Source organism: Capricornis sumatraensis, chromosome 12, assembly GCF_032405125.1.
Source record: "Capricornis sumatraensis isolate serow.1 chromosome 12, serow.2, whole genome shotgun sequence".
Lineage (NCBI taxonomy): Eukaryota > Metazoa > Chordata > Mammalia > Artiodactyla > Bovidae > Capricornis > Capricornis sumatraensis.
Genome location: NC_091080.1, coordinates 14518957 through 14591045, shown reverse-complemented (window position 1 = coordinate 14591045; position 72089 = coordinate 14518957).

Here is a 72089-nt window from a genome sequence, read left to right as displayed (position 1 = left end):
ACCACACAGCCTTATTTACCCACACAGCCTCTCCCTGAAGTGTGGAGAACATACAACAGTAAGAAGACTAAGAAAGTAAACATACCCTACATTCATCACCCAGATAGTTCGCTTTTTCCACATGGATGAGTGAGTAAGGAATGGGAAGAGATGACTTGCTACCCCAGATTAAATCTATCCACAAAGAAGCATGATGTCAGGGGAGAGGACATGCTTATTCATGGACCCATTGGTATTATCATTCCCATTTCAGCAATATTAAGAAAAATGAAGTTCAGAAATATTGACTCATTTGCCAAAGACACAATTTTATACAATAAGAAGTAAAGTTTGGACAAGGATATTCAGCCAAATTTCTTCTAAGTATTTGAATGCTTTCTATGCAAGGAATACAGTAGTGGGCAAAGTGAGTCAGAAATTTTGCCCTTAAGTATTTCAGTCAAATTGGGGAGGCAGCAGTTTTGGATGATCTGAAGATAGCATTATATTTATGATGTTTGATTGAGGGTAGCATGAGGGTATTGAGACTAGCACCCTTGTCAACAATAGGTTCAGTGGCTTCCCAAAGAAAGTGATAACTGAGCTGATCCCAAATGGTAGTAAGAACCAGCCAGATGAGTGGGGCAAGAGATGAAAGATGGAAAGAAATTCTGGGCAAAAAGACCTGAGACCCAGAAATAAGAAAGAGCACAGGTCATTGACAAGAGGTTCCAAATGTCTAGAGAGTGTAGCACAAAGGAGGGAGTGATCAAATGTGGACTATAGCAGCATCGAGGATGAGATGATTAGATAGCATCACTGACTCAATGGACATGAATTTGAGTGAACTCCAGGTGACGATGAAAGACAGGGAAGCCTGGAGTGCTATAGTCCATGAAGTTGGCAAGAGTCAGACACTACTTAGTGACTGAACAACAACAAGACTCATATGGTGGCACTTAGTCAATCAAGAACCAGCCTCATGCCAGGCACAGTGCTGTGTGCGGAGAATATGACAACAATGGATAAGATCAATGGTGTCTGGGTCCCCAAATGACACCATACAAAAGTGTTCAGGTAGGAAAAGGGGTACAGGAGTTGGCACCTTCCTTACCCTTAGGTGGGTCTGTCAGTTGTTTTCTAGCTACAGGTTTGTCTAAACTGAAAAATGAACACTATTTTGCCAGAGTAAATGTTCTTTAAGCTGCTAAGTCATGTCCAACTCTTTTGTGACCCCATGAATGATAGCCCACCAACCTCCTCTGTCCATGAGACTTACCAGACAAGAATACTGGAGTGGGTTGCACCTCCTTCTCTAGGGGATCTTCCCATCCTAGGGATTAAACCCATGTCTCCTGCATTGGCGGGAAGATTCTTTACCACTGAGTTACCATGGAAACTTCAAAAAACAAAAGGGGGAAAAGACAGGGCATAACTTATGGACTGGGGAACAGTGGAGAACAGAAGGTGAAGCAAAGGCATATATTCAGTTAAAAATAATAATATTCTAAGAAAAAACGTGTAGTCTATCATCATTTCAGTGTCAGTTCTATATCCATCACTTCTAAAATTTGTGTTTATTTGAGAATTTTTCTTTGTATCTTATATTTTTCTCTCTTCATTGGCCTAAATGACACAAGGGCCAATCATATGACTATACAGATAGTTGTTGGGAAGCTCCTAAATCACCCCAGTCTTAACAACAATCATATAAACTCAGATTTCACAACTGTACTTTCATGCTGCTTACTACAGGCTTTTTTTTTAATTGTCAAACTGCAAATTCCTCCAGGATTCTAACATTTTACTTTGCTGATATTTATAGCATAGTAGGAATAAAGTATCCATATTTAATGGAGTTAGAGTAGAATACATAAAACTTGACTTGGAGCACTTGTTCCAATTTGTCAGAAGTGATAAAGTTTAATATTTCTCCAGAAAATAGGACCAGTAATAGGGCTATGGAGTTGGGATACTGCAAAGCACATTATAAGCAAGACAACCTCAAAATTAAACTGTGAGAGACAGGCTTTTTCAGGTATCTCCAATATGCTTTTTAACAGATCTATTTAGAACACTTGTTTCAACATTTAAACTAAATCTTACATGATTTTCTTGATATTTCAAAATCCAATTAGGAGTTTTGTGCAAACAATTTTATGTATCTAAGTATTTTTAATATATAACTTCCAACAGATACTAATACTTTGCAACGAAATACTGTTAGTTTTTATAAGAGATATTATGCTGTTATGCTTTAATGTGATATGTTTAAAGAAATCTCATGTCTGTAGATAAAATGGTCTGTGAAGTGAAACAAAACTATACCCATAGGACAAAGGGAATAAACTACAGTTTATCAAAAGAAAAACATGACTGCTTGAGGAATATTTTGAAAACAACTCTCTGTGTTAGAGGGAAATCATTGCAAAGGATGGAATTGTCACATTAAATATTTGATCTAAATCAGCCATTATTAATTTTTAATAATGCTAACAATAGAAGCAATACAGCTTCTTGTTTTGTTTACGTGATATTGTTATTTTGCCATTACTTTGACAAGTGGAGTTCAAAAGGAGTTCACTCAGAGACACTATGTTTTGAAGATGCAAGGCTGGCACCAGTAGCCACTGGGGACTCTGTTTTAGCATCTAGATTATGAACACACTTAGAACAATTTGGAATCTTCTATTTCATGTCCTGCCCCTAGCTATCCTATTTGTTTCAACCTGTGATCAGATTACAGAAAGATTATACTTTAACCTACATTTAATCTAAACAAAATAGATATCAGAAGCCATGTTAAGAAATTCAATTTTGTTGCTTTTAAGAGGCAGGTAAAAGGTGGGGTTTTATTTTGGTGTATTAAATGCTGATGGGGGCTTCCCTGGTGGCTCAGAGGTTAAACGTCTGCCTCCAATGCGGGAGACCTGGGTTCGATCCCTGGGGATGAGCAACATAAAATTGTTTTCAATATAGTTTATATCCGTGAAGGGCAAAAGTAAGTTGTTCCTTCCTTTCAGGGGGATACTTTCCATGAAATTTCCTCTGCAGATACCAGCAGCTCAATGGGCAAGAGGTCAGGAAGAATTATAACAAAATATATGTTGGAGAAAATCTTAGGGGCCAAGACATTATTCCTAAAAGGCATTTCCGAGTCTTAGACATTGCAACCCTGTCCTTTTTGATACAGTGGTTCCTTTTTTTTTTTTTTGTAATAATAAAATGCAGCTTTTCATTATATCTTTTTCAATTATTGTTCTTTTTATTGCTATTTGAGCCCAGTAAATTTACAATCCATTTTAAGCTCATCTTTGATACGCATCTGTGGTTGAACAGACCTGGTTTGTACTGTTTATTATTTCCAGGTTCCATTAGGGTCTAGGCAGCTTTCTCTGACTTCTCTTATGTACCATAAAGATGAAGTAATACATGAGACTTTAAGATCTTCATGATGAATTTTTAAAAAAATTATGTGCATGAGTCATTTTGTTGTATAGATGACAATGTCACCTTTAATTTGGTTAATATACCATTTAGGAATTACTTAGAGCAATATAACTTTTATTAAAAATGTAGAATGTTTTAAGGAATCCTAGAGATTCAACTTTTACACTTACTGTGAGATGTTTCAGGTCTGTGAGAAAAAAGTTGAGGTTGTAGGGCTTGGTTTCATTTTGTTTTTTAAACATTGCTTTAGAGAAAATTGAATAACCCATGTTGCAAATAAAGCAAAGCTAGAAAAGTTAGAGGAAAAAAAAGACACATCATTGCACAAAGACTGTTACAATTCTAAAATGAAATATTTTCCATTTTATTTTTTTTTATTTTTTTTTCCTTTTTTTTTTTTAATTAAATTTTAAAATCTTTAATTCTTACATGTGTTCCCAAACATGAAACCCCCTCCCACCTCCCTCCCCATAACATCTCTGTGGGTGATCCCCATGCACCAGCCCCGAGCATGCTGTATCGTGCGTCAGACATAGATTGGTGAATGCTGGCAATAATTGTTTTCCCCCTTTAAGCAATGGAAGTAAAATGTTAATAAAATTTGATTAACTACACCTGAACTATTTTTACCACCCACTCTTAAATAATTTATTTTATTTCCTTTTTTTTTTTCCTTATTTCAAACTAGAGAAAACAATCTTTCCTTACTAAACAAGTGTACAGAATTTTGAAGTATTGAATCGTATAGGGTTGGAGTGAACTCTGGCTTTTATTTTTATTTTTTCCAGGTTAGGGGAACAACGCGTTTCTAAACTGACGCTTGCCAGTTGCTTCTGTTCTGGCTATTGGAAGCCAATTAATGGCTGCATTCCTGGAGAGCATATAAAACTCACATTGTTATGTAGTTTGCCTGACAGAGGCGCCTTCATGCAAAGCAAGATGGATGCGCTGTCAGCTTTCTGTATCAGGGGATCTCCATTTAGTGACCCAGATGAGGACTGCGAAAACTTGTCACACAAGCATGACAGGGCCAGATACAGCTTTAAACGGAGCTCCAAATCTCACACAGATCTGAAGTTGCTGAGAGCACAAAATTTGTCATAAAAGACTTGTCAGTACAGAGTTCATTAAGGTAAAGGATGATAGTACTGTATCTGGACACAACTGAGCTTTCCCCTGGCGGCCTGAGTCTCAGTTATAGGAGAGTTGTGTTTTGTTTGGTTTCTTTCCTTAATGACCTCCTAAAAGGATTTCATTAAGATTTTCCTCATTCTTCTACCTGAATTCAAAAGTTGCTTTTGGCATTTCCCACCCCCCTCCCCATGTTCCTCCTTATTTTCTCCCTTGTTAAATATGGAGATGTGTTTGTGATGTCAATTCACAGGCACTTGGGACTTAACTGAGTCTGAAGGTGAGGTGTTAAACCTCACAGGGCAGAAGTGTAAGGCTCAAGGTGAAAGACAAGGCTCCTAATCACTTGCACTGCAACTGCCACATTAGACGTTTCCTGGCTGCCACTGCATTTTCTTTCACTCCGCGTCCAGAGATCAGTAAGTGTATTCAAAAACACAGGACTGTCCCCAATTTAGTTAGAATCCTGAAATTAGACTCACAAAGGAGTTAATTTCCAGTTGAAAATTGGTTTCTGAGAAGTCTGCCATTTTAAAATATGTCCTTTTAATACCAATGTATGATTGTTAACTTCAGCATAATTCAGATTTATTGTCTTCTTCAGAGACCATTAAAAGAGGTTTCTTTGTTTGTTTGTTTGGTTTTTGGTTTGCTGGCATTTTGCTTTCTTTGTTTTTTTAAATCCAAAGGACATGCCCATGAAGTCAATCAGGGGCATATCTCCTATTACTCTCATTTTATCGATGGGAAAAACAAGGGAAAAGAAGAAAAATAGCTGTTTTGTCCTTATTTAGAAAACAGAATGACACTTATTTACTTTCTACTCACCATTCCCAGCTTAATTAAAAGGATGATCAAATATTAAATGATATGAATGTGATTATGCTCCTTCCAACCCTTTAGGAAGGAAGAAACTACTCTTTCAGCTAAAACAAGATGCCAGCTCTCAGCTAACTGTCTTCCCTGCATAGCTAGCATCCGATTAATGATCTCTCTAGGGGACACAGGGCTCAAATCCTTGGTCTCAGATGAGGACATCTGTAAAGTATCACCTCAGCTTTAGAGCTTACCATGGGAGCAATTGAGGTTTCTGTTGACATTACATGGCAACCCTCTTCCACTCCATCCATCCTGATTCCTCTCTTTCTCCAAAAGTGTTTTATCCCAAGAGCACTCTACAGGAATCTTCCTGCATCCATATTTTGTCTCATGCATCTGCTTCCCAGGAAATCTGATCAGTGATATGACTTTTAGAACTATGGGGGAGGGCTGGTGATGGTGGTAGAGACATAATAATATGCAATCCTTCAACTTTTTCAACTTTTCTTCTCACAATTTCTGATGTGCATTAAAATAATTTTATTTTATTACATTGTATCAACATATACACCCGACATAAACAGCATAGAGAGGTGCTTATTGAAGATAACAATGCAAATGAAATAAAGTTGCATGTAAGCAAAGGATAACACCTGCCTTTTGTCATTTTGAGTATTAATATGGACCTATAGTCGTACTAATACTGATATGTAAAATGATCTTACAAACTGCACATTTGAAACAGTCAAGTAGCTTCACCAGGTGGACAGAAGAATTATCCAGGTTTTACTCTGAAATCATGGACTTGGGTGTCCTTTCATGTGTGTGATCCTCTAATGGAATGAATGGTTTCTTTAATCAGCTGTCCACTGTGTGCTATACTTTTGTGCTAAGTCGCTTCAGTCATGTCTGACTCTTTACCACCCCATGGACTATAGCTCACTGGTCTCCACTGCCCATGGGATTCTCCAGGCAAGAATACTGGAGTGAGTTGCCATGCCCTCCTCCAAGGGGTCTTCCCGACCCAGGGATCGAACCGGCATCTCTTACGTCTCCTGTATTGTCAGGCAGGCAGGCTCTTTGCTAAGAGCACCAACTGGGAAACCATTACTAAATATTTATTGACTTGTGATATTGTCCATGTTGTTTTATTTTCATGCAATATAAATACCATTCTATTGCTATTCGAGAAACTATCACAAACTCAGGAGCTTAAAACAGCACACAGTTTTTACTCAGTTTCCATGAGAGTCCTGTGCTCAGGCTCTCAGCAGGTCTGCACATAAGATGTCAGGCAAGCTGTGTTCTCATTTGAAGGCACATCTAGGGAAGGATATCACTACTAGGCCCCTCAGGTTGTTGGCAGAATTTATTAGATCTCATGGTATGTTACTTTTTAAAAGCTAGTAGGGAAATACAGACAGAGACACATAAACACACAACACACGAACACAGATAGACAGAAAGAGATTGGAGGGGGAGAAAGGGTCTCCCCCTGGTGCTTTGCTTTCAGACTCTGACTTTTAGACTCTCTATTAAAAGCTCATTAAGAGAGGCTCACCTAAGATAATCTCCCATTTGATTCACTAAAAGTAAACCAATTAGAGTCTTTGATTACATTATCAAAATCCCTTCACCTTTGTCATGTTTAGATGTCTAGAAGCAAGTTATAGATTCCACCACACACAAGAGGAGATTAGAAATCTGTGTTTATCATCTCAGAATTTTGCCTATCACATGAAATACAATTGTATTATTACAAAACAGACAGCAGTGCAGTTTGGTATTACAAATTATGTTCAAATAGGTCAGTTAGTCAGTCAGTTCAGTTGTTCGGGCAAATCCCACTCTTTGCTACCCCATGGACTGCAGCACGCCAGGCCTCCCTGTCCATCACCAACTCCTGGATTCCACCCAAACTCATGTCCATTGAGTTGGTGATGCCATTCAACTACCTTATCCTCTCTTTTTCCCCTTTTCCTCCTGCCCTCAATCTTTCCCAGCATCAGGGTCTTTTCAAATGAGTCAGCTCTTTGCATCAGGTATTGGAGTTTCAGCTTCAACATCAGTCCTTCCAATGAACATTCAGGACTGATTTCCTTTAGGATGGACTAGTTGGATCACCTTGCAGTCCAAGGGACTCTCAAGAGTCTTTGCCAACACCACAGTTCCAAAGCATCAATTATTCAGTACTCAGCTTTCTTTATAGTTCAACTCTCACATTCATATATGACTACTGGAAAAACCATAGCCTTGACTAGACAGACCTTTGTTGGCAAAGTAATGTCTCTGCCTTTTAACACGCTGTCTAGCTTGGTCATAAGAGGTAAGAGTGATTTAACAGGAGGGTGCACATTTTAGTTTAAGAAGAATCTCAAATTCTGGATTTTGTCACCTTGATATTGGAGCCCAGCTAATCATTAGTCCAGGCTTTCTTTGCCTTACTTGGACCTCGTGTTACAATTCTTACAGGTTTCTACTTCCAGAGTGGGCAGTGTCTCAAATGTGCTTTCTAGAGAAATACATTTGGTTTAATTCTGGGAGTCAAATTTCTCCAAACTTTCTATTTTATTTTTCTTACTCAATTGACTCAGTGTTTTGATTATTGCTGACTCAGAGTCAACCATTCTTTCCTAAGGAAGAACTGACAAGTCTATCTCTTTTTTATTCTTCAAAATGACAGTATAGGTACACTTATGGCTATTGGATTAAAGATTGTGCTTCTTCTGGTGCACTGAAGAGAGAGAGTGGGGACATTTCAAAGCATCATTGTACTTGAATTTGACCACATGATTGACTTGTCGTTGCCGCCAGTAAGTCATATTTGACTCTTTTGTGACCTACGGACTATAGCCTGCCAGGCTTTGCTGTTGATAAGATTTGCCAGGCATGAATATTGGAATGGGTAGCCATTTCCTTTTTCATGGTATCTTCCTGACCCAGGGATTGAAACTGCATGTCCTGCAATGGCAGCTGGATTCTTTACCACTGGGCCACCTGACTGACTGAATTTGGCCAAAAGCAAATTATTTACTCTAATAGAAACAGTCTTTGGATTAACCTCTTGACTTCCTGACATTTGCCATGAAAAGCATTTCTTTGATTGACACTGTGCTAAGAGGGATGAAAGGAAATCAGAACAACTTTAAATTTAACATGGACTTTGGAGCCAAACCTGTTTGACTCACATCTTGAAGGTAGAATCATGAATAGAATGCAGCATTGATGGGCTTCACCACGACTGGCCTCAAGTCAGAGGAGCAAGAGAGCAAAGGTGTGTTGTTTAAGCCAATGATTTTTTTTTTTTTTTAATTTGAAAGTCTAATTGGCTTTATTCAATCATTCATGAATCAGGAAATATCTAGCAAATGGAAGAGCATTCTAAACTGCTAAATTTTGCAGTGGTCTGTTAGGCAGGGCAGCATTATTACTTCAATAGATAAGTAAGTGTTAGTTGCTCAGTCATGTACAACTCTTTGTGACCCCATGTACTGTAACCCTCCAGGCTCTTCTGTCCAGGGAATTCTCTAGGCAAGAATACTAGAATAAGTTGCCAGTCCCTTCTCCAGGGATCTTCCCAACCCAGGAATCGAACCCAGGTCTCCTGCACTGCAGGCAGATTCTTTACCATCTGAGCCACCAGGGAAGCCCTAACTGCAGCAGTGGTTGAGTAAAATTTTGTATAAATTTATACTTATCTGCATTGAGTTTATGTAATATGTTGAATAGATCATAATATTAAAAAATGGATATTTAATTATTACTTAGCATACTAATTCTAGCACTAGATGGTAATGCTTTTACTTATGATGCACATGGCTTAATGAATAGGGCATCTTGCCCTTAATACATTCTATTAATCTATCAGATTTAAAGTAAATCTTACCTTCTCTGTGACTCTTCCACCATTTTCTCCCTAGGAACTTTTTTGGATCTCTGCAAGATGAATGAATTTACTAAGTGCTTTAGATTTAACGATATCAAATGTGTTCAGTGGGGTTGAACTTCCTCCTGTGCTTGCGGTTAACCAAGGTATTAGGGCTGGCACTGTCATTTCCTACATTTGTTCTCTGCTAGAGTACTGTTGCAGTGAGTGCTATTTACTTATCAATTCATCAAATATTTATCAAGAGCCTACTATGGACCAGGCACCATGCCAAATATAGTGTTATCACTTATTCTTCTCTCATGATAGAACTTCTCTACTCAAAATCATAGTGTTAATGATCTTTCAGTTCAGTTCAGTTCAGTTCAGTTGCTCAGTCGTGTCTGACTCTTTGTGACCCCATGAACTGCAGCACTCCAGTCCTCCCTGTCCATCACCAACTCCTGGAGTTCACCCAAACTCATGTGCATCGAGTCGGTGATGCCATCCAGCCATCTCATCCTTAGTCCCATCTATATTAGAAACTGTTAATGGCTATAAGACATTATAAAATATTGTGCACAAATATATACATATTTTGATATATATAAGGATACAAAAATTTGAAGGTTGCTATTGGTATAGTTGGTAATAAAAGTGTATTACAATAATGACAAAATGATTGAGTAATAATGAAACTATAACAAGCATAGCATGTACTATGTCCTTTCTCTATCTCAAGTACTTTTCAAAGTCTTTTACATATATTTGGTCATTAATCCTTACAATACCCTGTTATGTTGTTAATATCATTGTCCCTATGGAAGCCAATAAAATTGCTTAAGGACACAAAATTAATAAGCTGTAGAATAAGGTTAAAATCTTATAGAACAGGAAACAACAAAAATGCATATATAGGATGAAAATATTACAAAGGTGTCAACGTAATAGAATGGTAAAAAATTCAGACTCTAGAATTAGGCTGTAGGTTCAAGTTTAAGTTTTTGCTTATTTGTTGTGTAACCATGAGTAAGTTTAATCAGCTATCCTCACTTATACTTCTGTGAAATGAAAAGAATAGGCACACCTATCTAATTTTTATGTAAAAATTAAGATGTAAAGCTCTTAGAACTGTGTGGCGAACAAAAAAAGTGCTGAGTAAATTCCAATAGTTACTATTACATCATGGTCTTCCCAAAATTAATTGAGTGACTTCATAGACCTTATAGACACTGCATGAACAAAACAGACACATCCATGTGGGAAATTAACCAGTTATAGCACAAGGCTTACCAATGACTGCTCTTTCTAGTTTCACTGTGGAGATTTCTAAAACCAAGATTGTGCATCTGGCCTTAGAAATGTCATATCTGTGACATGTTTCTCCTCACAGTCATACCACCCTCTTCTACTTCGCTGTTAGAGTCTCTCATGGAAGCTGATTGTACAAAAAAACCATAAACCCATCACTTATTACCAACACTTTTCTGGTTTTAATTATTAAAGACATTACTTGGTAGATACTATTATTACTCCAATTTGCAGGTGGAAAACTGAGGAGAAAATTGATGAAATGACTTAACCAAGAGGAGGAAAAATGAATTTAGATTGTAGAATCTGTTGTTCTTATCTCCCTAAGAGTTTCATCTGGCATTCAAAATCTTCAAAGTGAATTTTTAAAATTGCATGACTCTATTTTTTAGAATAGTTTTAGGTTTATAGAAAAATTGGGGAAAATTTAGAGAGTTCCCAGATACCCCTCTGCTCTTTAACTATCCCACATTCCCTTACAGTTCCTCCTATTATTGACAACCTGCATTACCGTGGTACATTTATCACAACTGATGAATCAATATGTTTTATTAACTGAAGTCCAAGCTTAGTTATAGGGTACAACTTTTGTATGGTACATTTTATGGATTTTGATGACAGTATAAAGGTACATATGCAAATATTAGCAGTATCATAAATAATAGTTTCACCATCATAAAAAAACTTCTGTGCTTATTCATTTCTCTTTCACTCTTCTCAGACCCCTGGCAAGCACTGGTCTTTTTACTGTCTCCGAAGCTTTTCCTTTTCTGACAGTCATATAATATGAATCATATAGCATGCAGCCTTTTTTGATTAACTTCTTTCACAGTGATATATTGATACATCTAAGGTTCCACTGTGTCTTTCTATGGCTTTCTTGGGTCTTTCTGTGTCTTTTTATTCCACATTTTATTTATTCATTCACCTATTGGAGGACATCTTGGTTGCTTCTGAATGTGACCAATTATGAATAAAGTTACTATAATTATTTGTGTGCATGATTCCGAGTAGACATATTTTCAGCTCACTTGAGCAAATACTTAGGAATGTGATTGTTGAATCATATGTCAATAGTATGTTCAGCTCTGTAAATAGCAAACTATGTTCTAAAGTGTCTGTACCATTTTGCATTTCTGGAACAATTGATGAGACTTCTTGCTGTTCTACAACCTTGCCAGCATTTGGTGTGTTCAGCGTTTTGGATTTAAACCTTCCTAATAAGTGTGTAGTGCAGTGGTATCTCATTGCTTTAATTTAAAACTCCTAATAACAGCTGATGTTAAGTATCTTATTTGATTATTTGCCATTTGTGTATTTTCTTTGGGTTTGCAATTGAGAGTTTGGAGTGTGAGGGTGGGGTTTATTTGAGCAAGCTGAAAATAGAAAAGTCTCCATATTTCCTTTAGAGAGGTACTGAAGGATGTAGCTACTTTTAGATAAAATATGTCTTTTGGCCTCCTTGTCTTCTCATAAATATTTATTCTATTGTTATGAATAATCAGTGCTGGATTTCAACTCTCAGAAGTTGACAAATATGTTTCTGTAATGTTCTCTGGAGTAAGGCTAATACACATCTCTTTTAAAGCACAATATTGAGTATTGAAATTACTGAAGATCTCTGAAAGTGTTATTCAAAGGCATCAGTTTATGAGGTTACTGGTTTTATACCCTGTAATCCAGAAAAAGCAACATCTGAGCATCATTCAATAATATTGTTCTACACCAGTGGCATACAGTTGGGAAAAAAAAAAAAAATTGTCCCACAGTGTGACACAAGCAACTCAGAAACACTGGAGGGCATTACGTAGCTGGTAATAAAAGTCATTTCTTTGACTACTACTGCATAATAGTAATACAGATTTATCAGTGATAGTTTGTGCTTTTACTAAGACTAGCAAAATAATTTGGCATTGAGAACATATATTTCCCTAAGAATATACTAACTATACTGTCTTTCAGTATAACACCTTACTGTTTTATAAGCATTCTACTGAACAGTTTTTAGAAAATATATTCTTTGCTATGCTCTGTTAGCAATCATGACCAGCAAGAGTTAAGAGTAATCCAGAAAATATAAAGTAATATTGGAAGAAGAGATTTGTGTACTGGAAGACTGTAACTTTAAGTACAAATATAAGTAATCCTTTGTAACTCTTAATTACCTTAATTTGAATTTAACACTTTCCTTGGTGTCCTCATTCCTGCTTAAGTCTCTCAGAAGCTGAAATATATCATAATTAACGGTCTCATTCATGCATTTCATGTGTTTTTATTGTGTGAATAAAGCCCTAAAGTTTCTAATTAGACGAAATACAGTCTTTCCAAGTGGTGGATTTGGAATGACTCTTCTATTTGAGATGGCATTATAATTCCTAATAATAATATTAACCATAATCACCATATTACTCAATACCAGCATGTGACTCTTTTTAGTAACATCAAATTGTCTAACTTTCCCAATTTTCTTTCTACATAAAAACATTTATATTTTTACTGCCAGCCGTATTAGACCATGCATTTGAAACACTGCATTTCTAGGACTGATGCCTGCATGTCATTATCATCTTCTGTCCTTGTCTCTAATAAATGTTTCCCTGTGGGAGCCACATGGCACTCAAAGCTGCCTGCAGTCTTTCCAGGAGGGAAATAATAAACCACAAAAAGAATTCATTTCCAAAGGGAATTCAAATTAGCTACATTTCTCATGCATGTCTTTATGAGAATGAATTTCATGTAAGTTAAGTCAAACTGCTTCAGTTTGGACTTAATTCTGAGCTTTCTTTGACTGGTGGATAGGAGAGATTTAGGCATGAAGATAATCTTACCTTAGGATCAGATTTTTTTTTTTTTATAAAAGCTATGTTAAAGTAAGTTACTAACTTTGGACTTTTAAAGAAAAGGAACTCACTAGATTAATTTATGGACTTATGTATAAAATCATACTGAGTAGTCAAATTAAATATATAAATACAAATTATAGGTCTAAGTAAGCTTTCCAGTGGTCACGTATGAATGTGAGATTTGGAATGTAGAGAAAGCTGAATGCTGAAGAATTGATGTTTTGAACTGTGGTGTTGGCAAAGACTCTTGAGAGTCCCTTGGACTGCAAGGATATCCAACAAGTCCATCCTAAAGGAGACCAGTCCTGGGTGTTCATTGGAAGGACAGATGCTGAAGCTGAAACTCCAATACCTGATGCAAAGAGCTGACTCATTTGAAAAGACCCTGATGCTGGGAAAGATTGAGGTCAGGAGGAAAGGGGGACAACAGTGGATAAGATGGTTGGATGGCATCACCAACTCATTGGACATGAGTTTGAGTAAACTCCAGGAGTTGGTGATGGACCCAGAGGCCTGGTGTACTGCAGTCCATGGGTTGCAAAGAGTTGGACACGACTGAGTGACTGAACTGAACTGAAGTAAGCTCTAAAGATATTTATCTTTGGGACAAATCTGTTTCTTTTGCCCACTTCATGAGGTCCTACTGTTTTGTTATCGAGTCTGCTGACTAAATTGATTGCATCTTTTGTAGAGCTATTGCCTTTGGTAGGATGTGTTGTAGCCTTCTTATACACTCCCTTTGAAGGTGGTTGAGTACATATTTATTACTACTATTTCTAGATTTGCAGTGTTTACTCAAATAATCACGAAGAAATTGATCTGTCTTTTTTTTTTTCATTTAAAAAAATGTATTTATTTTTGATTGGAAGATACTTGTTTAATAACATTGTATTGGTTTCTGCTGTATATCAACATGAATAAGCCATAGGAATACACATGTCCTGTCCATTCTTCACCCCCATCTCACCCTCACAGAGTGCCAGGTTTGAACTCTCTGCGTCATGCAGCAAGTTCCCACCAGCTATCTATTTTACCTAGGGTAATGTGTGTGTTTCAGTGCTACTCTATTCCTCCTACTCTGTCCTTCCCACCCTGTGACCACAAGTCTGTTCTCTAAGGTTGTGTCTCCATTGCTGCCCTGAAAATAGGTTCACCAACATTATCTTTCTAGATTCCATATATATGTATTAATATATGACATTTGTTTTTCTCTTTCTCACTTGCTTCATTTTATATAATAGGCTGTATAATAGGCTTCATTCTATGTAATAGGTTCATCCACCTCATTAGAACTTACTCAAATGCATTCCTTTCTAATGGCTGACAAATATACTAAACTGTGCTTTTTCTTCTTATTCACAGACCTAACTGTTCTATCCTTTGATATCTGTGCATCAAACACTTTCTACCTCATAGAATTCTTATGTTGCCATTGAAGTTCTTTTATTCACCTTGTCTACACTGGCTTCCATATAATGAAGATGGGCACCTTTTTCCTTCAATCACTAGCTTCTCTATTGGGGAAATACTCTCTCTCTGATGCATCCAGATGCCTTGTGTCTTTCTAAAGTTTAGTCTCTCTCCTTCCATGTTGAAGGAGACGTTATTTATCTAGCCCATAAGAAAAAAATATTGTTTAATAGGAAACTACTAACTTCTCTGTAGTTCTATGGGGATGACAGTTCTCATCAAGAAGTTAAGAGAAATCTTTATTTGTATGCTCTCTGTTTCTTTAAATCAAAGCCATCATATATCAAAGGCCTTTGGCTGACAAGAACAAGAGCAATACTCAGCATTTTTATCCTTACTCTTTACTGTCAATTAAATATATTATATAATCATAATGCAAACCAAAGCAAAATGGAAAACTGCAACTATATAAGCAATAATGATTAAGTTGAACTTTATAAAAATAAGGTCGTGGAACTCAAATTTAATGTTTTTTGTTATAGTTTCACAAACTTTCTCTTGATTTGATTTCAATGAGTTTTCTCTCTCTCTCTCTTAGATGAAACTGCAAGCAAGGTAGTGTTGGGTGTCTCAAAAGCCATGACAAGAAATTTAACCAGTTAAAAGGCAAGTTTCAGGGAGAGAACTGTAATTATCACACAAGGAATGATTTTCTATCAGTAGAAAACAGACAAAAAAAAAGTTTCTGTAATCAAAATATCTCATTGCCTGCCTTCCTCTGTCTCTGTTGTTTACCTTATCAGTATGGGAGTCCTTAATGCTGTTTGCAATAGCTCCAGTGTTCATTCTTACAGGCAAATGCAGGGTACAAAGGATGATCTCCATGTCCTTCGAAGTTAGCAGTGGCTCTGAGACCTGCCTTGGCCATGTCTAACTCTGGGTATACCTTGAAGAGCCAGTGTGATGATGTGTCATATAATCTTTTTCTCTGTTAATGCAACAGGGAATAGAAACAATGAAAATGGTAGCGTTTTCATGAATTTAAGCTATGGAGTAATTAAGATGACTTGGAGCAATGGCTTTAATTAAACTGCAATTCTTAAAAATCAAGATAAACACTAAAAAAACAAAAAGAAAATTGAAATAACTCATAATGCAAACACCAGAGATAATCATTATCAATAATAGATCATACACCCTTCATATATATACAATTTCTTTGTGTGCATATATATATATATGTATCTATATTCACACACACATGTCCCATACAAAGAATAATAGCATAATAATTTGCTCTTTGATTTAATAGGAACATCTTTCCAAGGAAGAAAATATTTTTAAAAATGCAACATTAATAAAGTAAGGAATTATATGAATATATTCTCTTAGATTGTAATGATTATTTATTCATGGTTTTTGTTTGACTATTTTGCTTTTTTAAAACATTTCTGATAATAAGCAACTTAGTTAAGCATCCTAGCTTCAGAATATTTCTACAATACTTAATTATTTCCTCTGAGAATAAATTCTTCTATGTAGAATTTCTGAGTCAATACTTGCGTGAAATGATGTTTCTTATATGCAAACACAACATTTTTGAATAGTTAAAATGCTGCCCTTGTACTACCTGCCTGAGATTTTTTCTACATTCTTACTAAAAACAGGGATCATTTTTTCTTTTACTATTCACAGTTTTTCTAATGAAATAGTTTAAACTGTTTAAACTATTTTCATTTGTTTAAATATTGATCTTGTTGGTGTTCAGTTGATAAGTCATGTCTGACACTTTGTGAATATCATGTTGATGTTCAGTTGCTAAGTCATGTCTGACACATTTACACCAGTGTGCATATACTGGCTTAGTATATGCATTTTTACATTTTTGTTTCTCATTTGTTTTGTATTTTGTTTACTAGGTGTGATAAAACTCTAGACATGTGTGTTATGTTTCAGCAAGTATAATAGTGTTTATCATCATCTTCCTAGGGTGAGGCAGTAAGAAGAACGCTTTCTTCCTTTGAGAAAGAAAATATTGAGCAACTCTGGAAGTGAAGATAGTTAATCATATAATCTGTATGTTGATAGTCAACTTCTCCCTTTAGACTATAAAATTAAGATACAATATAAATTGTGTTTTCACTAAGATATTTGTCAACTATCTCCAAGAGATTTTCTGAAGACAAAATTCATTTACATTTTTGTGATCGCTGGTAAAGTAGTGTCACATTTTTATTTGATCGAAAGTAAGATCAAATTTATCAAAGCAAAATGAATTTGTTTGAACTCTGTACAACAAGTTTGATTTGTTTTAGTTTCTTATAATTGAATTTTAGTAATGTCAAACTATTTTCTCTGTAAAAAAAAAAAAAAAACAGAACTGCAAATATAAAACTTCAACAGTGGCATTTAATAAACTGAAAAGCAGCTTATTTTCGCTATACCAGTAAGCATAAGATCAAATCAATTATCAGACCATCTGATTTCTAGCAATGAATTCTAGAATTCCAGGTGATAATTATCTGATTCTTTTTCTATCTATGGATATAATTTGAAATTTAAAAAAATGTGAGTTTGAGAAAAGAAAAAGAAAATTAATGTCAATTTGGGAAACTGTAAATGTATTTGAAAAACTATTTTGAGCAAGACAAATGAAACAAAGGCATATGTAATCAAAAGTTGGTCTGATTCATGTCAATGTATGGCAAAACCAATACAGTATTGTAAAGAAAAAAAAAAAGTTGGTCTGAATCATTAATACAGGAAAAAGAGTAGGAGACTCATATTATATGTAATGTAGCCAGTTTTCAGGCCTCTGTCTTGATCAAAAGATCTAATCAAAAACTCAATATTACTCAGCCATTAAAAAGAATACATTTGAATCAGTGCTAATGAGATGGATGAAACTGGAGACGATTATACAGAGTGAAGTAAGCCAGAAAGAAAAACACCAATACAGTATACTAACACATATATACGGAATTTAGAAAGATGATAATGATGACCCTATATGCGAAACAGCAAAAGAGACACAGATGTATAGAAACGACTTTTGGACTCTGAGGGAGAAGGAGAGGATGGGATGATTTGGGAGAATGGCATTGAAACATGTATACTATCATGTAAGAAACAAAGTGCCAGTCTATGTTCGATACAGGATACAGGATGCTTGGGGCTGGTGCATGGGGATGATCCAGAGAGATGATATGGGGTGGGAGGTGGGAGGGGGATTCAGGAATGGGAGCTTGTATACACCCGTGGTGGATTCATGTCAATGTATGGCAAAATCAATACAGTATTGTAAAGTAAAATAAAGTAAAAAAAAAAAGAGCCCCAAACAAGCTTAGGCTGCTAAGTTTCATCATTTGGTTTTATTACTTTATTAACTTAGATTTTAAAGTATCTATGAGAGAATGATATATGAAAATTAATTAAAAAAAGATAATTATTTAAAAAATAACTGAAAATTGGGAAAAATCTCATCATGGGTTTATTAATCAGAAAGGAATAAACTATACTGAAATAAACTATCTGCAATTCTTAATAAAATAATTTTATTTCTCATTCACTGGACCCTACAGCATTCTGGGCAACTCCTGGGTTTCTGGTCTCTATATGCTGACTCAGAGATCAGGCTGCTTCTTCTGTGGCTGCATTGACTCCATAAAGCCCAAAGCAGGGAATCTGAATGGTGTTTTCCTTCTTCATCATGGACATGGAGTTCATTTTTTCTGCTCACATTCCATTGGCCAGATATAATCACGTGGCCTAATCTATACTAAGTTCAGTTCAGTTGTTCAGTCGTGTTCGACTCTTTGTGACCCCATGAATCACAGCACGCCAGGCCTCCCTGTCCATCACCAACTTCTGGAGTTCACTCAGACTCATGTCCATCGAGTCAGTGATGCCATCCAGCCATCTCATCCTCAGTCGTCCCCTTCTCCTCCTGCCCCCAATCCCTCCCAGCATCAAAAGTTTCAGCTTTAGCATCATTCCTTCTAAAGAAATCCCAGGGCTGATCTCCTTCAGAATGGACTGGTTGGATCTCCTTACAGTCCAATGGACTCTCAAGATCCTTCTCCAACAACACAGTTCAAAGGAATCAATTCTTTGGCGCTCAGCCTTCTTCACAGTCCAACTCTCACATCCATACATGACCACAGGAAAAACCATAGCCTTGACTAGACAGACCTTAGTCAGCAAAGTAATGTCTTTGTTTTTGAATATACTATCTAGGGTGCTCATAACTTTTCTTCCAAGGAGTAAGCATCTTTTAATTTCATGGCTGGAATCACCATCTCCAGTGATTTTGGAGCCCCAAAAATAAAGTCTGACACTGTTTCCACTGTTTCCCCATCTATTTCCCATGAAGTGATGGGACCAGATGCCATGATCTTCATTTTCTGAATGTTGAGCTTTAAGCCAACTTTTTCACTCTCCACTTTCACTTTCATCAAGAGGCTTTTTAGTTCCTCTTCACTTTCTGCCATAAGGGTGGTGTCATCTGCATATCTGAGGTTATTGATATTTCTCCTGGCAATCTTGATTCCAGCTCCAGTCCAGCGTTTCTCATGATGTACTCTGCATATAAGTTAAATAAGCAGGATGACAATATACAGCCTTGACGTATTCCTTTTCTTATTTGGAATCAGTCTGTTGTTCCATGTCCAGTTTTAACTGCTACTTCCTGACCTGCATACAGATTTCTCAAGAGGCAGGTCAGGTGGTTTGGTATTCCCATCTCTTTCAGAATTTTCCACAGTTTATTATGATCCACACAGTCAAAGGCTTTGGCATACTCAATAAAGCAGAAGTAGATGTCTTTCTGGAACTCTCTTGCTTTTTTGATGATCCAGCAGATGTTGGCAATTTAATCTCTGGTTCCTCTGCCTTTTCTAAAACCAGCTTGAACATCAGGGAGTTCACGGTTCATGTATTGCTGAAGTCTGGCTTGGAGAATAGATACCAATGGAACATTTCATGCAAACATGGGCTCGATAAAGGACAGAAATTGTATGGACCTAACAAAAGCAGAAGATATTAAGAAGAGGTGGCAAGAATACATGAAAAACTGTACAAAAAAGATCTTCATGACCCAGAGAATCATGATGGTGTGATCACTAATCTAGAGCCAGACATCCTGGATTGTGAAGTCAAGTGGGCCTTAGAAAGCATCACTATGAACAAAGCTAGTAGAGGTGATGGCATTCCAGTTGAGCTATTTCAAATCCTGAAAGATGATGCTGTCAAAGTGCTGCACTCAATATGCCAGCAAATTTGGAAAACTCAGCAGTGGCCACAGGATGGGAAAAGGTCAGTTTTCATTCCAATCCCAAAGAAAGGCAATGCCAAAGAATGCTCAAACTACCGCACAATTGCACTCATCTCACATGCTAGTAAAAAATGCTCAAAATTCTCCAAGCCAGGCTTCAGCAATACATGAACTGTGAACTTCCTGATGTTCAAGCTGGTTTTAGAAAAAGCAGAGGAACCAGAGATCAATCTATACTAAAGAAGGTGATAAAGTACAGTTTTTTGTGTGTAAAAAATGGATAAATAAACAATTTTTGGCAAGTATCCAGCATAATGTCTGTCAAAATGATATATCTAATTATACTGAGAATTTATATATTTATAAATGTTTCAAATTTCCCATATATGTGTGTGTTGGGGGGAGGGGTATGTATGTGTGTTAGTCACTCAGTCATTGCCCGACTCTTTGTGATCCCTTGGACTGAAGCCCAAAAGGCTCTTTTGTCCATGGCATTCTCCAGGCAAGAATCCTGGAGTGTGTTGCCATTCCCTTCTCCAGAGGATCTTTCCAACCCAGGGATTGTACCTGGATCTCCCACATTGCAGGTAGATTCTTTACTGACTAAGCCAACATAGAAGCCCCTATAAATGTGCTAAAACATAAACAATGATACAGTGATTTCTGTATGGAGGGATTTTTTTGACATATTTTTGAACTATTTTGATATACTATTTTTTATTTTTTCTATCATAAATATATGTAAGTTGACACACATAGTTAGAATATGTATATAATCATATGATATATAGTATATATAGAGAATGAAAGAACCCTTTTATTTTCTTCTATTTGATTAATTTATTAAATGTGACTACAAATTCATTAAAAATGAATTCAATTTATTAAATGTTGAGTTAGAAATAAAATATTAAACATATGTTATTAATTTATTAAATTTGAAAAATCTCTGCATACCTTTATTTGTTCCTTTTGCCTTTCATATACATAAAGGTCTACAAAAATTATGATTTTTTGCAATCAATGGTCTACTTGATTGATTTTTTCAGTTAATATTTATAAATGTCTTTATGCTAGGCACAGTTCTGATACTGAGAATTTAAACTTGGGGGGAAAATTAGGAGTCTCCATGGAATTTACATTCTAGTCAGAGAAGACTTAAAATAAATGAGAAAAATCAGTAAAATATATAAGATGTTAAAAGTGCAAATGAAAGACATAAAACAAGTAACAGAGATAGAAGTCCAGAGGTGGTAGAGAGAGGAAACTCAATGTTAAGTAGTACAATGAAGGAAGTCCTCTTCATTAAACCGATTTCTGAGTAAGGAAATTTAAGATGATGAGAAACTCAGACCACGTGCATGTCTATGGAAGGAGCTTGCCAGTGAGACTAACAGGAAAAAAAATACCCCGAGACAGAATGCCTGCAGGGTGGAGGAGGGAAATCATAGAGTCAGGAGTGAGATGAGTCAGGCAAGTGATAACATAGTCTCTGCAATCTTGTGAGCCAAGACAATGAAATTGACTTTTTGATTTGGAAACTCATTTTAAGCATTTTAAGCAAAGGAAGAAGTGATCATATATATTCTAGACTGCTGGGTGGAAATATATCTTAAAGCGGATCAAGGGCAATGGCACCCTACTCCAGTACTCTTGCTTGGGAAATCCCATGGACGGAGGAGCCTGGTAGGCTTCAGTCCATGGGGTCGCTAAGAGTCAGGCACGACTGAGCGACTTCACTTTCACTTTTCACTTTCATGCATTGGAGAAGGAAATGGCAACCCACTCCAGTATTCTTGCCTGGAGAATCCCAGGGACAGATGAGCCTAGTGGGCTGCCATCTCTGGGGGTCACATAGAGTCAGACACGACTGAAGTGACTTAGCAGTAACAGTAGCAATAGGGATAAGAGGTGAGCTCTCTCCAGCTAGAGCACTAACAATGAAGATGGTAAGAAAAGGTAAGATTGTCAATTCACTTTCAAGGCAAATTCAGAAAGGATTTGCTGACTTACCAGATTTGGAATGTGAGAGAAAGACTTGTTCACCTGAAAGAATCAGTTCAGTTCCGTCACTCAGTCATGTCCGACTCTTTGTGACCCCATGAATTGCAGCATGTCAGGCCTCCCTGTCCATCACCAACTCCCGGAGTTCACTCAAACTCACGTCCATTGAGTCAGTGATGCCATCCAGCCATCTCATCCTCTGTCTTCCCCTTCTCCTCCTGCCTCCAATCCCTCCCAGCATCAGAGTCTTTTCCAATGAGTCAGCACTTCTCATGAGGTGGCCAAAGTACTGGAGTTTCAACTTTAGCATCATTCCTTTCAAAGAACACCCAGGACTGATCTTTAGGATGGACTGGTTGGATCTGCTTGCAGTCCAAGGGACTCTCAAGAGTCTTCTCCAACACCACAATTCAAAAGCATCAATTCTTCGGCGCTCAGCCTTCTTCACAGTCTAACTCTCACATCCATATATGACCACTGGAAAAAACATAGCCTTGACTAGACGGAACTTTTTTGGCAAAGTAATGTGTCTGCTTTTGAATATGCTATCTAGTTGGTCATAACTTTTCTTCCAAGGAGTAAGCATCTTTTAATTTCATGGCTGCAATCACCATCTCCAGTGATTTTGGAGCCCCCCAAAATAAAGTCTGACGGTTTCCACTGTTTCCCCATCTGTCTGCCATGAAGTGATGCGGCTGGATGCCGTGATCTTCATTTTCTGAATGTTGAGTTTTAAGTCAACTTTTTGACTCTCCTCTTTCACTTTCATCAAGAGGCTTTTGAGTTCCTCTTCACTTTCTACCATAAGGGTGGTGTCATCTGAATATCTGAGGTTACTGAGATTTCTCCTGGCAATCTTGATTCCAGCTTGTGCCTCTTCCAGCCCAGCTTTTCTCATGATGTACTCTGTATAGAATTTAAGTAAGCAGGGGGACAATATACAGCCTTGACATATTCCTTTTCCTATTTGGAACCAGTCTGTTGTTCCATGTCCAGTTCTAACTGTTGCTTTCTGACCTGCATATAGATTTCTCAAGAGACAAGTCAAGTGGTCTGGTGTTCCCATCTCTTTCAGAATTTTCCACAGTTTATTGTGATCCACACAGTCAAAGGCTTTGACAGAGTCAATAAAGCAGAAGTAGATGTCTTTCTGGAACTCTCTTGCTTTTTCAATGATCCAGCAGATGTTGGCAATTTGATCTCTGGTTCCTCTGCCTTTTCTAAAAGCAGCTAGAATTCCCTTTTAGGGAATTCTGTGAAGAAGGGGCATGACTGCTAGGACAAGTATGAGGAATAAATCAAGAGCACTCTCTATATATTAATTTTTGCATCTTTAATAAATTAATCATGTGTAGGTGTTCAATGAGCAGCTAAATGCACTAGTCTGCCATATTGGAGGAGAGAATCACCCTGAAACTATAGTACTTGCATGAATTGATGTTTATTTTGTACAGATTATGTGCCAGGAACTATTTTTTCTATATATGAGTTATTTATCCTATACAAGATTTCCATGAAAAAAGATACTATAATTATCAACATTTTACAGTGAAGAAGCTGAAAAATAATGTATTTGTTTCAAGGACAAAAGGCTAGTAATGGATAGTGAGTCTGTGGATCTATTAGCCATGCTTATTGCTTCTCTTGGTAACTAATCATCACATAGCTAGTCTTGGAAGCCATAAAACTGAATGAGATCTTCAAAAGCCAGGAGAAAATGGAAGATTTTCTCAGACTGAGCCTTAGAAAACCCCAGAATTAAGGGAATTGATTTAAAAATATATCAAAACAGGGAGTGGAAAAATAGCATCCTATAAAAGAAAATGAGTAAATTGTGCTGTCTTGGAAGCAGAGACAGTGAACAAGGAGAAGGGTGTGATCAATTATGTCAAAAATTGCTGATAGATCAAACAAGAATGACTCCAGATTGATTTTGGGATTTAGCAACATGGAGGACAGTGAGAACACTGACAATACAAGGTCCAAAGACCAGACAAGAGGGAGAGTATGTGAAGGCAGAGAATGAGGACAATTTTTGAGAATTAGTTTGTAAAGAAGAAAAGCAGGGATATATGTAGAAGAGATAGTAAGGCCAAGAAGGGGATTTTGTTTGTTTGTTTGTTTGTTTGCTTGCTTGCTTTTGAGATTAGAATAAGCCATTGTCTGGATTATCTGAAGGTTGAGTGTGTAAGTATAGTATATAAACACAGATATAAGGAGACATTAGAAGTAGGAGAAAGATCATTCTCTTTTGTCTGTTATCTCAGTGAATGAGAAGCATTCTTCATCTAAGAATTAATATGAAAGCTGAGCAGCATTTGGAGTCAATCTCACTCACAATAGGAGCAGTGCAAATAACACTTTTCAGAGATGACAACTCAGCATTTAACAGATGGGCCCAAATGCAAATGTTTGACAGTATACTATGTTGGTGGAGGCCATGAGGGAGACAAGCTCTCCAATACATTGCCAGTCAGAGGGAAACATAGTACAATCCTGATGGAGAGGAACTTAGAAGATTCTAGAAAAATCATATATGAATTCAGCTGTTGACCCAGCAAGTCTATTTCTAGGAAACTTTGCCAAAATTATGAAAAAGCTCATGAATTTGATTTTTTATTGTGGCATAATTTGTAATTATACCAAAATAATTATAAATTATTGGAGATAATCCAAATGTATCTGCATGCTGGAATAGCTGAAAAATTCATGGTTCAGCATATATAAACACTCCATACCCTTAAAAGGCTCTACAGTGACTTGGAATGATCTCCAGGTAAGATTGCAAAGTGAAAAGTGCAGAGAAAGAAATAATTTTGCTACTTTTTATGCAAAAAAGAGGGAGGAAAATGCATATATATGTATAGACATTTGTATCTATACATAAATATACACACATATTTGCTAAAAGAAAAGTTAGAAGGATGTATAAAATTTAATACAAATGATTACAATAGAAGCAAGAAGAGAGAAGGGTAAGGAGGACAGAGACAGAATTGAGAACCCTCATAATAATCTTTTCACACAGTCTTTATTTTAATAATTTATGCTTGTTTTACATACTCAAAAAAATGTATCAAAGGAAATATAGACAAACACACAGAGAAAGACAATAGAGTGCTACCAAATTCGGACACTTAAAAAATTAATAGGTTTATAAAAGTATCTTACTGGAATTTTATTTTGCATTTCTGCTCTTAAGGAAAAGTCAATCATTTTCTCATATATATATATATATATATATATATATATATATATATATATATATATATAAGTATTTTAAAGTTTTTCTAATGTGATGGATTGTTTGTTCCTTTTGCCAATTCTTCTGCCATGTAGAGGTCTTTTTGATTTTTAGGTGTTCTTTTTACATTAGGGATATTTTCCTTCTCTATGATATGGAGTGCAGTTTTTCACCAGTTTATTTGATCTGTATCTTTGCTTACATTTGCTTTTTTGTTTGTTTGTTTATTGAGATAGAAAATAATCCTATGTGTTGAGGTATATCAATTTTTTGCTTTTTTGCGTCAGAACTTTAAGTCACAGTTAGGAAGATTTGTTCTCATGATTATAAAATATGTATTTTTCTTTCTCTCTGTCTCTTCCTTACTATTTGCTTCTAAATGACAAAGCAAAAACTGTACCTGCCTGTGTTAAAAAACAAGGCAGGCTTTATTCAAGGCTATTGTAATAAGGAAAAAGGATTATCTCCCCTGAAACAAAAAGCTGGAGAGTTTAAAAACAGCAATGGGAAGGTCTTAGACTTCTGCATTTGGTAATCAGCCTTATCCAAAAGGAAGGTAAATTTGCCTTACTTTCATGACGAGACTTACTTTTACAAATAGGATCAAGAACCCAAGGAGGTTAAGCTCCTACCTTCCCACAAAATCTGGGGGATATAGTCATGATCCTTCTTGATGATACCATGGTAAAGAGATGGTCCCCAGGTCCTTAGAAAGTCCTGAACAGAAAAGCTGGCAAGAGGCGTTCTAAAACATTTAAGCCTCAAAGGAGCAGAGGGAGGGTTTAAAGTTATTATTATTATTTTTTTTTTTCTAAAGAAAATACTCTAAGAGGGATGTCAATGGCCTAGGGTAAGGAAGGAGGTTCTCTGAAGTTTAGGTAAGCTGAGGGGAATAGTAGGTTCCTCTTGGTTCCTCTTCCTTTCCTCTTTCTTTCTTCCTTCTATTCTTGACCATTAAATATACAGTCTTTTTAAAATTAATCTTGATGCACACTTAGATGACTTTTTTTTAAATAAATTTATTTATTTTAATTGGAGTTTAATTACTTTACAATATTGTACTGGTTTTCCCATACATCACCATGTATCTGCCACAGGTATACACGTGTTCCCCATCCTGAACCCCCTTCTCTCCTCCCTCCCCATACCATCCCTCTGGGTAGTCCCAGTGCTCCAGCCCTAAGCATCCAAGTATCATGCATTGAACCTGGGCTGGCAATTCATTTCATATATGATATTATACATGTTTCAATGCCATTCTCCCAAATCATCCCACCCTCTCCCTCTCCCACAGAGTCCAAAAGACTGTTCTATACATCTGTGTCTCTTTTGCTGTCTCAAATACAGGGTTATCGTTATCATCTTTCTAAATTCCATATATATGCTGTAGTATACTGAATTGGTGTTTTTCTTTCTGGCTTACTTCACTCTGTATAGTCGGCTCCAGTTTCATCCACCTCATTAGAACTGATTCAAATGTATTCTTTTTAATGGCTGAGTAATACTCCATTGTGTATATGTACCACAGCTTTCTTATCCATTCATCTGCTGATGGACATCTAGGTTGCTTGTCCTGGCTATTATAAACAGTGCTGCAGTGAACATTGGGGTACACGTGTCTCTTTCAATTCTAGATTCCTTGGTGTGTATGCCCAGCAGTGGGATTGCTGGGTCATAAGGCAGTTCTATTTGCAGTTTTTTAAGGAATCTCCACACTCTTCTCCATAGTGGCTGTACTAGTTTGAATAGATCAATGGAACAAAATAGAAAGCCCAGAGATAAATCCGCATACCTACAGACATGAAAAGATGCTCAACTTCACACATTATCAGAGAAATGCAAAGCAAAGCCACAATGAGGTACCATTTCATGCCAGTCAGAATGGCTGCAATCCAAAAGTCTACAAGCAATAAATGCTGGAGAGGATGTGGAGAAAAGGGAACCCTCTTACACTGTTGGTTAGAAGACTAATTTCTATGCCTGGTACTTACCTGCAATCTAAAAGTGGGTGCTAGAGGGACTACATCAATGAAAGCTTTACAACATCCTCCATCAAATGAGTAGTGCTCATTTGGAAAGAAAAAAAAAAAAAGTTTTTCATAAAATCAACAGGAAAAAAGGAGCTAAATTACTTCTACTTTCCTTTAAATCTTCATTTCTGTGGAAAGACATTTTTATTATGTTTGCTAAGTTGCTTCACTTGTGTCCGACTCTGTGTGACCCCACAGACGGCATCCCACCAGGCTCCCCCATCTCTGGGATTCTGCAGGCAAGAACACTGGACTGGGTTGCCATTTCCTTCTCCAATACATGAAAGTGAAAAGGGAATGTGAAGCCACTCAGTCGTGTCCAGCTCTTAGTGACCCCATGGACTGCAGCCTACCAAGCTCCTCCCATGGGATTTTCCAGGCAAGAGTACTGGAGTTGGTTGCCATTATTATGTTTAGATAACTGTATAATTTTGATATACATTTGGAAGATTAAGATGCACTTTAATACTTCATTCTTTATAGGTATACAAACAAAAGAGGTGGATGGTTGAGTTTGTGAGTTTTTCCATATTTATTATTAAATAATAATTTTTACTGTTAAATGTTACTATTTTTAATATTTATTGAAAAATGTTCCAATATACCAGCAGTAATTGATCAGTGTTACCTTCTAGTTCTTGTTAGGCTAAATGATCAAAATTAATTGTGGCTTTAGTAGAGCAAAATCTTCCGTGTAACACACAGAAGCAAGATATGCACTGTATAAGGCTATCTCAAACATACAAATAATTTAAATACATAATTAATTTCTAAGTTTCTGAGAAATAAAATTGATAATAAATCATAACATTGCACTTTTCATTTGTCTAACTATAAATACAATAAAATTAATATGTAGTCAAAAAAGTAATAGCATTAAGAGAATACTATATCCATACATATAAAAACTTTGGCATTGCCTTTGTCTACAAATAAAAATGAGCTAATATTCACATAATGTGAAAAACTGATCTACATGTGTTAAACGCTTTAAAAAAAACAGTTAAAAAACAATGCAGGGCATGTGCAGAACATCTTTTTTTTAGTGTATGTATATTTATGTATTTAATGATCATAGAAGTCAACATATATGCAATGGACATAGAATTCAAAGGAAAACCTATTGGCCAATTGTGAGATCATTTGAGTATCAGAAAGAGTAATGAATACAACTGATTGAAATACATTGACTGAAAATGAAAAAAAAAAAAAAAAAAAAAGATTGCTGTTCTAGATTAAAGTTAGATAAACCAAAGCTGCAACTTAATGAAATGACTGATCCTTTTCCTTGATGTAATAGAATTTAAATAGCCACAAATTCTTCACCTCTTCTTGCATCATGAAGTAAAGTCAATTCCCTTTCCCTGAAAATCAGCTGGCCTTATGAATTGCTCTGAACAATAGACTGCAGCAAAAACAAAGCAATATCTATTTCTAGGTAAGGCTTTTGGCTTGACTTTCAGTTTCTTCAGCCAAGAACCTTCAGCCTTTGTTCTTGGATCCCAGCTTCTATACTATGAGAAAGTTCAGGCTTCACTCCTAAGTGATTGATGACCACATGGAGAAAAGTCCTATGAGGTGAGAGTCCATTTTGGATAACTCAGTCTCAGCTAACTCTTAGCTGAAGGCAGTCACGAGTGAACTCAGCCAGTACCATGTACAGCAAATGCGAAAACCAGTTGAATCTGCCCAGGTCTCAGACCAACAGAATCAGGTGAAATAATGAATAATTATTGTTTTAGGTGACTAAAACACTTCAATAGAACAAGAGATAATGAAATGTTTTGTGATATCCTGTATCAACAAACAAAGCAAAAACAATGATACAAGAAAGCAAATGTGGCAAAAGTTTAAAAATTGAGGATTCTAGGTAAGACTGTAAGGTTATGCATTTTGTTACTCTTTCAACTAACCTATTCTTAAGTTTTTTTTTTTTTTTTTTTGTGGGGGGTGGGGTGGGGTTTGTGTGTGTGTGTGTGTTTAGTACATGAATATATTGTAATGTTAGGTAGGGAACGTCTTTCTCAGTGTGTCCTCATAACTCTCTTAAATTTGTATACGATTCTGACCAAGCATTACCTTAGTGGTTAGATGGCAAAGTAGAAGGACACGTACTCATCTTCTCCTGAAATAACTCCAAAATTGCAACTCATTGCTGAATAACCATTGAGAGGAGAATGTTGGATCCCACAAAAAAAAGATACCTCATGTCCAAAGACAAATGAGAAGCCCCAACAAGATGGCAGGAAAGGTAAAATCAAGTGTAGAATCAAACCCATACCCGTCAAAGACACTGGGAAGACTCAAACAAAACCTTGTGTGCCCAGGGCCCAGAGACCCCCTATAGACATAGCAAGACCTGCCTTTGAGTGTTTCCTGCAGAGGCATGGGTCAGCAGTGGCCTGCCCCAGGAACAGGGGCTCTGGCTGCAGCGGACCTGGGAGGCATGGCAGTGTGTGGCAGAAGTGTTCTTGGAAGAGGTTGCCATTACCCCACCATAGAGCCACCAAGCAGACAACCCACAAACTGGAGAACAATCATATCAAAGAAGTTCTCACACTCTTATGAAAGTTCAAGGGCCCGCAACAGATTTACCAACCTGGGCATCTTGCGAAAGGGACTGAGAACTCCCAGATAATTTGATTTTTGAGGCCAGGGGGATTTAATCACAGAATTTCCACAGGACTTGGGAAACAGACTCTTGGAGGGCACAAACAAAACCTTGTGCACACCAGGACCCAGGAGAAAGGAGCAGTGAACCTGCAAGAGACTGAGCCAGATTTGCCTTAGAGTGTCCAGGAGTCTTGGGCTGAGGCGTGGGTTGACACTGGCCTGTTGCAGTGCCAGAGGCACTGAATACAACAGTGCTGGCATAAGTCCTTTTGAAGGAGGTCACCATTACTTCCATTACACTCACCATAGTTTGCCCTTGGGAAAAACAACAGCCAGGGAACACAGTCCCAGCCATAAACAGAAAATGAGATTAAAGATTTACTGAGCATGGCCCCACCCATCAGAGCAAGACCCAGATTCCCCCACAGCCAGTCTGTCCCATCAGGAAACTTCCACAAGCCTCTTTTCCCTATCCATCAGAGGGTAGATAGAATGAAAGCAACAATCACAGAAAACTATCCCAGCTGGTCACATGGATCACAGTCTTGTCTAACTCAATGAAGCTATGAACCATGCTGTGTAGGGTCACTCTACATATGGACATTGCTAGATGGCCAATACTGAAATCAGATTGATTATATTCATTGCAGCAAAAGATGGAGAATCTCTACAATCACCAAAAATGAGACTGGGAGCTGACTGTGACTAAGATCATGAATTTCTTATAGAAAAATTCAGACTCAAATTGAAGAAAGTAGGGAAAGCCACCACACCATTCAGGGATGACCTAAATCAAATCTCTTACACATACAGTGGAAGTCACAATAGATTCAAAGGGTTAGATCTGATAGACAGAGTATATGAAGAACTATGGAGGAAGGTTTAAGACATTGTACAGCAGGCAGTGATCAAAACCATCCCTAAGAAAAAGAAATGCAAAAAGACAAAACTGTTGCATGAGGAGGCCTTACAAATAGCTGCGAAAAAAAGAGAAGTGAACGGCAGAGGAGAAAAGGAAAGATATACCCACTTGAATGCAGAATTCCAAACAATAGCAAGGAGAGATAAGAAAGCCTTCCTCAGTGATCAGTGCAATGAAATAGAGGAAAACAATGGAATAAGAAAGACTAGAGATCTTTTCAAGAAAATTAGAGATAACAAGGAAACATTTCATGCAAAGATGGGCACAATAAACGATAGAAATAGTATGGATCTAAGAGAAGAATAGGACATTAAGAAGAGGTGGCAAAAAATCAAAAGAACTATATAAAAAATACCTTCATGACACAGATAACCATGATCATGTGATCACTCACCTAGAGCCAGACATTCTGGAATGCGAAGTCAAGTGGGCCTTAGGAAGTACTACTATGAACAAAGTTAGTGGAGGTGATGCAGTTCCAGATGAGCTATTTCAAATCCTAAAAGATAATGCTGTGAAAGTGCTGCACTCAATATGCCAGCAAATTTGGAAAACTCAGCAGAGACCACAGGATTGGAAAAATTCATTTTTCATTTCAATCCCAAAGAAAGACAAAGCCAAAGAATTTTCAAGCTACTGCACAATTGCACTTATCTCACACGCTAGCAAAGTAATGCTCAAAATTCTCCAAGCCAGGCTTCAATAGTACATGAACCAAGAAATCCCAGATATTCAAGTTGGATTTAGAAAAGGCAGAGGAAACCGAGATCAAATTGTCAACATCCATTGGATCATAGGAAAAATCAAGCAAATTCCAGAAATAATCTACTTCTCCATTATTTTCTATGCAAAAGTATTTGTGTGGATCACAAAAATTGGAGAAAATTCTGAAACAGACGGGAATACCAGACCACCTGACCTGCCTCCTGAGAAATTTGTTTACAGGTTAAGAAGCAACAGCTAGAATTGGACATGGAACAGCAGACTAATTCCAAATTGGGAAAGGGGTACGCCAAGGCTGTATATTGTCACTGTGCTTTTCTAACTTATATGCAGAGTACATCATGTAAAATGCTGGGTTGGATGAAGCACAAGCTGGAATCAAGAGCACTGGGTGAAATATCAGTAACCTCAGTTAGGCAGATGACACCACCCTTATGGCAGAAACGGAAGAGGAACTAAAAAACCCTTCAATAAAAGCGAAGCAGAGGAGTGAAACAACTGACTTAAAACTCAACATTCAAAAAACGAAGATCATGGCATCCGGTCCCATCACTTCATAGCAAATAGATGGGGAAACAATGGAAACAGAGACTTTATTTGCTTGGGCTCCAAAACCACTGCAGATGGTGACTGCAGCCATGAAATTAAAAGACGCTTGCTCCTTGGAAGAAAAGCTATGACAAACATAGACAGTATATTAAAAATGGAAGAGACACATGTACCCCAATGTTCATCGCAGCACTGTTTATAATAGCCAGGCCATGGAAACAACCTAGATGTCCATCAGCAGATGAATGGATAAGAAAGCTGTGGTACATGTACACAATGGAGTATTACTCAGCCGTTAAAAAGAAGTCATTTGAATCAGTTCTGATGAGATGGATGAAACTGGAGCCAATTATACAGAGTGAAGTAAGCCAGAAAGAAAAACACCAATACAGTATACTAACACATATATATGGAATTTAGAAAGATGGCAATGACACCCTGTATGCAAGACAGGAAAAAAGACACAGCTGTGTATAACGGACTTTTGGACTCAGAGGGAGAGGGAGAGGGTGGGATGATTTTGGAGAATGGCATTCTATCATGTATACTATCATGTAAGAATTGAATCTCCAGTCTATGTCTGACGCAGGATACAGCATGCTTGGGGCTGGTGCATGGGGATGACCCAGAGAGATGTTATGGGGAGGAAAGTGGGAGGGGGGTTCATGTTTGGGAACACATGTAAGAATTAAAGATTTTAAAATTTAAAAATAAATAAATAAATAAAATATTTGTTGTTAAAGTATTGAGGATGACTAGATGGTGAACTATATTGTATTTTAAGAAGTGTATAGCAAAATAAAATTCTGAAAAAAAAAAATGGAGGTTATTTTGCCAACAAACATCCATCTATTCAAAGCTATAGTTTCTCCAGCTATAGTTTTCATATATGGATGTGAGAGTTTGACTGTATAGAAAGCTGAGCACCGACGAATTGATGCTTTTGAACTGTGGTGTTGAAGAAGACTCTTGAAAGTCCCTTGGACTGTAAGGAGATTCAACCAGTCCATTCTAAAGGAAATCAGTCCTGAATATCCATTGGAAAGACTGCTGCTGAAGCTAAAGCTCCAATACTTTGGTCACCTGATGCGAAGAACTGACTCAATAGAAAAGACCCTGATGCTGGGAAAGATTGAAGGTAGGAGGAGAAGGAAACAACAGAAGATGAGATGGTTGGATGGTATTACTGGCTTGATGGACATGAGTTTGACTAAGCTCTGAGAGTTGGTGATGGACAGGGAAGCCAGGCATGCTGCAGTCTATGTAGTCACAAAGAGTTGGACACAACTAAGTGACTTAACTGAAGTGAAGCATTTCCTATTCTTTTTCCCTAGTTGATTCTTTTTTTCATATAAAATTGTTATATATATATATATATATATATATGACAACTTACATTTAAAAAATTAATTGGAGGATAATTGCCTTACAATATTGTGTTGGTTTTTGCCTTCAACAACATGATTTAGCTGTCGGTATACATATGTGTCCCCTTCCTGAACCTCTCTTCCACCCCCACCCCCATCTCTCTAGGTTGTTATGCAGCACTGGGTTGAGCTCCCTGTCTCATACAGCAACTTTTCACTGGGTATTTCTTTTACACATGGTACTGTATGCATTTCAATTCTACTCTCTCAATTAGTTCCACCTCCTTCTTCCTGCACTGGATCTACAAGCCTGTTCTCTGTGTCATAGTCGCTAGGTTCATCCATACTATTTTTCTACATTTCATATTTATGCATTACAATATTTACTTTTCTCTTTCTGACTTATTTCACTCTGCATAACAGGCTCTACATTCATCCACCTCACTAGAACTGACTCAAATTCGTTCATTTTTATGGCTGAGTAATATTCCATAGCATATATGTACCACAACTTCTTTATTGATTCATTTGTTGATGGACATCTACATTGCTTCCATCTCCTAGCTATTGTAAATATTGCTGCAATGAACACTGGGGTGCATGTGTCTTTTTCAATTACAGTTTTCTCGAGTATATGCCCAGTAGTGAGATTGCTGGGTCATTTCTTGTTTTATTCCTAGTTGCTATTTTTTTTTTTTAAAGAAATCTCTATTCTGTTCTCCATAGTGGTTATAAAAATTTATATCTCCATTAATTGTTCAAAAGTGTTCCCTTTTCTTCATATCCTCTCCAGCATTTAGTATTTGTGGATTTTTTTGATGATGGGCCATTCTGACCAGTGTGAGGTGACACTCATTGTAGTTTTGAGTTTCATTTCATTAATAATTGGTGATGTTGAACATTTTTCATGTGATTGTTGGCCATCTCTATGCCCTGTTTGGTGACTGTCTGTTTAGGTCTTTGGAGAACATCTGTCCATTTTTTGATTGAGTTTGCTTTTCTGATACTGAGCTATATGAACTGCTTATATATTTTGCGGCTTAATCCTTTGTCAGTTGCTTCATTTGCAATTGTTTTCTCCTACTCTGAGAGTTGTCTTTTCATTTTGTTTATGGTTTCCTTTGCTGTGCAAAAGGTTTTAAGTTTAATTAGGTCACATTTAAAAAAAAATTGTTTTTATTTTCATTACTCTAGGAGGTGAGTAAAGAGGATAGTACTACAATTTATGTCATAGAGTATTCTGCCTATGTTTTCCTCTAAGAATTTTGTAGTTTCTGGTCTTACATTTAGGTCTTTAATCCATTTTGAGTTTATCTTTGTGTACGGTGTTATGAAGTGCTCTAATTTCATTCTTTTACATGTAGCTCTCCAGTTTTCCCAGCACCATTTATTGAAGAGATTATCTTTTCTCCATTGTATATTCTATCTCCTTTGTCAATAATGCTATTATGGTGGTATCTATTTACCTCCCACTGATATACTGATATAACCCAGTCCTCCCTCACTTTCCATTGCTCACTCTGATCTTGCTCTTGCTGGGTCACAAATGCATAAAAAGAGAGATTTTTGGGTTTTGTTATATGATAAATTCCTAGAACTTCAGTTCAGTTCAGTCGGTCAGTTGTGTCCAACTCTTTACAACTCCATGAACCAAGCACACCAGGCCTCCTTGTCCATCACAAACTCCTGGAGTCCACCCAAACCCATGTCCATCGAGTCAGTGATACCACCCAACAATCTCATCCTCTGTTGTCCCTTTCTCCTCCTGCCCTCAATCTTTCCCAGCGTCAGGGTCTTTTCAAACGAGTCAGCTCTTTGCATCAGGTGGCCAAAGTATTGGAGTTTCAGCTTTAGCATCAGTCCTTCCAATGAATACCCAGGACTGATATCGTTTAGAATGGACTGGTTGGATGTCCTTGCAGTCCAAGGGACTCTCAAGAGTCTTCTTCAACACTACAGTTCAAAAACATCAATTCTTCAGTGCTCAGCTTTCTTCACAATCCAACTCTCGCATCCATACATGACCACTGGAAAAACCATAGTCTTGACTAGACGGACCTTTGTTGACAAAGTAATGTCTCTGCTTCTTAACAGCACCTGGTATTTAGAAGGTGCCTAGTAAATATTCACTGAAATAATGCATGCTGATATTAAAGTCTATTTCTCAGTCATGTACAACTCTTCGTGACCCTATGAACTACATAGTCCATGGAATTCTGCAGGCCAGAATACTGGGTCCCTTCCCCAGGGGATCTTCCCAACCCAGGAATTGAACCCAGGTTTTCCACATTGCAGGTGGATTCTTTACCAGATGTGCCACCAGGGAAGCCCCAAATAGTAACGGCACCATAGTATTATTATAATGTTTATTTTTATATATTATAAAATAATATAATAACAGTTATTTTAAAATCTCTATCACATATCAAGGACTAATGTACTTCACAAACATTACATAATTTCTAATTATTAATACCTTCAAAGATATATATCAAGTCCACTTTACACATGAAGGAACAGAGATTTTAACTGGCCCTAAGTCAATAAAGAGGAGAAAGCCATACATCAGTCTTCACTCTTCAAAGCAAGTTTCCTCACTTCTTGTTCAAAGCTTGCTTTATCTGAATGGGAACTCTCATCTTCTCTGAACTACTGAACATTTGGTGAGATTCTTTAAGATAGGTGATGGAAGGAATCAGGCTGATTATAAAGAATCAATCCAATTTACAAAATTACAATGGCATGTGAGGATTAGAAGTACTTGTTAGCCATTATATATTTGTGATCTTCACTTCAATTTTATTAAAATATGCTGAATGTTTAATAAAGAAATCAGAGTTTTAAAGGAAAAGGATATGACTTTTGTTTCGCAACATCATTTACTGGCAATCTGATGTCCACTGAAGTTGGACATGACATACAATATTACATATTCTTTAGTCACTAGGATTCCTATGAACAATTACAAAGAAAGTATCCAAGATGACAAGAAACAAACAAAATCATTCATTGAATGTGGGGTATCTTGAATTTTTTCAGCAAGAGAGATTAACCCTTGAAAAAAATAAAATGCTATATTTAAATGAGTCTTAATTATTGGAAGCAAGACAATCACCAGGACCAATAACCTGAAAAAAGTGATCAAAACAGCCTAGCTAATAGAAAGTTTCATCCTTTCCATCAACAAATATTATTTTTCAAAATGTTCTCCTCTCATAAATTATATGTTGAATTCTAAAACAATCTACCAGTTTACACATATAATAATATAATTTCATTTTACTTCATGCCAACACCTAAGACACATTTGTTCATATATGTCATGTTTTACATTCTAGTAAAGCTAATGCAAGTGTGTTAAGACTATGCTAGACATTATTCACTTACAGCAACAAGTGATAATGTAAACAGAGCTCTGCTGAAATACATAACTATCAGAATAACTTAGGGGATCACCTTGCTAGATGTGAAGCTATTGTTTTGGCAAATAAAATAAGTGCTAGGATATACATCTGCATCTAGCGGTTCTATGTTTGGGTGTGAAAATAAATTTAGTGTTAGTTTGCTAAGGGAGAATCAAAATTATCAAAGTAGTAGACATAAGGATTCAAAATAATATGGTGTCTTCAAGAATACCATAACAGAAAAAGGATATTTAGTGAAAACTGACAATTTGAATAAACTGTGCATTTTATCTAATAACTGGAGAAGGGAATGGCTACCCACTCCATTATTCTTGCCTGGAAAATTCCATGGACAGAGGATCCTGGCAGGCTACAGTCCATGGGTCAAAAAGAGTTGGACACGACTGAGTACCTAAGCGTTTCAGTTTCAACTTTTATTTAATAATAACTTAATAATATAAGTCTATGAGATACGACAAAGGTAACACTCTGGTGTAAGATATTCATAGTAGGGAAACCAGGTATGGGGTCTATATAAATTTTCTTGACAACACTGGAAATCTAATATATTCTTTTTATAGATTGGAGTATAATTGCTTTAAAATACAGTTTTATGTTGTACAATGTAGTGAATTAGCTATATGTAACAAATATATTATTTAAAATATGGCCTATTGAAAACAAAACAGAAACAAAAATTTTGCAATTCTTTTATAGCCAACTTGGGTGTGTCTGTTTATTAATAGTAGTTTCTATATTTGATATAATTTTATGTAACAAAAATTACAAAGGTATCTTATGGGAAAATATAATGCAAATTTTAAAAAATAATGGCTTAATTTTTTTTTATTTTTCTTTAATTAGAGAAAATACAGTTACTCTCTTGCCACATAAAAAAGAAAACAGTGCTTTGTCCAGACGTGGTTATACAATTGATAGAGTATTAACCATTGAAAAGAAATGAAAGAAGCAAATTTTAACACAGCCTTTAACGTAGAGTCATTCCTTGTCAGCTCACAAATTTTTAACTCCCAGATCTGTTAAGGAGAAAATGCAATGTAATTATAATCACTGATTTAGCTTTTATAAGGAATTATGGAATATTACTATTGAAATGTAATTGTATCTATCCTGTGTGGTCTTATTTTAATATTTTTCTATTAAAAAGTTGAGGCATATAATATAAAAATACTTTAGTAAAAGAAAAAGTAATCATTAGCATGTTTTGTAACTACTTGAGAAAATTCTGTGCACCTTTCATTATTAAATGGTCAGAATATTTTATGTTACTATACCCCTATTTTTACAGTAGTGTCAATAATATTTATAACAAGATAATAATTGTGGTCAAAGATGGTGTTAACAAGATTTTAACACATTTTTGCTATTACTGTGTTTTTAGACTATTGATCTAAGTTTTACAAAATGTATTTTTCTCATCTGCTAATGGCAATAATATTCTGTACCTCATAGACTGCTATGAGATTAAATTAGATCATGTAAGTAATTTGAATTACAGTCTAGAGAGAAGCATTAAATTGGTTATTTTTCTGGTCTTAGACTGCCTTTTCCCTTTATAGTGAGAAGGAGAACTTGAAATTCAGAACATAAACAATTATTATAATAGTAACAAATGGTTCTCACATTTATATTATGGAATTTAAAATAGTTTCTGATGTAGGCTTACTTCAACCTGTCACATTATCTTTGGTGTATGATTTAGTTGATAGCAGAGCTTTTTGTTCCAGTGAAACACCTTCTATTCTTTTATAATCAAGCAAAGTCAAACGAGATTTATTGCAAATGATATTTATACTTTTGGTATGTTAAAATTAATATGCTTTCCTTTAAAAAACACACTAGTATTTACTATGCATTGCCATACAGTATCTGCATATTATATATACAGTAAAGATAGACATAGTAAGCAGAAGGAAGGAAGGAAAGAGAAAGAGAAAGAAAGAAAATGGGAGCAGGAAGAAAGAAAAAGAGAAAGAAAAATTCATAGACTTCTCTCTATATTTTTATGCATGTGCCTTCTGTCTCTGTGTGCATTTCTCTATACGTAATTATGTACTAGGGATAAGCAAACAAGTTACTCCTGGTATTTGTGAGGTTTATTCCTAATTGTATTATTGATAAAAGTAAGCCTTTGGGAAAAAAAAAATCACTTTGGCATTTTGGATTCCTACTGAGAGAATGGGGATTAAAGAATATACTTACAAGAAAAAAGGAGGTTAGAACTAATCAGTAATTATAGCTTATCAACATTTACAAATTAAAGCTAATTTGTAGACCTAAAGTCTTATCATAAAAATGTTTACTCTGCAGAAGATATTTCTTTGAAAAAAAAAATGCTATTAAACAAGAATCATTCTGTACCATATTTGGAATCCACTATTTTAAATTAACTTAAGACAGGTCTGTCATAAAATTTCTTTCTAGAGGTTTTGGATAGGTAATAAAATAATTTGATACATGTATTAGTTTTGTAAAGTGTTAGGCCTAGTGTTGATAATCATTAAGACAGTTTTTTTCAGTATATAAATTATTCATTTGAAGGAGATGAGATGTTTGGGGAAAATTTTGTTAACTTTTTTCAGGATCCAAGAGTATCATTTAACAAATGGTTCCTGCCTTTTCCCATCAGAAATCGCCCATTACAACCAAGCCATGTATCATACATTAGGTAAATACAGTTCTTATTTTGTTGATTGAGCTGAAAAAATTTAAAACCTTTTCAAAAGAGGACAAAATGAAGAAGTAAAGAAGTGGGCAAAAAATTCAATCTACTGCCACACTGTAGTGCTTGTTAAGTCATTAGCTCACGTTCCTTTCACATCAGCCAACTTCACATCGGTATACTACCATATTTCACAGCATTTATCAACCCACAGACATAGTCAGAGCAGTAAGAAATGTGCTCTTCATTGCTGATCAGAAGAAACAATTACAATTTCTAGTAAATCCCTATCAAAGTCAGTGAACTGCAAGGCAAGCAAAAAAAGCCACTTCTCCAGGGTATGCCTTTTCAGCAAGATTTGACAACTTACAAAGAATTATCTGAAATGGATGATCACGATCATTATGTGTCTATCACACAAGTGCTAAATGGATGTGTACTACATGCATCTTGTAAGAATGAGGAAGACATTTCAAGGATATTGGATTAAAATAATTTCAGTGACCTTGTAGCCTCATAAGTAGATATTCAAGACCATCCTGTCTTTTAATTTTACCTGTACAAATGAAAGTACAGGTTTAAGAACTGCTTATCATTTTCAACTTACATAGTATATTCATCTATACCGAACAAAAACGTATTTTTATTCTAACACATACACACCTGTAGTAATTCAGAAACTCTAGAATTCTACAATTTCTGATGTAAAGAAAATGGAGTTCTTGATAATTTAGAATCTAATATTCATCATGAAAATTATATAACAAATCTGGTCACTGAAATTATCAATTTTAAATTATATTTTTTATAGGTACTATCAGAAGCATGATTTTAATTAAACATTTCTGACTCTAATAGCTGTTTGGGGGTTTTGGAAGTAGTAATTAATAAGTTAACAATTAACTTAAACAAAAATAATAATAGAAATCTTAACATGTAAAGTTGCATTTCAATTTCACTTTTAAAAACCTATAAAACTATGACTATGAATTTTTGTGAAATTCTTTGATTTTTTGAGGTAGACCTCATATTGAAGCAGATCTCTTTGGCCAACTCAAATTTTACAGTTTTGGGGAAAGCCCACTAAAGGACTTACAGAACAAGAAAGTGAAAATGGTGGTTATGGCTGAAGTTTATGAAGCTAGAATGAGTATTACCATGCAATAACTCAGCCCCAGGAGTTGGTGAAGAATAAGAAAGTCTAGCGTGCTGCAGTACATGGGATCACAGAGTCAGACATGACTTAGTGACTGAACAACAGCAATAACTCAGCCTAAGTTTAGAATGATACAATCAAGCTGACTTAATGCTATTTCATACCAAAAGTGAGGCCCAAAATTTAAGGAATATTTGTGTCAGTTGTAACCAAAATAATCAGAAATATTTAAATTATCTCTCATAGACACAGATTTCCACAAACAGATAACAAATGCTTTGTCACATATTGATGTATTCTACTAGCTCTGAAGTCTTAAAGTAAATGACAATCCAAAGACAATGGACACAACTAGCAACCAGACCTTGGTTTCTAATATCATTATTCAGCAAAAGGAACCAGGAGTCTTTGGAGTAGTGGCTGTTTCTAGACTGGGGCAATAAATATATATAATACAACAGTGTGCAGCATTTTGTTGTGCCATAAAGTAAAAAAAAATGCTAAAAACAAACAAATAAGTAGATGAAGGTATGTCAAAGGAGCATATGCTCCAACAGAGTCACTATCAATAGATAAAGCTGAAAGTTGTGTGAAACAAAATTTTTAAAAAATGGTACTGGATTATAATCCAAGTTATAAACTACATATCCATGAGTCCATTCTGATAAAAATTAAGGTTGAATAAATTAATAGATGGGAGAGAAGAGATAAATCCTCCAGGCATTTATGTTGCTACTCCACTGTCAAGGAGAAGAGGATCCTTTCACTTAGAGACTTCCAATGAATATAGTAGAGAAGAGAGGAAGATAAATAAAAATGATTTTATAGTGAATAAACCTGACAACACTGCCTTATTTAATATCAATGGTCAAAAATCATGTACCTAGCCATGATATTGTTTGATGAAATGGTGCTTTATGTTGTTTATTTCTTCCCTAAAACCTGTATCCTCAATTTTATCAAGAGAAAAACATCGACCAAATTCCAATAGGGGAGCATCTTACAAATGCTTGACTGTTACTCCTCAAACCTGCTAAAGTCAGCATAAATGAGGAAAGTCTGAGAAATTAGTACAGTAAAGAAGGGCCTAAGAAGACATGACAACTAAATGTAATGTGGTATCCTGAATGGGACTCCAGAACAGAAAAATGAAATTAGGTAAAAATCAAAAGAATATAAATAAAATAATGACTTCAGTTAATAATGTAGTATTAATATTAGCTTATAATTGTACCAAAATATATTAAAGTGATATGCTAAATGCAGGATAGATGTAAACTCACTATTCTAGCTTCTCACTTTTTCTGTAAATCTAAAACTGCTTTAAAAATTAAACATTAAAAGTGGAAATATAATAATATATGAAAAATTTCAGCATAGGTGCTTCATAACTACAAGTGAAATCTAGAGACTTCTGATGTTCTGCCTTCTATAATTACAGTAGGTATTCTCGAGAAAATTGTTACCATAAAAATTGTCTAAGTTTGGGAATGGCTAGATAAAAGATATAATTTAATAATTCTTGTATTATTCTATATGAGGTCCAGCTTGTGGTTTGTAAACATTATTTTCCATGAAATAAATTAAGATCTTTTTGGAGAATGACTTGATTCCAGCTCCAGTCAATGAATATACAAGATAAGCTTGAGACATATTGTTGTGCCTAAAAGCAAAGAAAACAAATACAATAGTATTATATCCAAGGGGCAAAGGAACAAACTTATTGCCTCCAAGACCCTCATGATGGTTAATCTCAGCATTGTTCAGAGGAAACTTACAATGTCAACTCTAGGAGGAGGTAGATTATTCTACAACATTTAGGATCTTGACAGTTTATTTCAATAGGATTCTAGTATGGAAATAAGTTTTATAGGCATTGGTGTTATTGTTTAGTTGCTAAGTTGTGTTGCCTCTTTTGTGACCCAATCAATTGTAGCCTGTTATGATTCTCTGTCTATAGGATTTCCTAGGCAAGAATATGGAGTGGGTTGCCATTTCCTTCTGCAGGGGATCTTCCCAACCCAGGGATCAGATCCATTTGTCTTGTGTCTCCTGCATTGTAGGTGGATTCTTTACCACTAAGCCACCTGGGAAGTCATTTATACATATTAGACCCAAGAAAATTAAATATGAGTGGGTGAGACAAACAGCCTGGATTTGGAATTTAATGTATAAACAAGTGAGAGTGACCCTAACAGTTTACTTTTTATTTAATTGAGGCTTAGATTCAAAAGTGGCTCTCTAAAGTATTTGGAGCAAAAGGAACTCTATTCCTTGTTAGTGGAATAGAAAATAGTATAGCCATTTTGAAAGGCCGTTTGTCAATTTCTTACAAAATTAACATACTCTTAATGATACAGCAGTCTAATTCCTTGGTATTCACCCAAAGGAGATGAAAGTTTTTGTCCACATACAATCCTGCACAGGAATGTTTATAGCAGGTTTATTTAAAATTGCACAATTTTTGGAGCAACCAAGAGGTCCTTCAGTAGGTGAACAGACAAACTCTGATAAATGAAGACAATAGACTATTATTCAACACTAAATAGAAATGAGATACAGAGTGACTAAAAGAGATGGAGAAAGCTAAGGTGCACATTAAATAAAAAGCAATTTGAAAATATACTTACTGTATGATCCCAAATATATGACATTCTAGACAATGTGAAACTCTGGAAAATTCCATGGATGGAGGAGCCTGGTAGTCTACAGTCCATGGGGTCGAAAAGAGTCTGACACAAGTGAGTAACTTCACTTTCACTTTTCTGGAGACCGCAAAAAGATCAGTAGCTTCCAGGGGTGTGGGTAAGAAAGAGATGAAAAAGTAGAATAGAGAGGATCTTTTGAGCAGTGAAAATACTCTATGATAATATAGTAGTGGTTACATGTCATTTGTCTGAACCCATAGAGTGCACAACATCAACAGTGAATCCTAATATAAACTATGGACTTTGGATAATAATAATGTGCTAATGTAGGTTCATCAATTGTAACAAATGTACTATTTTGTGGAGGTAGTCTATAATGGGAGAAGCTCGGTATGTATGGAGGCCAGGGCGTAAATGGAAAATTTCTGTACTTTTCTCTTAATATTGCTGTGAACCTAAAACTATTTAAAGAATAATCATAAGGTATTTAAAAATATGACCTCCCAGTTAATAAATCTGAGATGCCAAAACTTCCTTGAAAGCTAATATTAACGCTTTGGAGGACAAGAGTCTTCGAAAAACTTTGAGGTGATTATTTTCTTTAGACTGGGATGAAGGTGAGCTATGATATTATAAAACTATGGTCTCTGTTTCCCATGGGTTCTTGGAATGACAATGGGAAGTGTAAATTCCTTACATGTCAGAAACTATCACAATTGCTTTTGATAAGGCTATAGTTACCTTGGTGTACAATAAGTGCAATAAAAACAACAATGTATTTCTCTAAAATAATTATAAAAATTAAAACTATACATTTGTCTAATCTGGTTAATGATAAATAGAAGTTTTTTTAATCATTTATAACTATTCTGTATCCACAAATTTTTTATTTTTTATTATAGAAAAATATGATATATACTTAAATTTATAAGTGTATCATGCATTACAATGTTGTACAGTAAATTTCTAGAAGTTTTTCATCTTGAATTACTGGTATTCAATACACTTTGAGCAGTAACTTTTCATTTTCCTAACACTCCAGCCCTGAGTAATCAACATTTTACTTTATATTCCTATGAATTTTAATATATTAGATGTACCATATATGTGCAGTTTATCATAATATTTCTTACTTGTTTCACTTAGTGTAATGTCCTCAAGGCACAGCAATTCTGAGGTATGTGACAAGATTCCCTTCCTTCTTATGACTGAATAATATTCCATTGAAAGTACATACCACATTTTCTTTATGCATTTATCCGTTAATAGATATTTGGTGCATTAGTTTAGAGGCAATGCTTCAGTTTTCACCATTGAGCAAAATGTCAATGTCCTTCCCTCCTAGTTTACTGAGTATTTTTTATCATGAAAGTGCACTGAATTTTATCAAATGGCTTCTCTGTATCTTTTGCAGTGATCATGTGATTTTAATCCTTCCTTCTGTTAATGTGGTATATTACATTGATCAATTTTTAAAATATTGAGCCATTCTTGTTATCTCAGGGACAAATTCGATTTGGTAATAGCTCATGATTATTTTAATGTGCTGTAAATTTAGTTTTCCAGTATTTTGTTGAGGATTTTGCATCTAAATTTATCAGAGATATTGGCAACAGTTTTCTTTTTTTGTTATGTCTTTTTTCTGTCTCCAGTAGTATGGTAATACCTGCTTCATAAAATAAATTTGGAAATGTTCATGCTTCTTCAGACTTTTGAAAAAATTTGAGAAAGACTCATGTTAAATCTACTTTACATGTTTTGTATTATACATGGTATATGTGTGTGTTTGCTAAGTTGCTTCAGTCATGTCCGACTCTGTGAGACCCTATGTCTTATAGTCCCTCAGGATCCTCTGTCCAAGAGGATCTCTAGGAAAGAATATTGGAGTGGGTTGCCAAGCCCTCCCCTCTACATGGTATGCTGCTGCTGCTGCTAAGTCACTTCAGTCTTGTCCGACTCTGCGTGACTCCATAGATACCAGCCCACCAGGCTCCCCCGTCCCTGGGATTCTCCAGGCAAGAATACTTGAGTGGGTTGCCATTTCCTTCTGCCATTGCCTTTTCTGATACATGGTATACATTGGTAGAAACACTATACAATAATAGAATTCACCCATGAATTTGTCCAGTCCTGAGCAGTTATTATTGGGAAATTGTTAGCTACTGAGTCAATCTTCTTACCAGTAATATATCTGCTAAAATTTTCCACTTCTTCTGGATTTGGTCTTGGTAGATTTTATGTTTCTAAGTTCATCTATTTTTTTTAAGTTATCCAATTCCTTGGCATGTAATTATTCATCTTACTCTCATAATCATTTGCATTTCTTCAAATTTTATCTCATGTTTATATTACTGTGACCACTATGAAAATTAAAATATAGAATATTACCATCACAAGGACTGCTCAGGCTACCCTTTTAGAGCCACAGCTACCTGTCCCTCCATCCTTTCCCTCTAACATCTAGCAAGCACTAATTTATTCTGCATTTCAATAATTTTGTGATTTTGAGAATTATATAAAATAAATCAAAAAGTAGCCCGCTTCTTCATATTGGATTTCTTTATTTAGTATAATCCCCTTGAGGCACATCCAAGTTGTCAAAAATATCAATTGTTCATTACAATGTGCCATTTTGCTCTACCACTCACCCACTGAAGAACATTCCAGTTTAGGGATATTGTGATAGTTCACTTCAGTACAGTCACTCATTCATGTCTGGCTCTTTGCTACCCCATGGACTGCAGCATGCCAGGCCTTCCTGTCCATTATCAACTCCCAGAGTTTACCCAAACTCATGCCCATTGAGTTGGTGATGCCAACCAACAATCTCATACTCTGTCGTCCCCTTCCCCTCTCACCTTCAATCTTTCCCAGCATGAAGGTCTTTTCCATTGAGTCAGTTCTTCGCATCAGGTGGCTGAAGTATTGCAGTTTCATCTTCAGCATCAATCCTTCCAATGAATATTCAGTATTGATTTCCTTTAGGATGGACTGATGGGACCTCATTTCAGTCCAAGGGACTCTTAAAAGTCTTATCCAACACCACAGTTCAAAAGCATCAATTCTTTGGTGCTCAGCTTTCTCTGTAGTCCAACTCTCACATCCTTACATAACTAGTGGAAAAAACAGCTTTGGCTAGAAGGACCATTGTTGGCTAAGTAATGTCTCTGCTTTTTAATACACTGTCGAGGTCGGTCATACCTTTTCTTCCAAGGAGCAAGCATATTTTAATTTCATGGTTGCAGTCACCATCTGCAGTGATTTTGGAGTCCCCCCTTCCAAAAAAAACAGTCTCTCACTGTTTCCATTGGTTCCCCATATATTTGCCATGAAGTGATGGGACCAGATGCCATAATCTTAGTTTTCAAAATGTTGAGTTTTACTTTTTCACTCTCTTCTTTCACTTTCATGAAGAGGCTTTTTAGTTCTTCTTTGTTTTCTGCCATAAGGGTCGTGTCATCTGCATATCTGAGGTTATTGATATTTCTCCCAGCAATCTTGACTTAAGTTTGTGCTTTATCCAGCCCAGTGTTTCTCATGATGTACTCTGCATATAAGGTAAATAAGCAGGGTGACAATATACAGCCTTGATGTACTCCTTTCCCAATTGGGAACCAGTCTATTGATCCATGTACAGTTTTAACTGTTGCTTTCTGACCTGCATACAGATTTCTCAAGAAGCAGGTCAGATGGTCTGGTATTCCCATCTCTTGAAGAATTTTCCACAGTGTTGTTATCCACACAGTCAAAGGCTTTGGTGTAGTCAATTAGGAAGAAGTAGATGTTTTTCTGGAACTCTCTTGCTTTTTTTGATGACCCAATGGATGTTGGCAATTTTATCTCTGGTTCCTCTGTCTTTTCTAAATCCAGCTTCAACATCTAGAAGTTCACAGTTCACATACTGTTGAAGCTTGGCTTGGAGAATTTTGAACATTGCTTTGCTAGCTTGTGAGAAATGAGTGCAATTGTGTCGTAGTTTGAGCATTCTTTGGAATTGCCTTTCTTTGGGATTGGAATGAAAACTGACCTTTTCCAGTCCTATGGCCACTGCTGAGTTTTCAAACTTGCTGGCATATCAAATGCAGCACTTGCACAGAATCATTTTTTATGATTTGAAATAGCTCAAACTGGAATTCATCACCTCCACTAGCTTTGTCCGTAGTGATGCTTCCTAAGACCCACTTGACTTCGCAATTCATAATGTCTGTCTCTAGGTGAGTCATCACACTATTGTTTTTATCTGGGTCGTGAAGATCTTTTGTTTATAGTTCTTCCTTGTATTCTTGTCACCTCTTCTTGATCTTTTCTTCTGTTAGCTCCATACCATTTCTGTCCTTTAGTGAGCCCCTCTTTGCATGAAATGTTCCTTTGTATTTCTAATTTTCTTGAAGTGATCACTAGTATTTCCCATTCCATTGTTTTCCTCTATTTCTTTTCATTGATCACAGAGGAAGGCTTTCTTATCTCTCCTTGCTATTGTTTGGAACTCTGCATTCTAATGGGTGTATCTTTCCTTTTCTCCTTTGCCTTTCACTTCTCTTTGTTTCACAGCTATTTGTAAGGCCTCCTCAGACAATCATTTTGCCTTTGTGCATTCCTTTTTCTTGAGGATTGTCTTGATTCCTGTCTCCTGTACAAAGTCACGAACCTCCATCCATAGTTCTTCAGGCACTCTCTCTCTCAGATCTAATCCCTTGAATCTATTTGTCACTTTCACTGTATAATCGTAAGGGATTTGATTTAGGTCATACCCGAATGGTCTAGCTGTTTTCCTTACTTTTTTTCAATTTAAGTCTGAATTTGGCAATAAGGAGTTCATGATCTGCGCCACAGTCAGCCCCCAGTCTTGTTTTTGCTGACTGTATAGAGCTTCTCCATCTTTGGCTGCAAAGAATATAATGAATCTGATTTAGTTATTGGCCATCTGGTGATGTCCATGTGTAGAGTCTCCTCTTGTGTTGTTGGAAGAGGGTGTTTGCTATGACTAGTGTGTTCTCCTGGCAAAAAAATTAGCCTTTGCCTTGCATCATTCTGTAGTTCAATGCCAAATTTACCTGTTACTCCAGATGTTTCTTGACTTCCTACTTTTGCATTACAGTCCCCTATGATGAAAAGGAAATCTTTTGGGGGTGTTAGTTCTAGTAGGTCTTGTAGGTCTTCATGGTACCATTGAACTTCATCTTCTTCTGGTGTTACTGGTTGGGGAATAGACTTGGATTATGGTGATATTGAATGGTTTGCCTTGGAAATGAACAGAAATCATTCTGTTGTTTGAGATTGCATCCAAGTACTACATTTTGGATTCTTTTGTTGACTATGATGGCTACTCCATTTCTTCTAAGGGATTCCTGCCCGTAGTAGTAGATATAATGGTCATCTGAGTTAAATTCACCCATTCCAGTCCATTTTAGTTTACTGATTCCTAAAATGTCGATCTTCACTCTTACCATCACCTGTTTGATCCCTTCCAATTTGCCTTGATTCATGGACCTAACATTCCAGGTTCCTATGCAATATGGCTCTTTACAGCATTAGACCTTGCTTCCATCACTAGTCACATACACAACTGAGTGTTGTTTTTGCTTTGGCTCTGTCTGTTCATTCTTTCTGGTGTTATTTCTCCACTGATCTCCAGTAGTATGTTGGACACCTACCGACCTGGGGAGTTTATTTTCAGTGTCTTATCTTTTTGCCTTTTCATACTGTTTGTGGGGTTCTCAAGGCAGGAATTCTGAAGTGGTTTGCCATTCCTTTCTGCAGTGGACCACATTTTGTCAGAACTCTCCACCATGACCCATGCATCTTGGATGGCCTCACATGGCATGGCTTAGTTTCATTGAGTTAGACAAGGCTGTACTCCATGTGATCAAATTGCCTATTTTGCTGTGATTGAGGCTTTCAACTTGTCTATACTAATTTTTATGTGAATATAAACTTTCACTTTCTTGGAATAAATACCCAAGAATGAAATTACTGGATAGTATTGTAGTTATATGTTTGGCTTTATATAAAATTGCCACACTATTTTCCAAAGTAGTTGTTTTATCTTATATTCCTGCCATCAGGGTATACATGATACAGTTTTCAATATCCTCTCCAACATTTGTTGTTAACACTATTTTTAAAGTTCATTTTAGCCATTCTAATAGGTTTGTAGTGATACCTTATTGCTGTTTTAACTGTATTTTTTTTAAGTATTCTGTTCCATTGATCTATGTTCTACCCCTTCACCAATACAACAGTCTTCATTATTGTAGCTATATAATAACACTGAAGAGATTCATTCTTTCAAATTGACTCCTCTTTTTCAGAATTGTTTTAGATATGCAATGTCTTTTGTCTTATCATATAACATTTATAATAACCATGCCCGTGTCTAAAACAATCTGGTTAAATTTTTGATAAGAATTTCATTGTCTAATATTAATTTTGGAAAAATGGAGATTTCTGTACTCTTTAATCTTTTAAAATGTGAGTTCCCTTTCTTTGTTTTCATGTTTCTTTAATTCACGCTATGTTCAAAATGTTAGTCAAAATGTTTATTAAATTATTTTTAGTCCTGACTTTCTTATTAGCTGAAACTTCTAACAATATCCTGAATATCATGTTGATACCTTGCCAGTACCATAAATTTAGCATGTACAATTAAAAAATGTCAGAGTGGAAAGACATAGTAGGAGGATGCTGGGATCACTTCCCCCATGAACACATCCAAATTGCACAACTACATGTGGAGCAACTCTCACTAGAAACAACCTAGAGACTGCCAGTCTCTTCTATGACTTAGGCAGTAAAGAAAGATTCACACAGAGTCTGATAGGATCAGAGGACCTGTGATCCATAGTATGGTCAAGAACCTCACCCCTTGTGGGGAACCCAGAAAAGGAAGGGGATACAATGGGCCCAAGGACCCTCAGTGAAGAGTGAGAGATTCAAGTCACATATTAGGTACCCCAGACCAGGGGTCTGATGTTAGGAAGATGAGTCTTCTTATTTGGCCTGAAAACCAGTGTGGGTTACCAGAGGTCTGTAAGAAACCAGGACTTTGCTCTTGAGGACTGTCTGGACACCCTTGCTTACTCCTGATCCCAGTGTGGACTGCAGATTAAAAATTATCTGGGACTCTGGTCAGTTTTCTGGGACCACATTAATGCACACCCCAGACAATACCAGATACCTTCTCTAGCCTGTCTTGTTTTGGTGCTGTTCCACAGTATGGCAAAGGTTGCCATTGCTAAGGAGAGTTCACAAATTTAGAGGAAATTGAACCAGCTCAGACCTGACCCAGCCTCAGATAATTGCAGAGGCAGCCATTGCCAGATATTACATGAGAACCCATTTTTATGATGAGAAAAACTATGTCCAGGATGGAAGCTGATATTGTCTGCAGGAGTGAACTCAGCTCAGCAGTGTGACATCAACCCCTGTAGCACCTAACCCAGTACCTAAGAAAAGAGCACTCAGTGAGGGAAAAAGTGAATCCAATACAAAATGCATAAGCTGTAAGACCCTTGTCATTTCCCCAAAGAGGAAGCTATAATTACACAGGAGAGGAGCCTATCCCCTTAGCTTTCCAGTCTAGCCCTTTGTAACCCTAACTCACCCCTGAAAAGAAGATAACTGTCATTGAGCATAGGAGAAGCCCTGGCTCACACCTGACTCTGGCATTTTCCCTTCCATCTCCTGCACTAGTTCATAACAAGGTGTTGGCTACCAGTACAAAACAAGTAAAACATTTGTCTTTCAGTTTAAAACAAGTAGGTATAAGTATAGGGCTTTCCAGGTGGCTCAGTGGTAAAGAATCCTCATGCCAGTGTAAGAGACACAGGTTTGGTCTCTGGGTTGGGAAGGTCCCCTGGAGAAGGAAATGGCAATCCACTCTAGTATTCTTGCATGGGATAGCCCACGGACAGGGGAGCCTGTTGGGCTACAGTCCATGGGATCACAAAGAGGCAGACATAATTGAGCAAATATGAGTTACATATATGAGATTCATAGTAGCCACACATAAAAAACCTATAGTGGATGCATAAATCTTAGAGAGAAAAGAACACAAACATAACAGTAAAGATAATAGTCAAATTACAAGGGGAGAGACTAGAAGAAGAATAAAAGAATAGATAAAAACTACATAAACAACTTTAAAATAAGTTATAAAATGTCAGCAGGCTAAATACTCCAATCAAAAGACATAAAGTGGTTGATTAAAAAAAAATCGCTTATCTCTACGCTCCCTATAAGACATACTTCAGTTCAGTTCAGTCGCTCAGTCGTGTCCAACTCTTTGAGACCCCATGTATCGCAGCACGCCAGGCCTCCCTGTCCATCACCAACTCCCGGAGTTCACTCAGACTCGCGTCCATCGAGTCAGGGATGCCATCCAGCCATCTCATCCTCTGTTGTCCCCTTCTCCTCCTGCCCCTAGTCCCTCCCAGCATCAGACTCTTTTCCAATGAGTCAACTGTTTGCATGAGGTGGACCAAGTACTGAAGTTTCAGCTTTAGCATCATTCCTTCCAAAGAAATCCCAGGGTTGATCTCCTTCAGAATGGACTGGTTGGATCTCCTTGCAGTCCAAGGGACTCTCAAGAGTCTTCTCCAACACCACAGTTCAAAAGTATCAATTCTTTGGTGCTCTGCCTTCTTCACAGTCCAACTCTCACATCCATACATGACCACAGGGAAAACCATAGCCTTGACTAGACGAAACTTAGTCGGCAAAGTAACGTCTCTGCTTTTGAATATACTATCTAAGTTGGTCATAACTTTTCTTCCAAGGAGTAAGTGTCTTTTAATTTCATGGCTGCAGTCACCATCTGTGGTGATTTTGGAGTCCAAAAAAATAAAGTCTGACAATGTTTCCACTGTTTCCTCATCTATTTCCCATGAAGTGATGGGACCAGATGCCATGATCTTCATTTTCTGAATGTTGAGCCTTAAGCCAACTTTGTCACTCTCCTCTTTCACTTTCAACAAGAGACTTTTTAGCTCCTCTTCACTTTCTGCCATAAAGGTGGTGTCATCTGCATATCTGAGGTTATTGATATTTCTCCCAGCAATCTTGATTCCAGCCTGTGTTTCTTCTAGTCCAGCGTTTCTCATGATGTACTCTGCATATAACTTAAATAAGCAGGGTGACAATATACAGCCTTGATATACTCCTTTTCCTATTTGGACATCTTGTTCCATGTCCAGTTCTGACGGCTGCTTTCTGACCTGCATACAGATTTCTCGAGAGGCAGGTCATGTGGTCTGGTATTCCCATCTCTTTCAGAATTTTCCACAGTTTATTGTGATCCACACAGTCAAAGGCTTTGGCATAGTCAATAAAGCAGAAATAGATGTTTTTCTGGAACTCTCTTCCTTTTTCGATGATCTGGCAGATGTTGGCAATTTTATCTCTGGTTCCTCTGCCTTTTCTAAAACCATGTGGTCCACTGGAGAAGGGAAGGGCAAACCACTTCAGTATTCTTGGCTTGAGAACCTCATGAACGGTATAAAAAGAGACATTTTAGACAGAGCAAAAGACACAGATAGATTAAAAGAGAGAGGAAGGAAAAAGACATTCCATGTAAATAGAAGTAAAAAGAAAGCTGGGGTAGCAAAACCTAATCTATAATAAAAGACATAGAAATGAATTATATAGCAAAAAACTGTGGTGTTAGATGGCATATTAGTTTAGTTGGACTTAACAGATGCCCACAGGACATTACATATCAGAACAAGAGAATACATTCTCCTGGTTATACTACATCTTAGGCCACAAAAGAAAACTTAACAAATTTAAAAGGACAGAAGTTACATCAAGCTTTTTAGCTGTGCTTTTTTTCTTTCATATTTAGTATTCATGTGTTTGTGTTTTTCCCATTTCTTATAATTGATTTCTAGTGTCATACTGCTGTAATCCAAATAGATGCTTGATGTAACTTCTATCCTCTTAAATTTGTTAAGGCTCTTTCTGTGTCCTAGACCCCAAGGATTGCAGCACACCAGATTTCCCTGTCCATCACCAACTTCCAGAGATTACTTAAACTCATGTCCATTGAGTCAGTGATGCCATTCAACCATCTTGTCCTCTATCGTCCCCTTCTTCTCCTCCTTCCTTCAATCTTTTCCAGCATCAGGGTCTTTGCCAATGAGTCAGCTCTTCACATCAGGTGGCCAAATTATTAGAGCTTCAGCCTCATCATCAGTCCTTTTAATGAATATTCATGACTGATTTCGTTTAGGATTGACTGATTTGATTTCCTTTCAGTCCAAGGGACTCTCAAGAATCTTCTGCAACACCACAGTCCATAGCATCAATTCTTCAGTGCTCAGCTATCTTTTTTGTCCAACTCTCACATCCATATTTGACTACTAGGTGTGACTAGAGGGATCTTTGTTGGCAAAATAATGTCTCTGCTTTTTAATATGTTATCTAGGTTTGTCATAGTTTTTCTTCCAAGGAGGAAGTGTCTTTTAATTTCATGGCTACAAGTCACCATGTACTGATTTTGGAGCCCAAGAAAATAAAGTCTGTCACTGTTTCCATTGTTTCCCTATCTATTTGACATGAAGTGATGGGACTGGATGCCATGAGCTTAGTTTTTGACTGTTCAGCTTTAACTCAACTTTTTCACTTTCCTTTTTCACTTTCATCAAGAAGTTCTTTAGTTCCTCTTCACTCTCTGGCATAAGGGTAGTGTCATCTGCATATCTGAGGTTATTTTGAACTCCAAATATTTTTTTTTTAATTTATATTAAACCCCAAAGGACTTTGAATAACTGAAGAAAAGTTAAGGAAAAAAAAAATAGCTAAATGTATCATTACTTCAGACAGATTATTGTACAAAGCTACAGTAAACAAAACATCATGGTACTTGTACAAAAACAAACACAGTGATCAATGAAGCATAATAGAGAACCCAGTAATAAATGCAGGTACATTTGGTCAATTAATCTATTACAAAGGATGCAAGAATGTGCAATAAGGAAAAGACTGTCTCTTCAATAAGTTGTTCTGGGAAAACAGAAAAGTACATGTAAAAGAACAAAATTAGAACCATTTCTCAAACCATACACAAAATTAACTCAAAATAGAATAATGACCCAATATAAGACTGGAAATCATAAAACTTTTAAAAGACGACTGTGTGGATCATAATCAACTGTGGAAAATTCTGAAAGAGATGGGAATACCAGACCACCTAACCTGCCTCTTGAGAAATCTGTATGCAGGTCAGGAAGCAACAGTTAGAAGTGGACATGGAAAAACAGACTGGTTCCAAATAGGAAATGGAGTAGTCAAGGCTGTATATTGTCACCCTGCTTCTTTAACTTATATGCAGAGTATATCATGAGAAACACTGGACTGGAAGAAACACAAGCTGGAATCAAGATTGCTGGGAGGAATATCAATAACCTCAGATATGCAGATAACACCACCTTTATGGCAGAAAGTGAAAGAGGAGAGTGAAAAAGTTGGCTTAAAGCTCAACATTCAGAAAACGAAGATCATGGCATCTGGTCCCATCACTTCACGGGAAATAGATGAGGAAACAGTAGAAACAGTGTCAGATTTTATTTTTGGGGGCTCCAAAATCACTGCAGATGGTGACTGCAGCCATGAAATTAAAAGACACTTACTCCTTGGAAGGAAAGTTATGACCAATCTAGAAAGCATATTCAAAAGCAGAGACATTACTTTGCTGACTAAGGTCTGTCTAGTCAGGGCTATGGTTTCCCTGTGGTCATGTATGGATGTGAGAGTTGGACTGTGAAGAAGGCAGAGTGCTGAAGAACTGATGCTTTTGAACTGTGGTGTTGGAGAAGACTCTTGAGAGTCCCTTGGACTGCAAGGAGATCCAACCAGTCCATTCTGAAGGAGATCAACCCTGGGATTTCTTTGGAAGGAATGATGCTAAAGCTGAAGCTCCAGTACTTTGTCCACCTCATGCGAAGAGTTGACTCATTGGAAAAGAGTCTGATGCTGGGAGGGACTAGGGGCAGGAGGAGAAGGGGATGACCCAGGATGAGATGGCTGGATCGCCTCAGGGACTCGATGGATGTGAGTCTGAGTGAACTCTGGGAGATGGTGATGGACAGGGAGGCCTGGCGTGCTGCGATTCATGGGGTCATAAAGAGTCAGACACGACTGAACGACTGAACTGAACTGAATTGAACTGAAGCGGTGCACTCTTTAACATCAATTTTAACAATACTTCTTTAAATCTGTCTCCTCATGCAAAGGAACCAAAAGTAAAAATAAGCAAGCAGTGCCTAATTAAACTTAGAAGATTTTGCAGAGAAAATAAAACATTGAAAAAACCAAAAGACAGCCTACTAAACGGAAGAAAAATTTTGCAAACTACATAATTGATAAGGGTTAATATTTAGAAATATATAAACACCTCATAAAATTCTATATAAAACACAAAAATCCTGATTAAACTGGGCAGAAGACATGAATGGACATTTTCCCAAGGAAGACATGCAGATGGCCAAAACACACATGAAAAGATGCTGAACATTGCTAACCAGAGAAATGTAAGTAAAAACCACAATGAGGTATCACCTCATATCTGTCATAATGGCTATTATCAATAAGACAGCAAATAACAAATCTTGGTGAGGATATGGGTAAAAAGGAACCTTAGTTCACTATTGGTGGGGACGTAAATTGGCATTGCCACTATGGAAAACAATATAGAGTTTCTTCAATAAAACAAAAAATTAAGACTATCATACAATCCATCAATTTCACTTCTGGGTATATGTCTAAAGAAAATTAAAACACTAATTTGAAAACATACATGCACCCTAATGTTGGTAGTAATTTTATTTACAATTTCCAAGACATGAAAGCAACCTAAATGTCTATCAATGGGTGAATGGACAAATAATACATTGTTTACATTTAGAACATGGTATTACTAAGTCATATATAGAAAGTATGAAATTTTGCCATTTGCAACATGGATGAACCTGGAGGATTTATTAATATGTTTAGTGAAGTAAGTCAGACACAGAAAAGCAAATGCGATATATTTTAATTTATATGTAGAATCTAAAATATAACAAAACTAAATGAATATAACAGAAACAACCTCACAGATACAGAGAATAAACTTAGAGTTAACAGTGGTGGGATTATAGAGGGTACCTAAGAGTAGGGGATAAAGAGATATAAACTACTTGTTGTAAAATAAATAAGTTACAGGGGTGTATTATGTAGCACAGGGAATATAGTCATTATTTTATAATAACTAAATTGAGTATAATATACAAAAATCACTACTTTGCACACTTGAAACTAGGATAATATTGTAAATCAAGCAAATATTAATAGAAAAAATCTCTGTCCTCAAGCAAACTTCTGTTTTTCTGTTTGTTGACAGGGTAATTTCTCTGTTAATTTTTGCAATATTTCTCTGTGCTCTTTCATACCCAGTTGATGTCAAATGCTATTGAATGACCTTTAATACAATTTTTTTTTTCAGCTCTTATCCATTCTCCTTTCAACTAAAGCAACTTAATTTCAACTCTTTTTTTAACTATCCCTGACCACTAATGGAGCCTCCTAATTGATAGGCACTTCAAATGTCTCTCTATTTCAATCTATTCAGAACTACATTATAAACTTTCACTCAAGAAGATAAACTCTTTTCTATGATGTTATAACACAAAAAGTTGGTGATTGGTTTTAAAAAGGAAATCTGGCCAACTAATTAGGATCCTCACACTTCTTTGTTTTTAAAAAGTTCTTACCAAAAAAAAAAAAAAAAAAAAAAAAAAACAAGAAGATATAGAACCTTAAAATAGGCTTACTGCTGTTAAGTCACTTCAGTCATGTCCAACTCTGTGCGACCCCATAGACGGCAGCCCACCAGGCTCCCTCGTCCCCAGGATTCTCCAGGCAAGAACACTGGAGTGGGTTGCCATTTCCTTCTCCATAAAATAGGCTTAAGTCTCTCTCAAAAGTGGTTCTACTGACATCTCATTTCTATTAAAATCCCTGTAGTTTGAGGACTGGGAGGAAGAAAAGGGCAGAAGGAAAGAGTGTGGAGTTTTGTGTGTATGTGTGTTTATGTGGTTGTTTAAGGAAGGAAATTAATTGTTGGGTAGCTGGGCTGGTCGATTAGAACAGCAGAAAATAGGTCCTTGAAAAAGTCTGTGGAGTTGCCCTAACCTTGAATAACTTGATCAAAGTATTTTTTCTCCCTCATTGAATGGCACAGTGATGAGTTTTTAATCAGTATCATTGGTTTTTAACCTGTAGGTGTGATTTTTCAGAAATCATATATGATTACAGAGAATTTATCTGGCAGATCTCCTGAGGAAAGCTGTTCTCCCACAGCTGATTCGATGCACAACCAAGGCTTTAGTTTCTCGGAGGAGTTTTGATTGAGGATTCAGGCCTCTGGCTAGTCATGCACTTCATATACCCTATTCCTAGGAGCCCTCAAGGCAAGGTCCCTTGATCTGAGACCTTTAGCGGAAGTCCTCTCCAGACTCCTCTGCTGAAACCTCCTTACGATGAGCATGTTGGCCTGGCAGGGGGTTAAAGACACTTTTATCCTCTGACTTGGAAGCCAGTAATTTCCCACTTCTAGCTCTCCTGCATCTCCCTCCTTCCACCTTTGTTGCTGTTGTTCAGTTGCTCAGTCACGTTCAACTTTTTGTGACCCCATAGACTGCAGGATGCCAGGCTTCCCTGTCCTTCACCATTTCCCCTAGTTTTGCTCAAACTCATGTCCACTGAGTTGATGACGTCGTCCAGCCATCTCATTCTCTGTCACACCCTTCTTCTCCTGTCCTCAATCTTTCCCAGCATCAGTGTCTTTACCAAAGAGTTGGCTCTTGCCTCAGGTAGCTGAAGTACTGGAGTTTCAGCTTCAGCACCAGTCCTTCCAATGAATACTTCATTTAAGATCCAGAAAACTGCCAGAGCATTTTGTCCTGGGTTCCCTCAACAGTGAGAGGATCTTCTATTCTCCACTGGCCTACCCTATCCCCAGCTGATACGCCTTTCCTACAGAAAAAAAGGGAACAGGTATTCTGGCATTTACTTATGTTTCAGTCTCTTGCTTATATCATGGCAGTAAGTGATTAAAGGCTTAACTTTCATTTTTATCTTGTTACTTTAACTGGCAACTCTGACACCTGGCATTTCTGCTTACTTTCTTTCCCCTAGCTTACCTGAGCTCCTGACATAGATGTCAGAGGGAAAGGAGCCACAGAGGAAATCTCCATCTTCATCAGAACCTCCCTCCCCACTTTTCTTAATTCAGTCCCCTTGAGAGCTTTCATATTGTTATTTATTAGTTCTACATATTACTAACCTCTGGTTCTGTTTTGAATATTTAATTTCCATAGTACTTTTGGAATGTTTTGGTCAAATCCCTTTCCTGCTACCACTCTACATGCTCTATCAACATTTATTTATTTTTTATTTCCTCTATCTTTTAAATAACATGCAAAACTTTATATTTACTCTTAGATTACAAACTTCTCATATAATAATTTTCAATCATAATGAAAATATCCTGACACTCTAGATCTGATATGGGATCCTTAAGTTGTTTTGTGGGTGGGACAACAGATCCTGGTATTATGGGGATTTTTCTGAGAGAATCTTACTCCTTATATTTGCTCATTTCCTGTGGAATTAACTATGAACTCCTCCACCGAGAATTTTAAAAATGCTATAATGTGTTCACAATCCAACTTTTCTAGTTTTGTCTTATAATTGTCCATTATATGTAACTTAGGCTCTGGTAAAACTGAATTATAATTAGTACTCCTTCCTTACTCCAAACCATGTCCAATTGAAATTATGTCTGAACTCTAATATCTAGCTCAAGTATATATTCGTTTACAGGCATTCTACTTCAATATGAAATCTCATAGAAAATTTACACATTTTATAAAATTTATAATCTGATTGTATCTTTGTCATTTTGTTGCTTGTCAAATTGATTTTTATACTTCTCACGTGTGTAATTGAATGTACTTTTATTCCCTAATGGGTGATTTTTGAAGTCAGATTATGAATACAGATATAGGTATCTAGGATCTTAGAACTCTGACAAATGGCAGGTAATTCATGACTGCCTGGATAGGTGGATGTTTCTTAGTCAGAGTAATGATACTCTGTAAAATTACAACATTAAGAAAAAAAACTGAAGGGAGATTGTAGATAGCTAGACAATAAAAACTGTTATGAGTGCTATTCTCTAATAGTGGATGGAAGAAACCAGGTTGAGTATGGAGACAGAAATTTTGCTTTATTTCTAGGTTAGGTACAGAAAGGACTTCTACAGAATATGAAAATTAGCCTGAAAATAGATACAGACTGATTCAAGGGTTTTCGATTCTGTTATCAGCAGCTTTGCGGTTTCCAGTTCTCTCTTTTCTAGTTCAGGTGTTCACTTCCTTCCTTCTTGGTTCTTGGCTCCTCCCCCAGTTATGGAGAGACCGCGGGATAATAGACAACATGGGCACAGCAGTTTGGAGTCTGTTTAGTGTCCCAGGAAACCTTTAATGTCCTCTGATCTCAGGTAATCCTTTTCTGTGGAGTATTTAAAAGACAATTTGAAGTCTGTTTTCTCTATGTCTGAAGCCTGAACCAACATTTACAATAGTCTTTCAAAGTAAAGTTTCATTAAGTGTTAGGTATTAAAATGTTAGTTAATAGTCTCAAAGCATTGCATTAATAACATTCCACCAGAGGTAAGTGTGCAGATTTGATTAAGAAGAAAGGCGTTATAGAAAGAATAAGTTGAGTATAGAGAAATCTTTCACATAGAAAGTAATGTTTACTAAAGTAAATTATAGAATTTTACTTACCAGGAAATAGCAATATATTCATTCACCCACATATTAGAACAAAATATCTATTGAATCTATACCAGTTTAACAGAAAATATGTACCAATAATTATTCATAATTTCAATGCTTTTTAAGGCTCTGGGAAATAAATTGGAATAGAAATTTCATAGATTAATTCAGTAAGTAATCTTCACCCCCCAAAATTATAACTATTAGTGGATAAATTATTATCCTTTGTATTCCTCTTTTATATGAAATAATCTATCTTATTTGAATGTCAGTTATATATTCCTAAATATATGATATGTGTTGTGATTAATCTTCTGCTAAAATAAATACATAATATGAAAATCATGGGCTTCCCAGTTGTCTTTAGTAGTAAAGATGCTTGCCAATGAAGGGGATATAAGAAACATGGGTTCAATCTCTGGATCAGAAAGATTCCCTGGAGGAGGGCATGGAAACCCACTCCAGTATTCTTGCCTGGAGTAACCCATGGACAGAGGAGCCTGCCAGGCTATAGACCAGTGGGTTACAAAGAGTCAGACACAGCTGAAGTGACTTAGCAGCACACACCTGCGAATCATACAATTATATTTAGTTCAGTTTATGTGATTTATGTTTATAGAGTGATTAAGATATATATAGTGAAGAACCTGATCTCAGTGTTCAAGGGCCTTCAACCTACTTAGGATGATATTTATGTTTCTGATGAACAAATAAATTCAACTTTTACTTAACAGTAATCGAAAAAGTAATGGAGAAAAAATCCGTATACTACTGTCTACTAGCTGGCAAGTCCTTTTTATAAAATTAATGACAAATCAAGGTTCTATGGAATTTCAATAATTTTGATATCTCTCAAAATTTAATTAAGAACAAATGTATACTTGAATTCTGATTAAAAATAAATTTCACAAATTCAGGATCAGAGAGAACATGACAAACTATAAACATGTGAAAATTGTATTAAAAATTTCATGGACAAGATAAAAAATTAATAATGGAATGAAATTACTAAAATGAACTTACATAATTTTAGGTGCTTCATTTCTTCACACATTCCCCAAACAATATTTTCAACTTCCCTACTATATGCCAAGTACTTAAAAAATTAATAAGATATAGATTCTGTCAAAAATAGTTGATCTTCTTAAATCAAAATATATAAAACATAATTGTGTGAAGAAGTAAAAAAAATGTCACTAGATAAAATTAAGTGACTAGAAACAAGTCAGTCTAGATAGGGTTTACATTATACAACTCTCTTCATCAGATGAATGGCTGTTACTCCTATTTCTGACGAGGTCTGTAATATTGAGATTATCTTATTATGTTTTGGAAAAGGATCCTAAACACTAGAATTTATGCAGAAGAAAATAACTAGTTTGATAAATAAATCTTGGAAATATCTGATAGGAACAATTGAAGGCAGATAGAATAATTGTTACAGAAACTAATGAACTCTGATAAAGAAATAAGCTTTTTAAGTTGGATATAACTATTTTAAAAGTTTAAAATGCTGTCATTTAGAATTAAATATATTCAGAGTTGTTTTATATATAAAGAAAAGATGTAGGATCAATTATTTTGTTAGAGACAAGCAAGGCTCAAATGAGTATGGAGAATGATTTTTATCAATTTGGACTTTCCCAAAAAGGGAATAATCTGATTTCTGAAGTATTCAAGAAAATGTAAGGTGTTATAAATGATAAAGAAGAAATTACTGTTCTATATATAGAAATATATTATGATCTATCTAAATAGTGTACAGTTTTCTAATTTTGTATTTATTATGTCTTTTACATACTTCTAAATAAGACATTAAAAATATTGTTATAAATACTTCATACATATATCTTAATTATTATAAATTTTGCTATCAGAGTCTATAGAATGATGTCCTCAGGAGTTTGTAAGCTATTTAAGAGCAGTACACAGATTTATTTCTAATTGGTGATCTGCCTCTCTTATCTCTTACTTCTTTGTTAGAGCTCAATGCTTTAAGCTATCAGAGAATCTGCTGCCAAGAGCAAGAAACCAGACAACCAGTCTTGTTAAATCAATAAGCTTAACTATGCATACAGTTATAAGTCAGTTGTCTCCTATTTGAGTGAGATCAATTAAAGTGAGTGAACTTTAGGATAAATACTTTATAAACTAAGAGACCATGCTGTAGTTTTATTTTTCTTTTCACTTAATTTATTAATTTTTTGCATACCTTGAAGGCCCCTGTTCTCTTTTAATTATGATATTCATCTATTTTCTCAGATCTTTTTTTTTTAAAAATTGGAGTATAATTGCTTTATACTGTTGTGTTAGTTTCTGCTGTAAAACAAAATGAATCAACTATGTAGTGAAAAGTGTGAAAGTGTTGGTTTCCCACTCATGTCTGACTCTTTGCCATCCATTGACTGTAGCCTGCCAGGTTCCCCTGTCCATGAAATTCTCCACCCAAGAATACTAGAGTGAGCTGCCATTCCCTTCTCCAGGGGATCTTCATGACCCACATATTGAACCTGCCTTGCAGGCAGATTCTTTACCACCTTAGCCTGTACATATATATACCCTCTCTCTTGAGCCTCTCTCCCATCCCCCTATCCCACTCCTCTACATCATCACAAAGCACCAGGCTGAGCTCCCTGTGATATACAGCAGCTTCCTGCTAGCTATTTTACACATGGTAATGTATGTATGTCAACACTAAGCTTTCAATTTGTCCCACTCTATCCTCTTATATATTTGTGTTTGTGATCAAGTCAGATGCCATTCACAATCTTTCACAGAGATTGAACGGTAGCTAAGAAAGAAGAAAGATATTCATAAAGTGTGTCTCTGTTGGATTTTTTTTTTTTTACAGTTTTCATTTTTATTTGTTTTGGTGAGAAAGGTTTATTTTAGGCAAGTAGAAAACATTGATAGGAGGAAGGAAGAAGAGAAACAAATCGTGTAAATAGTTAAGTACACCATTCTTAACTAGAGAAAAGCAAATAACTTAAGTAGGAATGGAAAAAAATAATTGGCAGGAGAGAAAAGTGAAAAGGTCAAAATATTTGAAGACTTTCAGATCAGGTTGAAGGAAAGTTTGAGTATTACCATACAGGGATACTGGTGGTTCTACACACATGCAACATACATGGGTACATACACTGTTTTAATGTTAGTCATTGTTTTCACTTTAACAAGAAAATACGCAAGTGACATTAATCATTTTTACTAATAAAAGTTGAAATCAATAGTCTAATCATTAATAACTTCTAAAATCCACTCAGATGAATAGTGAAAACTGGTTACACCAATATTTGTCAGTTGTGAATGATTAGATGGCCTGGCAGAGGTATCATTTAGCTTCTGGTTGGCAAGAAAGCATCAGTTACAATAAGATCACTACTTTATTCATTATGCCATTGAAAATTAGCCATGAATAATGAATACAAATAGAAATATTGGATGAAAGCAAGGTCCAATATTTGGTTATCAGATAATCAAATATCTCAGAGTGTGCACATATTAATATTTTGTTCAAACTTAAAAGTAATTATTGAAAACCTAGATTTCAAGAAACCAGTTTTTCAAACACTGCTTACTTTTGTGACAGGACTACTAACACTGAAATAATTTCTCCTTCCACTGCTAAGATATCTTGATGCTGCAGTCTGCTTTGAACTTTATTTCCAAAAAGTGAGTAGTGAACTAAGCAAAATGCCAGAGTTTCTGGAAAGAACTCAATTCTCATTCCTGAGAAGGATCCACAGCAGAAAAGGATAGTATATAAAGGCAAGGAACAAGGTTGTTGTTCAGTGGCTAAGTCATATCTAACTCTTTGTGATCTCATGGGCTGCAGCATGCCAGGCTTCCCTGTCCTTCACTATCTCCCAAAGCTTGCTCAAAATCATGTCCACTGAGTTGGTGATGCCATCTAACCATTTCATCCTCTGCTGTCCTCTTCTCCTTTTACTTTAAATCTTTCCTAGCTTCAGGTTCTTTTCCAATGAGTTGGTTCTTTGCATCAGGTGGCCAAAGTATGGGAGCTTCAGCTTCAGCATCAGTCCTTCCAATGAATATTCAAGTTTGATTTCCTTTAGGATTGACAGGTTGAATCTCCTTTCTGTCCAAGGGACTCTCAAGAGTCTTCTCCAACACCACAGCATCAATTCAATTCAAAAGCATCAATTCTTTGGTGCTCAGCCTTCTGTATGGTCCAGCTCTCACAGTTGGAGATGACACCTGAGAAAAACCATGGCTTTGACTATGTGAACCTTTATTGGCAAAGCAATGTCTTTACTTTTTAATATGCTGTCTAGGTTTGTTACAGCTTTTCTTCTAAGGAGCAAGTGTCTTTTAAGTTTGTGGCTTCAGTCACCATCTGCAGTGACCTTGGAGCCCTAGAAATCATATAAGCTTTTAAAATCTACTTTTATTATTTTAGAAAAAAAACCAATGAAAATACAAGAAAAACTTTATATTAAAGAAAAATAGAAGCAGTCAAAATTATAAAACATATTTTCCAAAACTGTGACACCTTCACCAAGTGGGAGAGAGATGATTAAAGAGCTGCAAATACTTCTCCAGATTGCAAGTAGATGGCCTTAATTCTTTACTATAGCCTCTGTTCTGAGATACTGCTTGGTGAAGGTGGGGCAAAGGGAAAATAATATAGTAATTATAATATCCTAACTGGAAGGTCAGTAGTAATGGAAGGAGGAATATAGTTTGAAAAACTGAGGTGACAACTATGTGTGTTCATATATATGCACACTAAGGTACATGGAGAGACAACAGACACAGCTTAGAAATGCTAATGGTTCCAGCTTACTTGTAAAAATGTATATCCTATTTGTTCCACCTGAACTGAAATACTAGTCAACAGAGCAATTCATGAGAACTATGCATAGGGACTTCCAGGGGTTTCAGTGGTAAAGAATCTGCCCACCAATGCAGAAAGCTTAAGAGACACAGTTTCTATCCCTGGGTTTAGAAGATCCCCTGGAGTAGGAAATATGGCAACCTGTTCAAGTATCCTTGCTCAGAGAATTCCAGGGACAAAGGAGCCTGGTGGGCTACAGTCCATGTGGTGGCAAAGAGTTGGACGTGGGCATGTGTGTGTGTGTGTGTGTACTCTGTCACACACACACACACACACACACACACACACAAACACACACACAGGTATTGGAAAGAAAGGAAGTGAAGTCATTCGTTTGTGTCTGACTCTTTGTGACCCTGTGGATTGCAACCTACAAGGCTCCTCAGTCCAAGGAATTTCCCAGGCAAGAATACTGAAGTGGTAGCCATTTCCTTCTCCAGGGTATCTTCCTGACCCAGGGACTGAACCCACGTCTCTGCATTGCAGGCAGATGCTTTATCATCTGAGCCACCAGGAAAGCCCATGTAGGTATAGATGCATGGGGAAAAGGAGAAAATGAAGACAGAAGACAGTTAGAACATATAGGAAAAAATAATTGAGGAAATATGAGGTGATCTCATAAATAATTATCCATATTCTCAAGCCAATTATGGTAAGCATAGTCTTGTTTTTAAAAAGCTACACACAAAAGAGATACATGGTTTCAAGGATTAGATAGAAATAAAGGATACTAAGAAGCTAACTTTAAGAAAGAAGGATAAATGCAAAATAAAAGTATCAGTACAGCACAGAATTGTTTATGAAGTAGAGAAAGTAATCATGTCTGAAAATACTTTGGAGAAATGATTAAAGAATAGATATATATTCCTGAAACACTTTAGAGACCTAGTTTATAGGAACAGAGGAACTCACAAAACAACACTGAAAACAATGAAATATACATAGTGAATACAAATGCTGGAGTGAAAAAACAGATACATACACTACTGGCGTTCTTATAAATGTTTAAGGATGAAACATACCAAATTCTATGTTTTGTTTTGTTTTGTTTTGTTTTCAGATAACATTTCTTAAATTTAGAATGCAGTTTAGTGATTAATAGCATATGGAGAAAAATAAAAGTTTACTTATTTATTTTTTAAAATAAAATTATTTATTAGACTATCTTTTTAAATATCTCAATTTCATGTTAAAAATTCACAGAGCTTGTTAGAATCTTTTTCCTTTTGTTGTTTTCTATAGTACTTTCTTCTAAGCAGTTGGAGTTTGCATTTTTAAGCATTCTTTTTTTCTTGATTTCTTTATCACTTGAAAAGTGTAGGAAATTTAATTTTCTTTAAACAAATAAGTAATAAATCCTCTAAACTGCAGTTGCTATGGGAGTAAATCATCTTTTAAAATGTAGGCACTGACTTTCTTATGATGTGTAGTTGGTAGGTCATATCCAACTCTTTGGGTCCCCATGGGCTGTAGCCCACCAGGCTCCTATGTCCATGGGGATTCTAGGCAAGAATACTTGAGTGGGTTGCCATTCCCTCCTCAGTGGGGATCTTCCCAACCCAGGGATCCAACCCAGGTCTTCTGCCTTGCTGGTGGATTCTTTACCATCAGCACTTCCTCATAAAATCCCAAAATCATTTGAAGTTTTTGTTTAAATCTCCTAGGTGATTTGGTAGGAGACTTCATAAGACTTAGACCTTTGTATTAATTGTTTGATCAAGTCATATTTATAATCTGCACTATTCAAAATATCATTCAAATATCATTTAATAATTTAGTATCTACTGATGTTTCCATTGTAATTTTTCCTATATGGTAATATAAAATGATGAAGAATATGAAAAAGTGACTATGCTCATATAGAAATATATAAAATAGATGAAAACAGACATTACTTATGTTTTTCATAGTAAAAGGGTAATGAATTTCTCTAGAAGATAAGGCACATATTAACAGAATAGATTAAATATGTAAAATAAAAAATTAAGAAATTTTCTATAAAACATAGTATTTTATAAAATCTGGAAAATATTTTTCTTTGTTTACACTTTCTATTATTTAAAAGTCATTTCCATTTTGTTTTTTTATTGGAATTTTTTTTTCTAACCTTAGTAATGTTAGGATTCTGAAAATCTTGCCTACAAGATGGCAGAGTAGAAGGACATGTGCTCATCTTCTGTGAGAACTCCAACATTACAGCTCACTGCTGAGCAACCGTCAACAGGAGAATGTTGGATCCCACCAAAAATATTTACCTCACATAAAAGGGAAAAGGAGAAGCCACAGCAAGATGATAGGAAGGGGCAAAATCACGTTTAGAATCACCCCATACCCACCAGAGACACTCAGAGGGCTCAAACAAAACCTTGTGCTCATCAGAGACTGAGCCAGACCTGCCTTTGAGTGTTTGAGTCTCCCCTGCAGAGGTATGGGTCAGCAGTGACCTGCCACAGGGGCAGGGTCTCTGGATGCCACAGACCTGGGTGTGGTGTAAGCCCTCCTGGAGGAGATCACCATTTACCCCACCATAGAGCCACCAGAACTTATACAGGACTGGGGAAACAGACTCTTGAAGGGCACAGACAAAACATTGTGCACACCAGGACCCAGGAGAAAGGAGCAGTGACCCCACAAGAGACTGACCCAAACTTGCCTGTGAATGTCCAGGAGTCTCCAGCAGAGGCATAGGTCAGCAGTGACCTGCTGCAGGCTTGAGGGCACTGAGTGCAACAGTGTATGCATGGGAACATTTGAAGGAGGTCTCTATTTTCTTCATTACCTCCACCATGGTTTGGTCTGAGGTCAAACAACGGAGAGGGAACATAGCCTGGCCCAACAATAGAAAATTGGCTTACAGATTTACTGAGCATGGCCATGCCCATCAAAAAAAGACCCAGTTTCCCCCTCAGTCAGTCTCTCCCATCAGGAAGCTTCCACAAGTCTCTTATCCTTATCTATCAGAGGGGAGACAGAATGAAAACCACAACCACTGAAAACTAACCAATCTGATAACATAAACCACAGCCTTGTCTAACTCAATGAAAGTATGAGCCATGCCATGTAGGGCCACCCAAGATGAACGGGTCATGGTGGAGAGGGAGGTCTGACAAAATGTGGTGCAGTGGAGAAGGGAATGGCAAGCCACTTCAGTATTTTTAACTTGAGAATGCCATGAACAGTATAAAAAGGCAAAAGATAGGACACTGAAAGATGAACTCCTCAGGCCGCTAGCTGCCCAATATGCCATTGGAGAAGAGGGAAAAATAACTCCAGAAAGAATGAAGCGATGGAGCTAAAGCAAAAGCAACACCCAGTTGTTTATGTATGTTGGTGATGGAAGTAAAGTCTGATGCTGTAAAGAACAATATTGCATAGGACCCTGGAATGTTAGGTCCATGAAACGGCAAATTGGAAGTGGCAAGAGATAGCAAGAGTGAACATCAACATTCTAGGAATTAGCGAACTAAAATGGACTGGAATGGGCGAATTTAACTCAGATGACCATTATATCAACTACTGTGGGCAAGAGTCCCTTAGAAGAAATGGAGTAGCCTTCATAGCCAACAAAAGACTCTGAAATTCAGTGCTTGGATCCAATCTCAAAAACAATAGAATGATCTCTGTTCATTTCCAAGACAAACCATTCAATATCACATTAATCCACATCTATGCCCCGATCAGTAATGCTGAAGAAGCTGAAGTTAAATAGTTCTGTGAAGACCTACAAGATCTTCTAGAACAAACAAGCAAAAAAGATGCCCTTTTGATTATAGGGGGCTGGAATGTAAAAGTAGGAAGTCAAGAAACACCTGGAATAACAGGCAATTTTGGCCTTAGAGAACAAAACAAAGCAGGTAAAAGGCTAACAGAGTTTTGCCAAGAGGACACATTAGTCATACAAACAACCTATTCCAACAACACAAGAGAAGACTCTACACATGGACATCACCAGATGGTCAATAACTAACTCGGTTTGATTACATTAATTGCAGCCAAAGATAGAGAAGTTATATTCAGTCAGCAAAACCAAGACAGGGAGCTCACTGTGGCTCAGATCATGAACTTATTGCTAAACTCAGACTTAAATTGAAGACAGTAGGGAAAACCATTAGACTATTCAGCTATGACCTAAATCAAATCCCTTACTATTATACAGAGGAGGTAACAAATACATTCAAGGGATTAGATCTGATAGAGAGCCTGAAGAACTATTGACAGAGGTTCATGACATTGTAGAGGAGGTGGTGGTGAAGACCATCACCAAGAAAGGACATGCAAAAAAGCAAAGTAAAAAAAAAAAAATAATAATTAAAAATTAAAAAAAAAAGTAAAAAATAAAAAATAAAAAAGCAAAGTAGTTGTCTGAGAAGGCCATATAAATAGCTGAGAAAAGAATAGAAGCTTAAGGCAAAGGAGACAAGGAAAGACATACCCATTTGAATGCAAAGTTCCAAAGAATAGCATAAAAAAGCCTTCCTCAGTGATCAATGCAAAGAAATAGAGGAAAACAATAGAATGGGAAAGACTAGCGATCTCTTCAAGAAACTATAGATACCAAGGGAACATTTCATGCAAATATGAGCACAATAAAGGACAGAAATGGTATGGCTCTAACAGAAGCAAGATATGTTAATAAGAGGCGGCATGAATATAAAGAACTATGCAAAAAATATCTTAATGACCGAGATAACCACAATGGTGTGATCACCCACCTAGAGCCAGACATCTTGGAATGTGAAGTCAAGTGTGCCTTAGGAAGCATCACTACGAACAAAGAAAATGGAGGTTATGGAATTTCAGTTGAGCTATTTTAAATCCTAAAAGATGATGCTCTGAAAGTGCTGCACTCAGTATGCCAGCAAATTTGGAAAAATCAGCAATGGCCACAGGACTAGAAAAGGTCAGTTCTCATTCCAATTCCAAAGAAAGGCAATATCAAAGAATGCTCAAACTACTGCACAATTGCACACATCTCACACGCTAGCAAAGTAATGCACAAAATTCTCCAAGCCAGGCTTCAATAGTATGTGAACCGTGAACTTCCAGATATTCAAGCTGGATTTAGAAAAGGCAGAGGTACCAGAGATCAATTTTCCAACATCCACTGGATCATCAAAAATGCAAGAGAACTCCAGAAAAAACATCTACTTCTGCTTTATTGACTACACCACATCCTTCAACTGAGTGGATCACAACAAACTATGGAAAGTTCTTCAAGAGGTGGGAATACCAGACCACTTGACCTGCCTCTTGAGAAATCTGTATGCAGGTCAACAAGCAATAGTTAGAACTGTACATTGAACAATAGATTGGTTCCAAATTGGGAAAGGAGTACATCAAGGCTGTATATTGTCACTGTGCTTATTTAACTTATATGCAGAGCACCTCATGGCAAACTCTGGGCTGGATGAAGCCCGAGCTGGAATCAAGACTGCCAGGAGAAATATCAATAACCTCAGATATGCAGATGACACCATACTTATGGCAGAAAGAAATAAAGACCTAGAGAGTCCCTAGATGAAAGTGAAAGAGGAGAGTGAAAAAGTTGGCTTAAAACTCAACATTCAGAAAACTAAGGTCATGGCATCCGGTCCCATCACTTTATGGCAAAGAGATGGTGAAACAATGGGAACAATCAGATAATTTACTTTTTTTGGCTCCAATGTTGCTGCAGATGGTGACTGCAGCCAGGAAATTAAAATACACTTGCTCCTTGGAAGAAAAGCTATGACAAACCTGGACAACATATTAAAAACCAGAGATATTATTTTACCAACAAATGTCTGTATACTCAAAGCTATGGTTTTTTCAGTAGTCATGTATGGATGTGAAAGTTAGACTACGTAGAAAGCTGAGCACCAAAAAGTTGATGCTTTTGAACTGTGGTGTTAGAGAAGACTCTCAAGAGTCTCTTGGACAGAAACGAGATCAAACTGTCAGTCCTAAAGGAAATCAGTACTGAATATTCATTGGAAGGACTGATGCTGAAGCTGAACCTCCAATACTTTGGCCACCTGATGTGAAGAACTGACTCACTGGAGAAGACTCAGATGCTTGTAAAGATTGAAGGTGGATGGAGAAGGGGACAACAGAGGATGCGATGGTTGGATGGCATCACCAACTCATCAGATCTGAATTTAGACATCACTGGGGAGTTGAAGGACAGGGAAGCCTGGAGTCCTGCAGTCATGGGGTCACAAAGAGTTGGACAAGACTGAGCAACTGAAATGAACTGAAAATTATATTTTTGTTTTTTTTATAACAAGTCCGCAAAAGTTTATAGCACGTTTTTTATACTCATTTTATTTATTCACATCAATTCTGAGTTGATCTGCTATACACAATTATTTTCTTTTAGCCTAATTTTAAAAATATAAGTTAGCTTACTTTTGAAAATTCTTGAAAATTCCCTTTGTGTGCAGTTGGGTATCATGAAACATTAATAATTGACAACTAATGTAACAAAAGCAAACTCACCATAATCTTCATAACTTAGATTCCCAGTTTCATTTCTGCCACCCCAACATGCTATGTTGTCTCTGTTTTCTCTTCTCTTCATTACCTTATTTCTGAAGGTTATGCTGTGTGTTCTCAGCCATGTTTGATTCTTTGCAACTCTATGGACTGTAGCCCACCAGGCTGCTCTGTCCATGGAATTTTCCAGGCATGAGTACTGGAGTGAGGTTGCTATTTGCTTTCCTACAGGTTAATATCATTTAAAAAATGTACTTAATATCATTGAATGGGATCCTGAGAGATCAAAGAAATAAATGCACATGTTAATGTGCTTACCTGAGTCTTTTAAACATTTTAAAATTAAAATTCACATAATCTAACTCCAGAGTGATTGTTTTGTCCAAACATAACACAACAATTTGAGAAATGCCAAATTTTCCTTGTTTTATTTAAGCAGGTACAGTGTGGAGGGGTATAGAATTCAGAATGACACTCTATAAATTTTTCTGTCCAGTCTTTTTCTTTCACTTCA